The sequence below is a fragment of the Microcaecilia unicolor genome, chromosome 1, assembly GCF_901765095.1.
Source record: "Microcaecilia unicolor chromosome 1, aMicUni1.1, whole genome shotgun sequence".
NCBI lineage: Eukaryota > Metazoa > Chordata > Amphibia > Gymnophiona > Siphonopidae > Microcaecilia > Microcaecilia unicolor.
In genome coordinates this window covers 691,912,809-691,984,897 of record NC_044031.1, presented here as the reverse complement: position 1 = coordinate 691,984,897, position 72,089 = coordinate 691,912,809, and positions in this window count along the sequence as shown.

Below are 72,089 nucleotides of genomic sequence, written 5' to 3'. Positions count from 1 at the left end.
CCTTCCTATCTGCTGTAATCTCCAATTATACCCTGAACCTTGTCTATTCCATACTAATAGCTAGCATCTCACAATTTTAACCTTCTCCACCTTCGCCAAAATATTGAAATGGGACCAATGCCAGCTTCACCTACCTTCTTAAATTCCACTTGAGAGTCCCATGTATCCTCCACAGAAAAGCTAGAAAATAAAACTTTAAAATAATACCCATCCTGTCTTAGTCCTTGTCTCTAGTCCTATTAAATACAGCTTCAATTCACCCCCTCCCTGAATGGACCTCCCATTATAGCATACAAATGTAAATCCACATTTACGCACCTAATTTTAGCCGCGAGCACTTAGGCCGTCCCAAAGTGGTTGTGCCATAGGTGCGTAACTGCATGTATTTAATAATATGTATGCACAAGGTCTGGGCATGATCCTGACGTGCCCATGCCCAAATAACTGCTACTGGGTGCTAATTAGCATCAATTAAAACTACTTAGTGTCAATTATTGCTAGTTAACATCAATTATCATCACATTGTAGGGTCCTTTTACTAAGGTGCGCTGAAAAATGGCTTGTGGTAATGTAAGCGTGGGTTTTGGGCGCACCGATCCATTTTTCAGCGTGTCTGTAAAAAGGCCTTATTAAAATTTTTGCCAAAAATGAATGTGCGGCAAAATCAAAATTGCCGCGCGTCCATTTTGGGTCTGCGACCTTACCGCCAGCCATTGACCTAGCAATAAAATCTCACGCGGTAACCAGGCGGTACTGACCTACGTGCATCAAATGCCACTTGGTGCGTGTCCAATATGTGCATCCAAAAATAAAAATTATTTTTTTGCCGTGCTTATTGGACGCACGCCAAAAATGAAATTACCGCCGGGCAGTAACTCCATTTTGGCGCATGTTGGGCACACATAGGCGCTTACACGGCTCAGTAAAAGGGCCCCTATTGTATTAAGTTATGCACACAACTGACCTTATTCTATGATTTGCACACTCAACTTTGCATGTTGAGTATAAAGTTAGACACGCATGTTTATAGAATTTGGGGAAAAGTGTGTCAATGGAAAAAAAATTTATTTGAATTCCAGCTTTTCTGATTCTCAGCTCTGTCCTTTTAACCACTAGGCTGCAAATCCATTCAAAGTTTAATGTACTTACAACTGGGGCATTCGGCACTGCTCAATCGTCCCCTCTCCTTTGCCACCAAGAAGAAGAGACATGACCAGCCATTTCTTTGACAAGTTGGAATTTATTATGGCCGCAGCCAAGCACTTTACCTTACATCTCATAAATCACATTTACTTCTGTTTTACATTTCATAACTTTCTATAGCATCAGAACTCATAAGAAAACCCCTAGGTACACAGCTTGTCATTCGTTTCGTGTTTTATCACGCTGCCGGTTGTGCCGTCAAAGCACATCCCCCTGCTATACGGTCTGTTACTTATAGCACCTGCCGATTAGGGTGCCTCCAGTTTAAGGACGCACCCTGCATAATCTCTGGGCCTCCCGGCCATTTAAGCCAGGAGACAATATTATCAAGCTAAGTGAACTTCGACCTGGCCCCTTGACCTTGAACGTCAGCCAGTATTCCCCGCCCCCGAGGAACCATTCTGTGGTGACATGCTGTGTACCCCCCCCCCTGTAGTTTTACCTAATCCCTGTCCCTAACCGCCCAGCTGCGACAGTTGTGCCCTAACTCTGGGTGGGTGGGTCGGGTCAGCTCCTCTGGTTCGCTGCTGCCCGCCCGAAAGACCTTTTCTCACCTGCTGTCACTCTTTTATGCCTTCCTTCCCCCTTCCGCCCCCCTTTCTCTCCCCTGTTTTCTTTAACCCTTTCCTTCCCGCTGGCCTGCAGCCCAGTTGTGTGCGGCCTCCCTATTTGGTTTGGCCTTCACCTCAACTGGGGCATTCGGCACTACTCAACCGTCCCCTCTCCTTTGCCACCAAGAAGAAGAGACATGACCAGCCATTTCTTTGACAATTTGGAATTTATTATGGCCGCAGCCAAGCACTTTACCTTACATTCAAAGTTTAATGTACTTATTTTATGGGGTACAACTTATCACTGTATATAATTGTCTGTATTTTTATTTATTGGTGGGTTTTGCTTTGTATTTCTATTTGTAAACCACTTTAGTGCAAATATGGAGGAAGGCGGTAAAAAGTGCAACAGATTAAACAAAGAATGATTGTTCTGCAGATGATAGGATATATACTAAAATTACAAATCCCTGTAATCCTGTAGTTACCTGTGATAGGATCTTTCAGAGTGCATGTCTAGGTCCTGTTGTGTTATGGAACTCTGTTGGCTTGCCTTGTTCTCTAAACTTGATGGGTAAATCCCCCCTCCCCCCCACATTTTCTCTCCCTGTCTGGATAGTTAGACTGCATCACATCTCCTCTGTGAACTGAAACTGCCTATGCTGTATTCTGTTACTGTGACTCTATCAAGGTTTCACCAGTGTAAAAGTATAAACAGCATGTTGTTGAATTCCTCCCAGCTTCTCTCTTGCGTGGTTGAGAACAGACTCCCAGTTTGCAAGGCAAAAACTCTTGTCCAGCACCTCTGAACTGTAAGCTATTTTTCCTTCTTTAATTACTGCATTAAAGAAGATTTTGGTTCAAGAGTTCTAAATCTTCTCAAAGTGATGTTCTATACTCTGGTTTAAACTGAATGTCAAGCCTTGTATAGGAATACTTTGCAAGGAGAAAACAATAATCTTTGTTTAGGTCCAGGAAATTTTTTCTCCATTTCTTGTTGCATTTGAAGTTAATGACCTGTAAAAGTCCTCTCTCAAGATGCGGTAACACAAGTAGAAGTTTGGAAAAGGTCTTGGAGTGTGATGTTCTGTTTTAGGCTTATCCTAGAATGTGCATTCAAGGCTTTCCTTTGCCGTTGATTGTGTCCATGGTCCATTGTTCATTACTTTGGAACTCGAGACCCATTTGAAAACAAGACATGTCAGTTTTATTTTCTGTGCCACAACATGTATTTTTGATGTATATCTAAATCTAGACCTCTGTCTATAGCAGTAATTTTATAGGTAATTTGAGCATGAAGAATAGTATTTTGCATGTTCAACTAGGCAAGAAGAAAACTGCCCATAGGGATTATACATATATAAAAGATGGCATTCTACTTATTTTTTATGATATATGCATACAAGTCCTTAAAGGCAAAAAAAATGGTGATCAACATGTAAAAGTTACAGGTAAAGGGTAATGCACTTGATATACCACTTTTTTGTGATACAGCCACTGCGATTTACATATTCTATGCAACATATATTTTGCAAAATTGCATATGCATGGATTCTTACTGGCACATACATGTTCAAAGTTACTGCTGCCTCAGAGCAGGGGTAATGTGTGGGAGTTGTTGGGTATTCTATTTTACAAAGGGGCCCTTTTACTAAGCGGCGTAAACATCTACATGCGTCAAAGTTAAATTACTGCCTGGCTACCGTGTGGCTCTTGCGGTAATTTCATTTTTAGCATGCGCCCGATACGCGTAGCCGAAAAATAATTTTTATTTTCGGATGTTCGTATCATACGTGCGCCAAGTGGCACTTGACGCGTTGTAGGTCATTACTGCCTGGTTACCACGTGAGGCTTTACCGCTAGGTCAATGGCTGGCGGTAAGGTCTCAGACCCAAAATGGACGTGTGGCAATTTTTCATTTTGCCGCACATCCATTTTCAGCAAAAAGTTTTAAAAAAGGCATTTTATGCAGGTGCGCTGAAAAATATTCTTTGTGCACCCAAAACACGCGTCTACACTACCGCATGCCATTTTTCAGCGCACCTTAGTAAAAGGACCTCAAAGTTCTGTAGGCATACATATGTTGCATTTATTAAAATTTTCATGATTTTTCTCATCTCATACTTTGCCTTTTTTTCTAAACCTTACTACAAAAAGAAAATTATAAGTGCACATTGAAGAAACTATTTTCTATTTTCATCTACGCTGTCAGCAAAGAAACTAAATAAAATCTCATAAGGTGATACGGAAATGACTGAAATTCCTGATGTCTTATATGTAATCACTTTGCTATATGGAAAGGACACAGATCTCTTTAGTTATCCTGGCTTCTGCCTTTTTTTCTTTTTTGGCCATGGCTCCACAAAAAGATTCCATTATCAAAATAAACTCTCAAAGATTTGCAGATGTACCTCCAGCCAAAGCAGATTGTGTCTCTACACAAAAGTTGGCGTATACTGAGGAATAATGGAAAAATGCAAGCTCAAAGGAATCTGTCCTGTTATTTGAGAACTAAAACTTCAAAACCAGTTGAGAACATAATTTGGGCATGTAGAACCCAACATTCAGCCTGCCAACTCTCCATGGTCATACCCTCCCCCCCCCCCCCCCCCCCCCCCATTCCTATTCATACAGTTATCCTTTTTCCCTTTCATTCAATTTTAGAACATAAGAATAGCCTTCTGGGCAGACCGATGGTCCATCTAGCCAAGTATCCTGCTTCCAGTAGTGGCCAATACTGGTCACAAGTACCTGGCAGAATCCCAAACAGGAGCAACTATTCATTGAGTGAAAAAATATCTCCTCCTATTAATTTTAAAAGTATTACCATGTAACATCATTGAGTGTCCGCTAGGCTTGGTACTTTTACTTCTATTGCAATAGCTAACTTCTATATAAAAAGAGGGCCTAACATAATATGAACATTATTCAAACTCTTATATAGGAGCTAATTTACAAAAGTGAAATCCTTGTATTATTCCTTGTATTACGTGTTATTAGAGATCAGTCTTTGAACTATGTCATTTTTGAGCCTACCCATCTTTCTGCTTTTTTGGCCAATAAACTCCTCCCCTTGGAAGCTTCATCAACCTCATTTGGAAAAACTGGGAATGAGTAATTTACTTTATATATTACATTACAGTTAATGCTTATAGGCAGCACATACCTTACAGTAGTCCAAAGTGGCTTCCAGAAGAATAAGAGAGGAAAATAAGTACAATAAGTACATAAGTATTGCCATACTGGGAAAGACCAAAGGTCCATCAAGCCCAGCATTATGTTTCCAAGAGTGGCCAATCCAGGTCACAAATACTTGGCAAGATCCCAAAAAAGTACAAAACATTCTTTACTGCTTATCCCAGAAATAGTGGATTTTCCCCAAGTCCATTTAATAATGGCCTATGGACTTATTCTTTAGGAAGCCGTCCAAAACCTTTTTAAAACTCTGCTAAGCTAACAGCCTTTACCACATTCTCTGGCAATGAATTCCAGAGTTTAGTTACACATTGAGTGAAGAAACATTTTCTCTGATTTGTTTTAACTTTACTACATTGTAACTTCATCGCATGCCCCCTAGTCCTAGTATTTTTGGAAAGTGTAAACAGGTGCTTCACATCTACCCGTTCCACTCCACTCATTATTTTATAGACCTCTATCATATCTCCCCTCAGCCACCTTTCCTCCAAGCTGAAGAGCCCTAGCCACTTTAGCCTTTCCTCATAGGGAAGTCATCCCATCCCCTTTATCATTTTCGTCACCCTTCGCTGCACCTTTTCTAATTCCACTATATCTTTTTTGAGATATGGCGACCAGAATTGAACACAATATTCAAGGTGCGGTCGCACCATGATGCAGTACAAAGGCATTATAACATCCTCATTTTTGTTTTCCATTCCTTTCCTAATAATACCTAACATTCTATTTGCTTTCTTAGCCGCAGCAGCACACTGAGCAGAAGGTTTCAACGTATCATCAACGACAACACCTAGATCCCTTTCTTGGTCTGTGACCCCTAACGTGGAACCTTGCATGACATAGCTATAATTGGGTTCCTCTTTCCCACATACATCACTTTGCACTTGCTCACATTAAACATCATCTGCCATTTAGACGCCCAGTCTCTCAGTCTCGTAAGGTCCTCTTGTAATTTTTCACAATTCTCCCGTAATTTATCGACTTAACTTCTTTTGGTAATTACTTCCAGTGAAGATTCAATGAAGGATGTTAAGTTCATACCCTCTCCCATATGTGCTTGAGAAATTCCAGCATGATCTTTATTACTCTGAAAATATTGTACCTGCATTATGGGAGGTAATAAATCACTCAACATCCCCAAAACTTCAACTAGGTATTTTTTTTACCATCTCCACAGGTGTTATCCGTGGAGCCCTAGGAAAATTAGTAAATCGCAAATTAAGTCTCCTGAATTGGTTCTCTAAATATTCTAATTTTCGTAAGGTAAAATTTCTTTCTTTAATTGAGATTTGACTCAAATTTTCAAGTTTATGTAAATTTTCTCCAATTTGTTTTAGCTCAGAAATCTGTCGTGTATTTATTTGCTCCTGAAATAGCACTGCCTCCAATAAGACCTTAATCTCCACAGAATGCTGTGTAATCAAAGTTTGTAAAGAGGAATGCAAATTGAAAGTCAGGTCCCAGAATGACTCCATTTTCACTACTGCTGGTTTGTTCATTAACCCTGATGAACAAGCAAGAGTAGGGGTATTGAGGATCTGTTTCCAACCGAACAATATTTTTGAGGGAAATTTCAAAGTTTGTGAGCCTACTAGACCTTCCTCCACCATCTCAGGCTTGGGTGGACTCCCTCCCTGTAAATTCTGCTCCTCTTCTGGAAACTGAGTTACAGTCTCCGGATCCGTGCCTCCTCCTCCTGGCTGAGGGAGAGCTGCACACACGTACGACAGGATTCAAGGAGACCCCATCTACACTGTTGGCCAATTCAGATATATCAGCACCGGTAGTGGGGGAAGACTGTCTAGGTCCCGCCGTCACCCCATAGCGTTCCAGCGTCGCTTGCTGCGGAGGGTGAGTTCCAGTAGGGGTTGAGGGAACTTCCCTTACTTTAACTTTTCTTTCCCCATCATACAAGGGTTTCAGAGTCCTCCTAAGCAGTGAATTGGAGCGCTTCTGAGGGTGTCTGGTGCAGCAACTCACTATGACGCCATCTTGGATCTTGAAGGATTTTCTTTTAGCTCTAATAACTTCCTTCACCTCACTTTTTAACCATGCCGTCTGCCGTCTGGTCTTCTGTCCTCCTTTTTTAATACGCGGAATATATTTGGCCTGGGCTTCCAGGATGGTGTTTTTGAACAGCATCCACACCTGATGTAAATTTTTGACCCTCGCAGCCACTCCTCTAAGTTTTTTTTTTCACCGTTCTTCTCTTTTTATCATAGTCTCCTTTTTCAAAGTTAAACACTAACGTATTTGATTTCCTATGTATACTTACTTCAAAGCTAATATCAAATCCGATCATATTACGAACACTGTTATCAAATGGCTCCAGCACCATTACCTCCCGCACCAGATCATGCACTCCACTAATGACTAGGTCTAGAATTTTTCCTTCTCTTGTCGGCACTAGAAATGCTGGCTCCACCCATGACCAAATGGCTTGCATTTGGTTGTTTCTGAGATGAACTTCCTTGGTTTGGATTATCGCCGAAAATCAGAAACAACCAACTCTAGGGACGACCAAATCTAGGAATGACCAAATTTAAGGATTTGGACATCCTTGACGGTATTTTTGAAACGAAAGATGGATGTCCATCTTGTTTCGAAAATACGGGTTTTCCTGCCCCTAGATCGGGACGTTTTGCGAGGACGTCCATATGAAAACATGGACGTCCCTTTCGAAAATGCCCCTCCACATCTGTGAATACTTGCTTTGTAGTGAGTTTTTTCTTTTCTTTTTCACTTTTTCTGTACAGGTTCTTATTTGGTTAATATATGAAAATTTGCATAAATAAAAAAAAAATCCTCTTGTAACTGAACAACAAAATATGTGAAAGGCAATTCTGTAAATTTGTGCCTATGTGTAGGACCAAATACTTGCATATGTTACAGAATACTTGCACACACTTGGGTAAGAGGTATCACTAATTGACACTTATCCTGATATGTGTTAGCTGTGATTCTATAAAATATGCACAAATTCACTTCAGCTTATATGTGAGAGGGGCCATTCATATGGGCATAGCATGATAGACAATGGGCAGCTCTATTTGATGCCCACAGAACACTGTAAGCTATGTGTGAATATAGTATCACATAGATGCAAACACTCTATTAATATGGTATAAGTGATTGCAGCTATATGTTTGCACATACAAAGTGGTGCCTTATTCTCATATTCTATAACACCAATTACTTGCATAAGTACTGTTTGGTGCCATGATCTTTTGCACTGATTTCATGGCGCCCATTACTGAAGTGTCCCCTATATAATTAAATCATAAGATATAATCTTATTTTTTTTAAAAGGAGTCAGGAAGTGACTCTGGGCAAGTCATTATCCCCCCATTGTGCCAGGTACAAAATAAGTACCTGTATATAATATGCAAACTGCTTTGATTTTAACCACAGAAAGGTGGTGTATCAAGTCCCATCTTCCCATCTTCCTAAAATGGGTACTAACTCTCTCTTAGACAAACTTCTTACCTCCAAGTTACTATTCACAAATTCCAGATGGCCTGTCCTCCTATTTATACAGACTCAGGACAATCAATATGATCTCAGAATTTAATCATACTTTCCAAACTCGGAGAGAGAATGTGATAGCCCGGTACCTAAAAGATGCATCTTTATTTCACTGTGCTTTTCCAGTGGATATTATAATCTGGTCTCTCTCCAAATACGTTTTCTTCTCCTTGATCCTTTAGAACCTATTACAGGTTTTTTTTATTTGTTTATTGGGATTTACTAACTGCCTTTATGAAGAGATTCACCCAGTGCGGTGTACAGCAGATCCAATTTAACATAAAACTTACTATTTTGTTAACAGCATAACAATAGTAAAATAACCAAGAATAAACATAACTACAATAAATGAGGTAAACTCAAAAACAGTAAATTGAAACCTAATAATAGAACTACCGTGAAACAGTATTAAAAATATACACATTTAACAGCACTTGAATTCAAATACCAGAGATATAATACAATGGTAGCATAATACTAATGATACACCTCATAAGCATACATTAGAACATTGAAATAACATATAGATGCTAAAGATTTTCTACAATACGATTTACCATATAGCTGAGGGACCAAAAGCAGATGTATGATGGGAACAAGATGCATGATAAGAATCAGTTAGGATAATTTGATAGCTAAAATCAAGGCAAGTTCCTTGTATAGTTAATCAAGAGATAAGGAACTGATCTAAACTACAGTGTGTGCAGCAAACCAGTCCAGAATGATTGTATAGTCAGTCACCCTATGTATTAAAGGCTTAGATGAAGAGCCAGGCTTTCACCTGCTTCCTGAAGCAGAGGTTATTTCAAGTTATACGTAGCCCCTACAGAAGCAAATTCCAGAGCATAGGGGCTACTCCTAAGAAGGCTCGCTTGTGGGTATCACATCGTACAATTTCTTTTGATAAGGGTACATTTAGTAATGATCCTTGAGAGGACCTTAGAGGTCTTAAATGTGTGTAAAGGGCACATGCCGATCCATTTTTCAGCACACCTGTAAAAAATGCCTTTTTTAAATTTTTGCCCAAAAATGGACGTGCGGCAAAATGAAAATTGCCGCGTGTCCATTTTGGGTCTGAGACCTTACCGCCAGCCATTGACCTAGCGGTAAAGACTCAAGCAGTAATGACCTATGTGTGCCAAATGCCACTTGCGTGATGAAAAATATTTTTCGGACACGCACATTGGACGTGTGCCAGAAATGAAATTACTGCAAGAGCCACATGGCAGTTGGGCGGTAACTCCATTTTGGAACACGTTGTGCGCGCATAGACACGCGGCTTAGTAAAAGGGCCTCTTATTCTTTAAGTACTCTGGCTCATTTTTTCTGAGGACCTTCAACATAGAGTTTTATTTTATTTTAAACACTTATATTATACTCAATTACAGAAGATCTAGGCACATTACAACTGTCACATAAATTTCTAGTTTATTGAGAGCTTATACCCTGTCCATAAAAAAAAAAATGTCTGAATGGCTTACAATGTAAAGGGGAAGAAAGGCAAAGGGGCAGATAGAGACAACAACAGGGCAAAGGGACAGGGGAAGAAATACAATATGAATAGGAAAGCAGAGACGACAACACAGGAGGGAGGGGGCATCGTATCTTCCAGAGCAGCATCGCTGCACGGGAGCATGAAGGGGGGTTAATTAAAGGCATTTACAAACAGGAAAGTCTTCAAATCAGCCTTAAATGATTGCAGGGAGCTTGAAAGTCGTAAGCTGTTTGGTAGCTTGTTCCAAAGATCGAGAGCTTGTACTGAGAATATGGTGCAACATGTGGCAACATGCCTAATTTCACGAACCTAAGTGTATGTGAGGGGTAGTAAGGAACAAGGAGGTGAGACAAATAAACCGGTTCACTGGCCTGGCGGATCTTATATACAAGTAACAGTAGCATGTAGGTTATACGAGAAGAGATTGGGAGCCAATATGTGGCTTGAAGAAGAGGGGTAACATGATCAAATTTACGGTGGTCAGTGATTAATCTGATGGCCATGTTTTGCACTATGTGCAGGCGGTGCAATCAAATATACACCATACATCACATGCGTAAATTAAAAACTATACAATAAAATATTTCCTCTTAATGTGAATAAATGTTTTCTTTACAAAACCAATTGTATCTGTATTCTGGAATAGCGTATGCTATGATGGAAAATTGTAAGCCACATTGAGCCTGCAAATAGGTGGGAAAATGTGGGATACAAATGCAACAAATAAATAATAAATAAATAAATATACTGCCTTTTCATAAACATATCAGACTCCTTCGTATGCCTGTTGAAATAAAACTGTTTTAAGCACCTTTTTAAACAGACTTATGCTCTCCAATTCCTTTATTCTCAATGGCAGAGCATTCCAGAGTTGAGGGTCCACAATATAAAATATCGATGCTCGATATTCCTCTAATCTAAGTGAGTGATACGATGGAACTTCCAAAAGCATTTAATTGGCAGATCTTAAATCTTGAGATGGTCGATAAATATTCAACATTGTACCGATAAACCTGTGATGTATGCCCCAAAACCTAATGTGGAGGTACTAAGGACTTTTACTTAGGGATTGTGCTTTTGGTTACAGGCAAACAGAAAATTGTAATGAAGTTTGTCATTTCATTTCACTTATTAAAATTAGTCCTTGCCCCGGTCAAGAAAGAGCTCTGTACGCCCTTTCCCCAGCCCCTGGTTGATTCTCCTCATCTCCACAGTTTTACCACATTCATTTTATCTTCAAAAAGCAAGAGCAATTGCCAGTTTCTCCTGATCTGCACAGGCACTTACTGACCCAAGAATGGCACCATTTTACAATTCTGCCATACACTAAGTAGTCCAGAACTATAATACTTTATTCACATGAAAACCAAAAAAACATTCAAAAAAAAACAATGATGACAACACTTTATAAAACATCCAAATTTATAACTGTTAGTCTGCCGTGTTTTGGGCTTTTTTGTCTGTATCAGGGTTATTGAATAATTGAATATAAATTGTGTTATGCCACCTAAACAGGGAAATGGGACTAAGACACCAAGAAAATATAATACTTTTAGTTTTGCTTTTCCCCAAATATTTTTTCATGTATTACTGTTCATACTTTTATTGTGCCAAGTATCCCCTGTTTTACATTTTTGATTTGTGCTAAATGTTCCACTGTTTAAAAAAATCCCTTTTTTAATTATACAGGGCTTTTTGTTTGGTTTTAATTTTTTTTTTTTTTTAGGTTTCACTTTGTTCAACACTGATTGGGAGTCTGGTATCAAAGCCCAGGTGTGAAAATTCAGCATTCTTAATGGTGTGAATCATGCTTTATTTATTTATTTATTTATAACATTTGTATCCCGCATTTTCCCACATATTAGCAGGCTCAATGTGGCTTACAAAATACCGTAATGGTGAACGCCAAGTACAGTGGGTATTAAACAAATACAATTAGAAAAAGGGTCAGGTAAGGTAGTGGTAAATGGGTACAATAAGGGACAAGGAAATAAGAAATAAAATGTCCATTGCAGTGTATGTATGTATAGATGCATTGTAGGGTTGAGGCATTTAAGTAGAATCAATAGGGTAGGCCTTGCAAAACAGATAGGTCTTTAAAGTTCGCTTGAAGTTTTGATGGTCGCGCATCGTTTTCACACTCTTGGGTAATGCATTCCACATTTGTGTACTTAAGTAAGAAAAATTGGATGCATAGGTTGATTTGTGTCTGAGTCCAATGCAGCTCGGATAGTGAAGGTTCAGATAAGTACGTGATGAACTGATTCTGTTTCTTGCTGGAAGATCTATTAAATCAATCATATATCCTGGGGCATCACCGTAGATTATCTTGTGGACCAGAGAGTAAATTTTGAAAGTAATGCGGTCCTTGATAGGGAGCCAGTGTCGTTTCAATCAAAGAGGTTTGCCGACTCCCACACCATGCAGCAAGGAAGCCACCGCTACGGGAGGAAAGAGGGGGCTCTTTCTTTCCTGGGCCGACGGAACAGGTACCGGAAGGGGAGGGGAAGGGAGTCCCATGCCCGCTAGCGCCCGTTTCATCGGCGCCAGAAACGGGCCATTTTTACTAGTATACAATAAAGTAAAAACCAAAGCTTAAGCCTAAAAATAATATTAAATATCACATTTCCTTAATGTTTATTTATTGTCTGCATCCCCGTTCCTCATATGCTCAGCTGACCCCACACTACCACCCCTTTTTACACAGTCATCCTCTCTTTTTTTATCTCTCCAACAGCACTAGCCCTCAGTCAATTTTCTACTTGCAGCCACTTTACTACCAATATTTTATGTTTCATTTCCAAGGACAACCCTTTCCTTTATTCACTTGATGCCTGTGTTGGTATCTCTGCCACAAGCTGCACATTCCTCACGCAAAGCAGCTTTCTAGCTTCTTACTCATTCATGCATTATGAATACAAGTACAGTCCTGGTACTAATAAAGGGCAATTTTCAAAAGAATTTAGCTGAACAACTCGATTACCCTTAGTCAAAAAATGTCCCCTTCAGTTTTGCGAAGTATGAATGGATTTCACAATGCATATGCTTATAGCCAAATTCAAAAATGGAAAACCATCTGTCTGGACAGACTTTATAATTCCTTCTATTCATTTCCTGTAACTTTAAATATGAGATATTGCCCGTCTGAATTCTGGTTGTTTTTCTTTTTACCTTAGGGTAGTGGTTTACTTGGATTTAGATCTCTCACAGAGGGACCCTTTTACTAAAGGGTTGGCCAATTCGGAACTACCACAGGAGCCTGGCGGTAGTTCCCACCCCCAGCGTACACCATTTCCCGTGCTACAAAAATATTTTCAATTTTGTAGCGCTGGTGCTTACCCAGAGGTCATCAGGCAGCACTGAGCTACCCAATTACTGTAAAAGTCTGGTTGAAATGAGCAATTTTTTTTTTTAATCTGAGCGTACCTCTGAGCTGGTGCTGTAATTATATGTGTAGCTTGAAGCCACACCCCTGTTCCACCCTGAAATGCTCATGACTCTCCCATATCCACGCCCCCTTTTTTTTGATCACACATACATTTTAGGGGCGGAGAGAGGGCTAACTTGTGGATAGCACATGCCCAATTGGCACTACTGCTGGGGTAGCGCATATGCCTGGTGGTAATTTGGCATGCACCAAATCCCATGGTAAAAAATAATTTTCTATTTTCTACCATGGGGGAGTTCCTGGCGGTAACCGACAGCACGCCCACATTGGCGCATACTGCATGGTTACCCATGGGTAGCACACAAACCTTTACTGCTAGGTCAATGGTTGGGTGTAAGGGCTCAGGCCATAAATAGGCGCATGCTAGGTTTAATATTATTGCAGGCTTATTTCCCAGCCCATTAAAAAATAGCCTTTTCCCCAGCCACATTAAAAATTGGCCCAGTGTGTGCCTAAAAGACGTATCCACACTACCACAGGCCACTTTTTACTGCGGCTTTGTAAAAGGACCCCTTTATGCATGTTGGTCCCAATTAAATCTAATTAGTGCCAATAATTGCTTGTTAAAAAGCCATTTATTTACACTAATTGGCTTGTTATTCAATTAAATTACACATGCAAATCGAAAACATGTCTAAATTTGCGCATGTGATTTTTGGTGAGCTTTTCAGAATCAGGGGGTTAATGCTGTAGATTCTGATCTAATTAAATCCATTTGGGGGAGTGTGTGGTTCAACTGAACTTCAATTCATTGACATCATTAGCAAAGATCTTAAAAATGGTCCAGTGGTCTTCACTAATTTTTAAGTTGGGGCCACTTTGAATCCACATGAGCTGAAGGAGAGCCGTCAAATATCTTACCACGTGAGACTGCAACACTGCTTACCAGCATGTGCCAATGACATCTACCCCACCAGCCCACCTTCAAACTTTTTATTGAGGTTATTCTCAAGGAGTTGGGCATTTCCAAATGCATTCTCTGAGGAACACTGCTCTAGTCCAATCTAGCCTGTAAACACTTTGAACACTTAAGAAATATTTAATGCATTTTCAGGGGGTGAAACTCAACATTCCTGAGGTGATAGGTTTGACTAAACTGTCACTTTCTGAAAAGACAAAGGAGGACAAAAAAGGACAGCTGGATTTCTCTCCCTGAGGCCCTCATGATCAAAAGTCAACGCGAGCGCGCAAGCCCATTATCGCCGTTTTTGCGCACGCTTTTAACAATGCGGGATGATCAACGTGGTTACCGCCGTAAACTGCAAGCGCGCCAGGCACTAGCGCACAGGACATTAAAATGTAATCAATCTCATGTAAATGAGCTCCTTTTCTATTCCTCCCGGATGATCAAAAACTAGCGCCTCATGAACAGAGTTGTCGAACGGCGCTATGCTGCAAAACAGCATTGCAGAATAACGCCAGGTCCTAGCTGGCGTTCTTGTGAGGCAGGTCCCATCAGAACCCCCCCCCCCCCCCCCCCTGAAAAAGGTCATTTCCTCTTCCTTCCTCCACGTGGGCCAGAAGTGCAAGGTGGAAACATCAGAGCACGCATTGTTCCGAGTTGGGGATATTTTTGCCTGTATTAAGTTCTGATCATGCCATAACGCTACACCGTGCTACTACGGCGTTGGAACAGTGCTATTTCTAGAGCGCTATCTAAAATAGCGCCGGGGTTTGATCATGATGGCCTGAAAGCATTCTTTCAGAACTGTTTCCTGCACTTCTAATCGGAATCCGTCAGAAGTATGATTTCAGCAGCACGTACACACTCAAGTTACTATTTAAGATTACTCCGACCATTATTTTAGAAACATATCCATTTGAAAAAATCAGCATTTATATGTGCATGTCCTCTTCCAGTTGTATCCCTTGAGGAATTTAAAATACTGTGCCGTTCTTTTAAGATATTGTATGGTATTTGCCTCGTTCATTTACCATCTGCTAACAGTGTATGGAAAAGGGCAACCAGCAAGCAATTGTTTTCTGAAGGTGCCCCTCATTCGAGACATTATTTACCTATTAATTTAAGGACAGAATATGACTTGATGCAATTTAGAAAACTTCTCAAAACCTTTTTTATTTCAGAAATAAGTCGAATATTTATTGGCTTTTTTGATGCTCTGTATTCTTTTTCTTTGTAATTCTTCTAACTTTTTGCAACCCATACAGATCTCCTGGGTTGGATGGTATATAAATAAGCTGTTGTTATTATTATTATTATTAGGTGCATGCCAATACTACGCTAAAAAATGTAAAATACTTTTTAGTGTGGGAAACATGTTAGGGGGCAGAGAGTAGGCATGCTTTGTGCTAACTGACAAATCACCGCGCACTGTCGATTAGCGCAGGTTTAGTGCGGGAGCCCTTACTGTCTAGTAAATAGGTGGCAAAATAGGCTCCCATGCTAATGGCAATGTGCTAATTGAGAAATTAGTGCTGACTATTAATGGAAAAAAAACAAAATTGCAGCCATTTTACAGCCACACTAAAAGTGGTCTCAGTGTGCGGGAAATCCACATGCTAAAAATAACTCAGGCCACTTTTTAGTGTGGCTTAGTAAAAGGGTCCCATAGACAGATAAGATAGAGTAATATGCATTTGTCATTTTCATGAACCAATCACTGTTCAAAAACTGAGGAGCCCTTTTACGAAGCAGCCCTACCGGCGGGCTCACTAAAGAGCCCAGTGGTAATTCCTGCTTCACATCCCAGCGATTATGGTACTAAAAAATACTTTTGCCTGGTGGTAATCGGGCAGCACTGTGCACTGCCTGGTTACTGCCAGAGCCCCTACCACCTCCTAAATAGGAGGTGGTTAGGGCTCCCCCCCAGGAAATGTTCGGGCACCAATGCCTGACCTGAACACACAAACATTTCCTTCCAGAAAAAAAATACCTTTTATCAACAGCGGTAAAAAGAGGCCTCAGCACGCAGGAAACTTGTGCTCTGATGCCTCCACAGGGCACCTTTTACCGCTGTTTGATAAAAGGACCCCTGAGGCAGGTAAAACGTAGAGTGGTGGCACCTTTTTTGTTTTATCATTACTATTTTAAAGAATAGTGAGAGAAAAAAGACTCAGGGGGGAATTTATCAAGTGGCATTAGGGCCTTAAGTTGCATTATTTGGCCCTTAACATTACTTAAATGGCCCTAATACAGCTTGGCAAAAAATACCATGGTGATATTTAAGTGTCCGTGGGTTAGGCAGTAATGAAAGGCACCTTGATGAAGCGTCTTATTTCCAGCATTAACCTGCTGAGCTAAGCCAAGGATCCCAGCTGCACAAAATCTAATTGATTAAAATGTATCTCAAGTTTTAGGAATATATTCATCTAAATATTTAGCTGTTTGGTTCAGTTGAATATTCATATGAATATAACTAATTAAAATTAGAGAATACCGTATTTCTCTATGAGAAAAGTCTAATCAATCAGGCCCAGTGTGAGTTTCTTAGCAAACTTCGATTGAGGAGGACTGATCACTAATTTATTTAGTAATACTGTGCTTTCTGTAAATTGACATCAACTTCCTGGATATTTTAGGCCTTAACAATTGTAAAGGTCTCAAAAGAAGTTGGAACTGCTATATTAAAACAAGCTGTCAAACAAATATTAATGCTTCACCAATAGATGGTGTAGTCAGCAATTTTTCTCTCCAATAAAAACACCACTGGAAATCAATCAACCTTTCCAGTTCTGGCACTGCTAAATGTGTACTCTGTAAATAAACTATTGGTTCATATACAGTAAGAGCTGGCAGACTTAGGAATTGATCAGGTGAGATATATCAAAGACTAAAGATAATCAGGAGACACTCATATTTGCCAACAGAGAAGGGAAGGGAAGAAATCAAGAATTAACCTCAACAATGAGAAAGAGCACTCTGGGCCTGACTCACTCTAGCTTGTGGCTTTGAAAGATTTCTCTTAGTTGCCAGAAAAGCAAAGACACTTATCTGTAGCAGGTATTCTCCGAGGACAGCAGGCTGATTATTCTCACATGTGGGTCGACGTCCGCGTTGGCCCAGGAATCGGCATTTTGCCATAGCAAAAATAAAAATTTTTTGCTAGAGTCTAATGGTGCGCGTGCAGCGTGCACCACGCATGCGCAGACTGACTTTCTGCCTGCCACGTGAGCACATACCTCAGTTAAATCAAAAAGCATAACGAGTAAAAAATAACAACTCCAAAGGGGAGGTGGGAGGGATTGTGAGAATAATCAGCCTGCTGTCCTCGGAGAATACCTGCTACAGGTAATTATCTTCGCTTTCTCCGAGGACAAGCAGGCTGCTTATTCTCACACGTGGGGTATCCCAAGCATCCAGCAATGGCGTAGCCAGTATGGGGCCACGGGGGCCGTGCCCCCGTAGATTTGCTCCTGGACCCCCCTGCCGACAACCCTCCTGACCCCCCTCCCGCTGCCAATCCGTGCGGGACGTTAGATTAGAACGAAGCCTTGCGCGGAATTGGGAAGAAGAGGACCTCAGCTCGGCTGGCGGGGGTTGGGGTCCCCCGCCAGCAAAGGTAGGCGACGGCGGGTTGGCGGCGGGAGGGGGGTCGAGAGGGTCGTCGGCGGGGGGGGGTCAAAGCTGGTGGCAGGGGGGTTCGGCAATGGCAGGGGGGTCAAAGTTGGTGGCGGGGGGGTTCAGCAATGGCGGGGGGGGGGGGGGCGATGGCGCCGGGGGGGGGGGGCTAAAATGTGCCCCCTCACTTCGGGGTCTGGACCCCCCTCCCGCCAAAGTCTGGCTACGCCCCTGGCATCCAGGCTCACTCAAAACAATGAACATTGGTCAATTGGGCCTCACAACAGCGAGGATATAACATAGGCAACCTGAAACTATATACAACTAGCTGAGAGTGTAGCCTGGAACAGAATAAAACGGGCCTAGGGGGGTGGAGTTGGATTCTAAACCCCAAACAGATTCTGCAGCACTGACTGCCCAAACCAACTGTCATGTCAGGTATCCTGCTGAAGGCAGTAGTGTGATGTGAATGTGTGGACTGATGACCAAGTTGCAGCCTTGCAAATCTCTTCAATGGAGGTTGACTTTAAGTGAGCCACCGACGCAGCCATGGATCTAACATTATGAGCTGTGACATGGCCCTCCAGAGTCAGCCCAGCTTGGGCATAAGTGAAGGAAATGCAATCTGCTAGTCAATTGGAGATTGTATGTTTTCCGATGGTGACTCCCCTCCTGTTGGGATTGAAAAAAACAAACAACTGGGCAGACTGTCTGAAGGGCTTCGTCCACTCCACGAAAAAAGGCCAATGTTCTCTTGCAGTCCAAGGTGTGCAAACTGCTTTCACCAGGGTGATCATGAGGATGGGGAAAAAATGTTGGCAAGACAATTGACTGGTTCAGATGGAACTCCAACACCACCTTCTGTCAGGTTTTCAAGGCAGAAACTAGGTTCGTGAGCCCTTGGGCCACTGCAGATGAGCAGCAGTGGCAGGCAAAACCACCCCACACCAGAGACAAGGCAGAACTCTGACAGAAACAGCTAGCCTTCACACGCACTTGACCGCCTTTCCCCAGGAGTTGAGCCCCTGGGTGCAGGCGGCCAGCAGGACTTACTAGACTGGGCAGGAACTGGATACCAACAGGAAACACACAACAGAGTCAGGACTACAAGCTGCCAGTCAGCCACTAAGACAGAAACACAGACAGGAGAGAGTCAGGACTAAAAGCTGCCAAGCAGCCATTAAAAAGGAACACAGATACAAGACAAGGAAATGCAGACCAGAAACAAAACAAGGAATTAAACAATAAAACCAAAGCTAACTACACACAAACAAACTAGAACCAGGCAAGAACTCAGACTAAAACTGGACTAGGCAGAAGTGCACAGAGCACACCCACATACCAGGGACCTTAGACAATGCAAAGGCCAACACAGAAGTTTCCAGGTGATTAATAAAGCCCATCAGCTGCTGAAGCTCAGCTGCAGGACTCACAAGGCAGCTACAGGTGCTGTTCAGGCACAAACAAGAAAAGCAAGTCTGGCAGCCCGGAAGATCCGGACCAGAGTGGGCTGAAATCTGGAACACGAGACAGTCCATAGCAGCCACCGGTTCAGGCCACCAGAGGGCGAGGTGAACACAGACAAGGAAATGGTCACCACCGTGACACCTTCGGCAGGAACTTAGGGTGCGTGCGGAGGACTACTCTGTTGTGATGAAACTTAGTATAAGGTGCCCACTACTAAGACCTGAAGCTCACTGACTCTACGAGCTGAAGTAACAGCCATCAAGAAAATGACCTTCCAGGTCAAGTACTTCAGATGGCAGGAATTCAGTGGCTCAAAAGTAGCTTTCATCAGCTGTATGAAAATGATGTTGAGATCCCATGACACTGCCAGAGGTTTGACAGGGGGCTTAGACAAAAGCAAACCTCTCATGAAGCGAACAACTAAAGGCTGTCCAGAGATAGGCTTACCCTCTACACGCTGACAATAAGCACTAATTGCACTAAGGTGAACCCTTACTGAGATACACTGAAGCCAAAGGGCCGTACATGTTACTGAAAGTGCTGCATTCCCAGCCGAAATCAAAGATACTTCCTGTGAGCTGGGAGTATCGAGATGTGTGTGAAAGCATCCTTCAAGTCCAGAGAGCATAGCCAATCACTTTTCTGAATCATGGGAAGAAGGGTGCCCAGGGAAACCATCCTGAACTTTTCTCAGACTAGGAATTTGTTCAGGGCCCTTAGGTCAAGGATGGGATGCATCTCCCCTGTTTTCTTTTGCATAAGGAAGTACCTGGAATAGAATCCCAGCCCTTCTTCCCCTGGTGGAACGGGTTCTACCGCATGGGCCTTTAGAAGGGCGGAAAGGTCCTCTGCAACTAAATGCTTATGCTGGGAGCTGTAAGAATGAGCTCCCGGTGGGCAATTTGGAGGTTTGGATTCCAGACTGAGGGTGTATCCTAACCGGACTATTTGAAGAACCCACTGGTCGTAGGTTATGAGAGGCCAGCTTTGGTGAAAAAACATTAACCTCCCCCCAACCGGCAAGTTGCCCGGTACGGACACTTTTACAGTGGCTATGCTTAACTGGAGCCAGTCAGAAGCGTGTCCCTTGCTTTTGCTGCGGAGCAGCAGGGGCCTTATGCGCATGCTGTTGACGAGAATGAGCGTGCTGGGGCTGAGCCTGACTAGGCTGTCGAGAAGCTGGAGCATACCTACGCCTAGCATAGGAATAGGGAGCACTCCGCTTCCCCCCAAAAACCTCCTAGTTGAGGAGTTTGTAGCAGAAGGCGCCCAGCAGGAGAGAGAATCCATAGCATCATTATGCTTCTTGATCTGGTCAACAAGATCCTCAACTTTTTCATCAAAACGTTTGTCCCCCCAGCAAGGTACATTCGCTGTCTGCTGCTGGACCGAATGATTCAGGTCAGAGACATGCAGCCATGAGAGACTGTGCATCACTATACCTTGAGCAGCAATTCTGTATGCCACATCAAAAGAGTCGTAAGCGCCCCTGGCCAGGAATTTACGACATGCCTTCTGCTGCCTGACCACCTGGCGAAAAGGCTTGGCCTGCTCCGGAGGGAGGGCACCGACCAAGCTAGGCAGCTGCCTCACAGAGTTCCGCAAGTGTACGCTCATGAAGAGCTGGCAGGACTGGATACGGGCAGCGAGCATAGCGACCTGGTATGTCTTCCTCCCAAAAGAATCCAAGGTCTTAGCTTCTCTGCCTGGGGGCGCCGAGGCATAGTCTCTAGTACTCTTGGCTCTCTTGAGGGTGGAGTCCACCACCATGGAATTGTGGGGTAAATGAGACCTCATCAACCCAGGTTCACCGTGGATCTGATATTGGGAATCAGCTTTCTTCGGGATCACAGGACCAGACAGAGGGAACGACCAGTTCCGCATAAGGACTCCTTCAGTACCTTATGCAGAGGAGCCATCACAGCCTCCTTAGGTGGAGAAGGATAGTCCAGGACCTCAAGCATCTCAGCCCTGGGCTCATCCTCTACCGCCAAAGGGAATGGAATAGCCATAGCCATTTCCCGGAGAAAAGATGTAAAGGAAAGATTTTCAGGAGGAGACAGTCTTCTTTCAGGTGGAGGGGAAGGTTAAGAGGGAATCCCATACGACTCATCAGAAGAAACATATCTGGGATCTCCTTCTGACTCCCACGAACGCTCCTCTTCAGTATCGAATAGTACCTCTCTTAGGGAACTCCGAGACTGAGCCTGCCTCAATGCCGAGGATCGTCGTTCTCAATGGCGATGTCGAGAAGCCGACACCCACATGGACTGCGGCGAAGCTTCCTCTGCTGACGTCAAAGGGGAGTCGACCTGGGTGCCAGCTGACACCAGGACCTCACCACAGGTGAAGGGCCAGACGCCACTGAAGCAGACGACATGGAAGGCGCAAGCACCCCCGACACCGAAGCAGATTGGCGCAGCAGTCCTTCCAGAAGCTCTGGAAGCAGGGCCCAGATGCACTCATCGAGGGTCGCCATCGGAGAAGGCTGCGGGGCCAGTGGATCAGTCGGTAGAAGAATCTGCTGAGCATATATGTGTCTGGCCCGACAGATTATAAAAAATGTATAAAACTTATTACACCCCCCCCCCCCCCCACACACACACACACACACCAACCCCCCCTGGCAATATGGAGAATCTGAGATGGTGCAATAGATTCTAGACAAATCTCCTCAGCTCCTAGTTAGGAGTTTTTTCATTACTTTAAAATAATGAGTGGAGTTGATCGGGTAGATGTGAAGCATCTGTTCACGCTTTCCAAAAATACTAGGACTAGAGGGCATGCGATGAAGCTACAATGTAGTAAATTTAAAACGAATCAGAGAAAAGTTTTCTTCACTCAACGTGTAATTGAACTCTGGAATTCGTTGCCAGAGAATGTGGTAAAGACGGTTAGCTCAGCGGAGTTTAAAAAAGGTTTGGACGGCTTCCTAAAGGAAAAGTCCATAGACCGTTATTAAATGGACTTGGGGAAAATCCACTGTTTCTGGGATAAGCAGTATAAAATGTTTTGTACTTTGTTGGGATCTTGCCAGGTATTTGTGATCTGGATTGGCCACTGTTGGAAACAGGATGCTGAGCTTGATGGACCTTTGGTCTTTCCCAGTATGGCAATACTTATGCACTTATGTCAAAAGGAAAAGGAAAGTGAGTCAGTTTATGGGGGCTGTGAAAAAGTGCCAAAACTCAGGGAACTCACTTCAGGTTTTAGCAGTAGGCTTCTCTTAGTCCTGAGATCTGTGAGCCCTAGCAGATTTGTGATTCCAGTGAAGAGTCAATTGCTGTGAGAGCCTTTGGAATGATTGATGCACCAGCCAGAGGTTCCATGTCAGAGATGGAGAATAAACCCAGAGTGGCAGATGCATGTGTGGGTCATAGTATCCTAGAAAGAGACTCAGGGGAGGCCATAAGTTTGGCAATTTTAGTGCCTGCAGGTGGAAGTAAACATGGTTTAGGAAATGGAGGATGCGTTGCCAAATCAAGTGGTGCACCAGGGCACCCTGTGAAGGAGTGATCATCTGCCTAAGTGAAGCTTTGGATTCTAAATGGCAGGTGTGACACTTTAGATAACTAACAAGGGCAGGATTCATATTTACACATGTAACTTACAGAATACCTTCAGCTCTATGTAGTGTTACTACATGCTGATAATACGGTGGCACTTAACGTGTCCTCTGGTTTTTGTTAAATTTTGTTTTTTTTGGGGGGGGGAGGGGGCAATGTTGTTCGCACAAAGGCATTAACCCCCAGATCCTATATAGAATGACTTACGTTGTGTGCACAAATTCAGTAGTATTCTGGATTTGCACAAGCAACTTAATTCATTAAACCAATAACTTAAGCAATTATTTTTTGTTACATTTGTACCCCGCGCTTTTCCACTCATGGCAGGCTCAATGCGGCGGGCAATGGAGGGTTAAGTGACTTGCCCAGAGTCACAAGGAGCTGCCTGTGCCGGGAATCAAACTCAGTTCCTCAGTTCCCCAGGACCAAAGTCCACCACCCTAACCACTAGGCCACTCCTCCACTATTATTGACACTAATTGGCATTAATTAGATTTTACACGCAGAACTGTCTAAGCGTATTTTGCAACATGATGCGCATAAATTCTAAGACCCATAGTTGAAAAGCGGGTGTGGCCATGGGTTTGGAATGGATGGGTCATGGGCGTTTCTCAAATCTATGCGCGTTGCTAAAGAATATACCTGGTCCGCGCCTAATTTAGGCGTCAGGATTTACACCAAGTTCTACTTGGCATAACTGCTCACGACTAAATTTAAGTTATGTTTTAAAAGTTATTTGGATTCATTAACCGCCTTTATGAAGAGATTCACCCAAAGCGGTGTACAGTAGATACAGTTTAACATCAAATTTACAATTTTAACAGCATAAAATAGTAACATGTACAAGTATAAACAAATACAATACATACAGCAAATTGAAACCTAATAGGACTACCATGAAAATAGGATAAAAAAAATATACACATTTAATAGAACTGAAATTCAAATATGAGGTATAATATAACATAAGCATAATACTAATGAAATATCTAATAATCACACAATAATTGCTAGCATCCTGTTTGCTTTTTTTGGCCGCTGCCACACACTGGGCAGAAGGTTTCAGTGTATTGTCTACAATGAAACCTAGACCTTTTTCTTGGGTGCTGACTCCTAAGGTGGACCCTAGCATCAGGTATTTAGTGGAGCATCTGATCTGGTGCAGGAGGTAATGGTGCTGGGGACACTTGATAATAGTAATCATAACATGATCAGATTGATATAATCTCTGGAGTAAGTACACACAGGAAATGCAATACATTAGCATTTAACTTTCAAAAAAGGAGACTACAATAAAATGAGAATGTTCACACCCAAAAAAAATTTAGTCGCATAGATGGGTGCTTGACGTATTCTATAGGCCGTGCAGAAATTTAGGCCTATTCTATAAAGTATGCCTAAATTTAGACATACTTTAGAGAATATGCCTAGGTGTGCTTTTTTTCTGCACAGATTTTTCAAGTGCTGTATATAGAATCTAGGTACATATTGTGCAGGAATAACAGAAGTATTTTTTGGTGTCAAGACAAACACCTCACCCTGACAGATAAAAAGGCTCTTTATACTTTGTAACATTTGGAAGGCTAAAACGTGTGTGCAGGCACACTCACACTCTTTCTGTGAATCACATATGTGCCCCCATTCTCTCTCTCTCTCTCTCTCTTTCTCTCAAATGTGCTCCCTTCCTTTACCCATTCTATCTCTTTCTCTCTCTCTCACATGCTGTCAACCATTCTCTCTCTCTCTCTCTCTCATATGTCTGCTTCCTTCACCCATTCACTCTCATGTGCCACCCCTGCCGTCATCCATTCTCGCTCTCATATGCCCCCTGCCTTCACCTATTTTCTCTTTTTAAAATGCAACTCCCCCTTCCCTGCCTTCATACACCTTTGGTTCATTTTTATATCAGTTAAGCATAAAAGAACAGAAGAAGAAAAAGCTGAGAAAAAAAATGAAGAATCTTCTTTTGTTTTAGTTGGACTCACCATGCCTCACCTCGCTTCAGCTGCAAAGTCCTCCTGTGAGCTCCCTGTTTCCCTGCTGCAATACTTCTAACAGCAAGTTTGAGTCGCTCAGCGCTGGATGTTTGGGTTGCTCTCACGATATCAAGTCTCACAAGACTTGAAACCACTGGACCAACTTGAACATCTACACTTGTCTTTAGATTGTACACCTGTCTTTTTAGATTGTAAGCTCCTTGAGCAGGGACTGTCCTTCCATGTTAAATTGTACAGCGCTGCGTAACCCTAGTAGCGCTTTAGAAATGTTAAGTAGTAACATCCTGTGCAGCACAGCTCAAGCTTGCAGTTAGAGGAATTGTGGCAGGGAAACAGGGATCTCGTTTAGAGGTATCTGTATTTCTAATGAAGTTCTGCAGGCCAGAAAAATTAAGTTGGCGGGTAGGGTTTTGGCCCGCAGGCTGTGGGTTGGACAAGTCTGATATAGAAAGATTCCTCTGAAATGAACAACCTGACAGTGCAGGACGTAGATGACAGAACACTGAAATCTTAAGAAAGCTAAACTCATTGTGGTATTTTGTTTGAATTTTCCTAAAGAGAAAGGAAGGAAATCTCACCCGCCAACACCTTTCTGCCTCAGGGAGAGCACCACACAGTTTAGGGAACAACAGAGCCTGCCCAAGGGAAGTCCTGCCAGATCGGACTCCACATCCAGGGACAGTTCACAAGGAGGTGTTACATATATTCCAGAGAAACAGGTTCAAAATATAAAATCACTCTATTTTGTTAGTCATAGATTTATAATGGTTACTCCAACCACTTGGGGTCCTGTTTTACTAACGTGCTACAAAGATATGGGGCAATTGCTGGGCCAGAATGTGCACCTGGAAGATTAACGGCGCCAGAAATTGGAGCTGCAACGGGAAGCGCTCCAGGCCCAACGGGAAGCGCTCTAGGTGCAACGGGAAGCGGTACAGGCCCAATGTGATGTGATACAGCAGCTCCAAAGGCTGGAGCACAGCATCGAGAAAATGAATTGGAATTAGTAAAAATCAACCACACTTGAGGGCCCATTTACAAAGGTGCGGGAGGGCCTACGCGGATACAGCACATGCCAAATCAGCACTACCGCTCAGCTAGCACGTTAGCTGGGCGGTAATTCCGAATTTGGTACATGCTGAATCCCGCAGTAGAAAATAATTTTCTATTTTCTACAGCGGGCCGCTTACCCGGCAGTCAACAGCAGTCGGTGCGAACTTAGTAAAAGGACCCCTTGATGTTAGGAAGATGAACATCTAATATACACTGTACAGCTTTGTGGAAATTTGTATGAAAATCTCAAATGTTTATATAATTTTATTTCTCCAGAGAAATTATAGAGAGAATACAGTGAAATTACAGGGCAAAGGCATCTAGTTGAGATATTTGCTGCTTTCTTTTGTGATTGTTCATTATGACACTGCACTTTAAAAAAATCTGTGAAAGGTATATTAAACTCTGTAAAGTAAAGGATGTCACATGAAACCTGCAGAGAAAATATTAATTAGACTGGATGCCAGTCAGGGGCATTTTAGAAAGAAAAGGGCATTCAAAAAGCGACATAAAAGGCACATGGGCGTCCCTGTGAAAGAAGGTCGCCCAAATCCAATAATCAAAACTAAGGGCGTCCTCAGCACAAGGACGCCCATCTATGGTCGTCCCCACAGGGGGCATGTTATGGGCAGTGTTACGAGATGGGCGCCCCCAGCGTATAACGGCTTGCAAAATGGTTTTGCATGGGTCGGAACATGGGCGTCCTTAGTTAGACCTAAAATAAAAGCGACCAGAGTAAGGGGAAAGTCGTCTTTAGACCCATTAGCGATTTTGTGCAGTTTGAGAGTGGCGAGAGCGTTGCTGGGAGAGAAAGCTGAGAGTTTGTTCAGTACCTTTTACCTTTGTCTGTGTGCCGTAGTTGGAATGTTTTCCCCCTCACCTGCCTCATTTGTGTTTTACCTTTTCAGCTTTCCCTACCCCTTCCAGCCCCCAAACCCAGACACCACTACTCCTTCCTCTATCTCCCCCATCCCCTCTCCCTATCCCTCTCCATTCACTGTCCCCAAGTTCATAATTCATTCCCTTACCTGTTTGTAGTCTCTGTCTTTGTCCTGTGTACCGCTGCAGCCTGTTTGTTAAGACTGTCCTTTGCTGCTTGGAGAGTGAGTGGCTAGAAGGTGTGGCAGGAGAGTTTGTACTGGGTCAGAGAGTGCTTACAGTGTGTGACCGCATTGTTTGTTTGTCGGTGGTGGGAGAGTGAGTGTCAGCTTCTGTTTGTTGCTGCTGCTGTCACTGCATTGCACCTGTAGTGTGGGGAAATGGAGGCACTAAATGCACAGGTGGCTTACATGTTGGAGGAAGGGGGGAGGCACCGATGGAGGTACTCATGCCCCAGAGTTTTCAGGCCCCGTAGCAGTTTCCTAGACCTCACTGACCTGAAGTCTCACTAGGTACCGCTTTGATAGGGCTGCCATTCAGCACTTTTGTGACCAGCTTAAACTCCTCCTGCAGCATAGGACCCGTAGGAACAACCCCATCCCTGTGCACCTAAAGATCACTGCTTCTCTATCTTTTCTGGCCACTGGGAGTTTCCAGTCTGTCCTATCTGTGAACACGGGTCTCACCCAGGCTTCCATTTCTAACTGCCTTACCCAGTTCCTTGATGCCTTCCTTACCTACACCTCTGAGTACATCACCTTCCCCACCACCCCCAGGCCCTGCAGAACAATATGGCTGACTTCTACACCATAGCTCACTTCCCCTTGGTCATAGGCATCATTGACTGCACACATGTAGCACTCAGACCCCCATGGGCACGAGAGGCCACTTATCGGAATAGGAAAGCATTCCACTCACTCAATATGCAAGCTGTGTGTTACGCCCAGGGGGATATTCTAGACGTGTGTGCCCGATACTCAGGTTCCACCCATGATGCCTATATATTGCAGCACTCAGGAATCTTCCGCAGGTTTGAGTGAGGGGAGATCACCGGCGGATGGCTCCTAGGTATACAATCCCCCCCCCCCCCCCCACATCCAGAAGGTACCCGCTCCAAACAATACACACTCATCTTTCTCATCCTGCTTCTCCCCAAACGTGACAGAGGCTACCCACAGCGAGTTGGCTCATGACCCCCATAGTGCACCCACAAACAGGGTCAGAGGAGAACTACAACAGTACATATCAGACCACCCGTGGCAAAATCAACAATGATGCCGAGATCCCTTTCTTGGTCGGTGACTCCTAGCGTGGAACCTTGCATTACGTAGTTATAGTTCGGGTTCCTCTTTCCCATATGTATCACTTTGCACTTGCTCACATTAAATGTCATCTGCCATTAAGACGCTCAGTCTCCCAGTCTCGTAAGGTCCTCTTGTAAATTTTCACAATCCTCTCACGATTTAACAACTTTGAATATCTCTGTGTCATCAGCAAATTTAATTACCTCACTAGCTACTCCCATCTCTAGGTCATTTTTAAATGTTAAAAAGCAACGGTCCCAGCACAGACCCCTGGAGAACTCCACTATCAACCTTCCTCCATTGAGAATACTGACCATTTAACCCTCCTCTCTGTTTTCTATCCTGTAACCAGTTTTTAATCCAGAATAGGACACTATCTCCAATCCCATGACTCTCCATTTTCTTCTGGAGTCTTTCATGAGGTACTTTGTCAAACGCCTTTTGAAAATTCAGATACACAATATCAACCGGCTCACCTTTATCCACATGTTTGTTCACCCTTTCAAAGAAATGTAGTAGATTGGTGAGGCAAGATTTCCCTTCACAAAATCTATGTTGGCTTTGTCTCATTTATCCATGCTTTTGAATATGCTCTGTAATTTTGTTCTTTATAATAGTCGCTACCATTTTGCTCGGCACGACTCTGGAACCTTTTTTAAATATCGGCGTTACATTGGCCACCCTCTAATCTTCCGGTACCATGCTTGATTTTAAAGATAAATTACATATTACTAACAATAGTTCAGCCAGTTCATTTTTCAATTTTATCAGTACTCTGGGATAAACATCATCCGGACCAGGAGATTTGCTACTCTTCAATTTGTCAAATTGCCCTATTACATCCTCTATATTTATAGAGATATTATTCAGTTTCTCTGACTCATCAGCTTTGAATACCATTTCTGGCACTGGTATCTCTCTCTCAAATCTTCCTCGGTAAAGACCGAAGCAAAGAATTCATTTAACCTCTCCGCTATGGCTTTATCTTGCCGGATTGTCCCTTTTACCCCTCAGTCATCTAGCGATCCAACCGATTCCTTTGCCGGTTTCTTGCTTTAAATATACCTAAAAAAAAATTTTACTATATGTTTTGCCTCCAGCGCAATCTTTTTTTCACAGTCCCTTTTTGCCTTCCTTATCAGCGCTTTGCATTTGACTTGACATTCCTTAAGCTGTTTCTTATTATTTTCAGTTGGTTTCTTCCATTTTCTGAAGGATTTTCTTTTAGCTCTAATAGCTTCCTTCACCTCACTTTTTAACCATGCCGGCTGTCATTTGGTCTTCTTCCCTCCTTTTTTAATACATGAAATATATTTGGCCTGAGCTTCCAGGCTGGTATTTTTGAACTGCATCCATGCCTGATGTAAAATTTTGACCCTCGTAGCTGCTCCTCAAGTTTCTTTTTCATCATTCTTCTCATTTTATCATAGTCTCCTTTTTGAAAGTTAATCACTAACGTATTGGATTTCCTGTTTATACTTACTCCAAAGCTAATATTAAATCTGATCATATTATGATCACTGTTATCAAGCAGCCCCATCACCATTACCTCCCACAACCTCCACTAAGGACTAGTTCTAGAATTTTTCCTTCTCTTGTCGGCTCCTGTACCAGATGCTCCTTAAAGCAGTCCTTGATTTCGTCAAGGAATTTTACCTCCCTAGCATACCCTGATGTTACATTTACCCAGTCAGTATCGGGGTAATTGAAATCACCCATTATTATTATGTTGTCCAGTTTGTTAGCCTCCCTAATCTCTGACAACATTTCTACATCTGTTCGCCACCTTCATACTAGGTAGGCAAGTGACCAGGCGATCCTCATGTCCACCAGCTACCTGGCTATCTACATGCCTAATAATCGAATCACCAACTACAACAGCCATCCTAATCCTTCCCTCCTGGGCAGTAGCTCCTGGAGTCACATCCTTGGTATGAGAGGATATTGCATCCCCTAGTGTGCTGGTCCTGGTTACAAGATTACTTCCAGCTGCACCAGAGTGATGCTCTCATTTTAAAAGACCTCCCTCCTTCAAGGCAGCACAGGGGCTGCCAAGCTGGAGGAGGGACTTCTCTAAAATGTCACTGTAGGCATCCTTTATGTACCTCTCTGCAGGGCCGTGCCTAGGGTCTCTGGCGCCCCCTGCAGACTATCAGTTGGGCCCCCCCTGCAGACTATCAGTTGGTGGTGGCGGCGCCACCCGCCCCGTGAAAATGATCGCTCACCACTTGCCACACTGACAGGAATTGTCAGCAATATTCTTAGAAACAAACTGCTATACATTGCAAAATAAGATAGCAGATGTAAATTCTCAAAGTGGACATATTCCAAACACTAAAATGAAAATAAAATGATTTTTTTTCTACCTTTGTTGTCTGGTGACTTTCTTTTTCTGATCATGCTGGCCCAGTATCTGATTCTGCTGCTATCTGTCCTCTTAACTCCATTTCCAGGGCTTCCTTTCCATTTATTTCTTTCCTTTCCTCCTTTCTTCTTCATTTCTGGTCCTCAGCTTCTGCCTATTTTCTTCATCCATGTGCAGTTTTTCTCCTCTCTTCCTTTTCCCTCATTTCATCTCCTTCATCTCTCTCTTCCCTCCCCTCTATGTCCAGCAATTTCTCCTCTCTCCCTGAGCCCTGCCCTCCCAATCCATGCCCATCCATGCTCCTCTGTCCCCTGCCCCCTCCATTCATCCCTATCCAGCAATTCCCCTCTCTCCCTGAGCCCTGCCCGGCAATCCATATCCATCCATGCTCCTCTGTCACCTGCCCCCTCCATTCATCCCTATCCAGCAATTCCCCTCTCTCCCTGAGCCCTGCCCTGCAATCCATATCCATCCATGCCCATCTGTCCCCTCCATTCATCCCTATCCAGCAATTCTCCTCTCTCCCTGAGCCCTGCCCTCCCAATCCATGCCCATCCATGCTCCTCTGTCCCCTGCCCCCTCCATTCATCTATTTCCAGCAATTCCCCTCTCTCCCTGAGCCCTGCCCTCCCATCCATGCTCATCTGTGCCCTCCATTCATCCCTAATTCCCTATCCAGCAATTCCCCTCTCTCCCTGAGCCCTGCCCCTCCCATCCATGCTCCTCTGTCACCCTCCATTATTCCTTATACAGCAATTCCCCTCTCTCCCTTCCATGACCCCCCACCTCGCATCCATGCTCCTCTCTCCTCTGTCCTCCTGCTCCCATCATGTCCCAGTTGGCCTGGCCTGCCCTCTTCCCCCTTCCCCTTCACATCCATGCTCATCTCTTCCCTGCCCTCCCGCTCCCATTGTTCAACTACTGCCCGCCCTCTTCTCTCCCACCAACATCCCTTTTCTTGGAGAAGAGACGGCTGAGGGGAGACATAATAGAGGTATATAAAATAATGAGTGGAGTGGAACAGCTGGATGTGAAGCATCTGTTCACGCTTTCCAAAAATACTAGGACTAGGGGGCATGCGATTAAACTACAGTGCAGTAAATTTAAAACAAATCGGAGAAAATTTTTCTTCACCCAACGTGTAATTAAACTCTGGAATTCATTGCCGGAAAATGTGGTGAAGGCGGTTAGCTTAGCAGAGTTTAAAAAGGGGTTGGACGGTTTCCTAAAGGACAAGTCCATAAACCGCTACTAAATGGACTTGGAAAAATCCAAAATCCCAGGAATAACATGTATAGAATGTTTGTACGTTTGGGAAGCTTGCCAGGTGCCCTTGGCCTGGATTGGCCGCTGTCGTGGACAAGATGCTGGGCTCGATGGACCCTTGGTCTTTTCCCAGTATGGCATTACTTATATACTTATGTACTTATGTACCTCCGTGGCGGTCCAGCAGCGCAGCGTCAGTGAAGGAGGCGGCGCTCGCCTCCGGACGTCTCTAGCCTTCCCTTCGCTGTGTTCCGCCTTCTTCTGACGTCATTTCCTTTCTTCTTTATTGCTCCTATGTTGTGGAGTTCCCTCCCTCCATACATTCGCGTAGACCTTCGTTTTTCTTTGGCTCTTAAGACATACCTGTTTACTTTAGCTTTCCCAGTTTAGGGGGAGGGGGGGATGAGTACTTTATGCTTGTATTTATGTTTATTAAAAGATTGATGTACTGCGTTTCAGAACTAGTAGCAAAGCGTTTTGCAATCAATAAAATATCGAAAACAGGAAAAAAAAGAACTACAACTTTACAAAGGTGTGCTGAAAAATGGCTTGCGGTAGTGTAGGCGTGGATTTTTGGGAGCGCCAATCCATTTTTTAACGCACCTGTAAAAAAGGCCTTTTTAAAATTTTTGCTGAAAATTGCCGCACGTCCATTTTGTGTCTGATACCATACCACCAGCAATTGACTAGTGGTAAAGACTCACGTGATAACCAGGCAGTAATGACCTACATGCGCCAAATGCCACTTGGCGTGCGTCCGTTACGTGCGCCCGAAAATAAAATGTGAGTATCAGACATGCCAAAAATGAAATTACCACAAGAGTCACATGGTAGTTGGGCAGTAACTCCATTTTGGTGTGCATTGGGCATGCGCAGACGCTTTCGTGGCTTAGTAAAAAGGCCCCAAAGTGCACTGAGGCATGGACGCAAGGCATGCCCGAGATACTGGGAGAACAACAAGCCTGGAATCGTGTACAAGATGAAGAGCTCAAGCAGATATTTGGAGGGTGATCTGCAATTCCAAATACTAGCATTTAATTTAGCTTGCAAAAACGTTTTTATATATTTTGTAATTTTAATAAAAAGCTACTTAGCTTTATCAGAATATTATTATATCACTGAAGGACCCAGTGATATATTAATCATCTGATGAAGCTAAATAGCTTTATTAAAATTAAAAAAAAGATATTTAAGACCAATGACGATATCAGTAAATCACGGAGCTGTGTCTCGGTGTGAAAAGAGTCATTGTTGAGGTCGCTATGAGATATGCCTACTTTATCATTTATGGAAGGAGTGCTGGGTTTTTGTTAAACTGATATTTTGGATACTCCCTCCATGAAATTTGTAGACTGTATAAAGCTGATTCCAAATACAAGGGCATTCCATTATTAAGTACCCTGTAGGCCAACACCAACACCTTACAATAGATACGATATTGAACTGAGAGCCAATGGTGGTCACAAAGCAGAAGCCTAATATGATTAAATTTCCTTGTATTGCATAGTAGGCATATGGCCAAATTCTGAATCAGTTGTAGGCGCTTATGTTCATAGTATTCTGGTCATTTATGCACATTCCTGTTGCCTAAATGTTCGCACTCTATAGAATTACTTCCTCCCTTGAGCAAAGGCATTTCTAGGGACAGAGATGGGGAGGGTTTTCAAAAGACTGTGCGTAAATTTTCTTGAAAATGTTGTGCTTACTAAATAGCAGGTATAACTGCGTGAGTGTGAAACATTCAGTGAAATCCTATGTTTGGAATCGTGCTTTCTTATTGCTTTTCTAGGGACTGAGTGGAGGAGTAGCCTAGTGGTTAGTGCAGTGGACTTTGATCCTGGGGAACTGAGTTCGATTCCCACTGCAGCTCCTTGTGACTCTGGGCAAATCACTTAACCCTCCATTGCCCCTAGTACAAAATAAGTACCTGAATATATGTAAACCACTTTGAATGTAGTTGCAAATTACCACAGAAAGGCAATATATCAAGCCCCATTTCCCTTTCCCTATTTCAGATTCTACACAGAATGATGCTACTATTGGAGATTCTGTTGCTACTATTTGAGATTCTACATGGAATGTTAATGTTGCTATTCCACTAGCAACATTCCATGTAAAAGCCTGCCCTTGCAGATCAGCAACGCAGCCGCGCAGGCTTCTGTTTCTGTGAGTCTGACGTCCTGCACCTACGTGCAGGATGTCAGCCTCACAGAAACAGAAGCCTGCGCGGCCGCATTGCTGATCTACAAGGGCAGGCTTCTACATGGAATGTTGCTAGTGGAGGAGTAGCCTAGTGGTTAGTGCAGTGGACCTTAATTCTGGGGAACTGAGTTTGATTCCCACTGCAGCTCCTTGTGACTCTGGGCAAATCACTTAACCCTCCATTGCCCCTAGTACAAAATAAGTACCTGAATATATGTAAACCGCTTTGAATGCAGTTGCAAAAACCTCAGAAAGGCGGTATATCAAGTCCCATTTCCCTTTCCCAAGTCACGGAGCAGTACACCTTTACAACAAAAGTCAGGTTATACTAAAGGCTCTATAATAAAGCTGAGGCATTTGCAAACAGAAATGATAAAACCTTCCGACAAAGAAGATTGCTAAAAGAGGAGAGAAAATATAAATGATGTTTTAAGAAACCCTTTCCTGGCTTCATGTCCCGCTCCATGCGGATGCACAGCTGGACGGATGCAGCTGGCTTCCTGACAAATGTGAAAGAATAAGCCAATTTGAACAAGTTGTTAGCAGTCGGAGCACAGTGTCTCAGATAAATGAGTGTCTGCCTCAGGTATGGCAGCAGATCTTCCTGAACCATTCCTGAGAGATTCGGCAACGGTACAGCAGCCCTCAGTCATCAAAAGCTGTAAGAGAGCGTTCTTCGATCTACGGTAGCATCCCCTACTTCAGTAAAAGGTCACCTTGCAGTCGGAGTTTTAACTTTGTTCCTTTCTCTTTTCCAGTGCCACAGTTTTTCTGCCTTAAAGCAATATCCACATAATTTTGTCATTGTTTCTGAAGTAACTTGTTTCTTTGGTTGTGTAACACCAAACAAAATGTTAATAAATATGGAATATGTTTTAAAACTGTTTATTATGTTCAGTTGTTATTGTAAAAAAAAAAAAAGACCTTTATAAAGTCTCACCTTTATCCATCATGCTTTTTCTTTGGCTCTCTTAGTATTTTCTTTCAATGTCCTCCTTTGCCTCATGAGCATTCTCAAAAATGTTTTGCTAAAATAGTAAAAAGTTGGCATATCTTTTCATCCATGCCCCTAGCATGAAGAACTTCACACACGAAGCAAAAAGCTATATTCACTCAAAGAAACTCATAACTGGCACTACCAGGTTTAGCTGATTTGCACTACCCATTGGGGATCATTTAATAACAGGGTGCTTATGTGACATGTCCAAAAAAAGCACCTGTTGTATAAATAAACAAACAAACATATACACTTTGTCCGTTTTCAATGTATATTCATACATTTACATTTACATAAGGCACTTATAGCCCACAAGATCCCAAAAGGAGCGCTTTGCGGTTTACAAACAAGATCAAAAACGGCATTTCCCACGAGCTACATACAGTGGGGGAAATAAGTATTTGATCCCTTGCTGATTTTGTAAGTTTGCCCACTGACAAAGACATGAGCAGCCCATAATTGAAGGGTAGGTTATTGGTAACAGTGAGAGATAGCACATCACAAATTAAATCCGGAAAATCACATTGTGGAAAGTATATGAATTTATTTGCATTCTGCAGAGGGAAATAAGTATTTGATCCCTCTGGCAAACAAGACCTAATACTTGGTGGCAAAACCCTTGTTGGCAAGCACAGCGGTCAGACGTCTTCTGTAGTTGATGATGAGGTTTGCACACATGTCAGGAGGAATTTTGGTCCACTCCTCTTTGCAGATCATCTCTAAATCATTAAGAGTTCTGGGCTGTCGCTTGGCAACTCGCAGCTTCAGCTCCCTCCATAAGTTTTCAATGGGATTAAGGTCTGGTGACTGGCTAGGCCACTCCATGACCCTAATGTGCTTCTTCCTGAGCCTCTCCTTTGTTGCCTTGGCTGTATGTTTTGGGTCATTGTCGTGCTGGAAGACCCAGCCACGACCCATTTTTAAGGCCCTGGCGGAGGGAAGGAGGTTGTCACTCAGAATTGTACGGTACATGGCCCCATCCATTCTCCCATTGATGCGGTGAAGTAGTCCTGTGCCCTTAGCAGAGAAACACCCCCAAAACATAACATTTCCACCTCCATGCTTGACAGTGGGGACGGTGTTCTTTGGGTCATAGGCAGCATTTCTCTTCCTCCAAACACGGCGAGTTGAGTTCATGCCAAAGAGCTCAATTTTTGTCTCATCTGACCACAGCACCTTCTCCCAATCACTCTCGGCATCATCCAGGTGTTCACTGGCAAACTTCAGACGGGCCGTCACATGTGCCTTCCGGAGCAGGGGGACCTTGCGGGCACTGCAGGATTGCAATCCGTTATGTCGTAATGTGTTACCAATGGTTTTCGTGGTGACAGTGGTCCCAGCTGCCTTGAGATCATTGACAAGTTCCCCCCTTGTAGTTGTAGGCTGATTTCTAACCTTCCTCATGATCAAGGATACCCCACGAGGTGAGATTTTGCGTGGAGCCCCAGATCTTTGTCGATTGACAGTCATTTTGTACTTCTTCCATTTTCTTACTATGGCACCAACAGTTGTCTCCTTCTCGCCCAGCGTCTTACTGATGGTTTTGTAGCCCATTCCAGCCTTGTGCAGGTGTATGATCTTGTCCCTGACATCCTTAGACAGCTCCTTGCTCTTGGCCATTTTGTAGAGGTTAGAGTCTGACTGATTCACTGAGTCTGTGGACAGGTGTCTTTCATACAGGTGACCATTGCCGACAGCTGTCTGTCATGCAGGTAACGAGTTGATTTGGAGCATCTACCTGGTCTGTAGGGGCCAGATCTCTTACTGGTTGGTGGGGGATCAAATACTTATTTCCCTCTGCAGAATGCAAATAAATTCATATACTTTCCACAATGTGATTTTCCGGATTTAATTTGTGATGTGCTATCTCTCACTGTTACCAATAACCTACCCTTCAATTATGGGCTGCTCATGTCTTTGTCAGTGGGCAAACTTACAAAATCAGCAAGGGATCAAATACTTATTTCCCCCACTGTATAAATTTCATTACTTATTAAATATTTGATAAAGATATGTTTTCAGAGCCTTCTTAAATCATTTTGACTGGTCTACTGACCTAATATTCAAAGGTAAAGAATTCAATCACTTTACAGACTGGAAGGAAAAAAGCCCATCAAAGGCAGATCTATATGTAACACTTTTAGGGTTAGGATATTGCAATAAAAGAGCTATTCTGTCTGATACAATAACCCAAATAGTGCACAAATTCATTCCTTCTGAAATACTTGCATACACTCAACATCAGTATTCGAATTCCCCTTCCCTCTGTCCTTTCCCAAATCAATCACAAATCAGAGATGATGAAAAACCAAGAGCACAACAGTTATGCTAACTACATAGGGGAGGGGAAATGTTGGGGTGGGGGTGGGGAATGCATCACTGTGGCACTTCTACTAACAGTGGATGTGCTACCCTGTGGAAGCATTTTTTTTTAAAGAAAAAGGAAAAAAAGAGGAATGTTACATTGACAAATGAATAACGAATTGTTCTATTGCTTACTCATCATTGCCCTTCATAATTTCCTCAATTTCTGTATATATCTCCAATAATACCCAAAGGTGACAACTAAAACGATCGGTTAAATATAATTCAGCTTTCAAAAAGACGAAAGCCTTTAGAAAATTCAAACTGCTTTGAGTATTATCAAACAACTGAAGAACGTCACAGCTATCCAATCTTCACTGCTTAACAAATATTGTTAGAACTGTTGCATGTTGAAAAATACAGCTCCAACCTTGCCGGTGATTTCACCTTTCTAGGCTTCATCAGGGAGCAAAGCACAGATCAAACTAAAATTAAAAAATAATGAAAGTAAAAAGTAAACTTCAAGGGTAATTATGAGGCCCTTTTATTAAGGCATGCTGAAAAATGGCCTGCGGTAATGTAGATGCGTGTTTCATCGCACCTATAAAAAATACCTTTTTTAAATTTTTGCCAAAAACAGACGTGCGACAAAATGAAAAATTGCCATGTGTCCATTTTGGGTCTAAGACCTTACCACCAGCCATTGACCTAGCGGTAAGGTCTCACATGGTAACCGGGCGGTAATGGTCTACATACGTAAAATGCCGATTACCACCCGTGCACTAGAAAATAAAAATATTTTTCGGTGCACATAGCAGACACGCGTCAAAAATGAAAATACCACGAGGGCCACAGGATAGACGGGTGGTAACTGAAAATTAATGTGCATTGGGTGGACGTAGGCGCCCACGCGGCTTAGTAAAAGGGCCCCTTAATTTTCCAAATTTTCAGACAGATTTGTCAAAACCCTCAAAAATCTACCAAAAATATGAAATCCACTAACCTCTGAAGATGGTCTATGATCATCAATGAAAGACAGAACTTTTCTAAGGAACGTTAATGCATGCACAACTCTTTCAACTCATCCAGCCTTACATATCCCGCCTTGTGATCTGTCTGCCATTCAAAACCCCATCTTCAGCTCTTTCTTCATCCCCACTATGCCCTCTGCTGCCATGTTGTCGAGCATTTTCACTAATCTGCCTCACTGCTCTGTTGGTATGTCTGTATGGCCAGTCTGCTAAGAATGATGGCACCCCCCACACATCGAATGGATTGTTTTTCTGCATTTTTCCCTTAGCTGTTTTTTTTTTCCGACAATATCCTAAATGATAGAAGCACTGAGTACAAAACCATCTAGCAAATGGCTATTTTCGAAACAAATAGACATTTTTCTGGTTTGAAAATGGCCATGTTTGCTACTGGATTTTTGAACATTGTTCTTAAAAAGGCCAAAATTGAATTTAGACATCATATTGAAAATGCCCCTCCACATGTCACAATGGATAATCCTGCCTGCCAATGTTATGAAAAACAAATACAATTCTGTTCATTTCTTTTGTTTAAACAAAAGTACATCCCTTACAATCACAGAAATGAGGATCTATCCATGACAAGTCTGCTGGAACTATACCTTAAGGCATCATAACTTACTCTGATCTCATTTAGGAGTCTTTTTCTAAGCTGTGGAAAGCACTAATGTGTGCTTAACACAGGTTAACATGCCTTACCGCGCTCAGACATGCTGCGATAATTTTGGCAGCATTAGGCACTACCCCTGACCTAAAAAACAAATTTTATTTTTTAGCACTGGGGCAGATCTGGGGGGGGGGGGGGGGAGAGAGCGGGCGTGTTCTGCACTAATCAGTGCAACTGCATTGCCGTGCACTAATTAGTTTGCATTACCCAGTAGGGGCTCACGTGCAAATAGGAAAATTTGCACATGGCCATTAATAGAAAAAAGTGGAAATTCAGCTACCTTTACTGCAGTTTGGTAAAAGGACCAATAAAATTGCAACTTATACTTAATGCACTAAGGAGCCTTTTTACTAAGGCTTGGTAGGCCTAACGCGTGCCTACTGTGCACTAAAAGGACAATACCGCAGGATGCGCTAAGGTGTCCCGTGATAGTTTTCTGCTCAGCGCACTTATCCCATGCAGGAAAATATTTTTTATTTTCCAGTGCGGGAGGTGTGCCCATGGGTGGAGAGTAGGCATGCTTGCACTAATCAGGTAGTGCAGGCACACTATTGCGTGCTACCCAATTAGCTCAGGAGTAGCATGGGAGCACTTACTGCCTCCTAAATAGGTGGTGGCAGGGGCGTAGCCAGAGTTCGGTGGGTCCAGAGCCCGAGGTGAGGGGGCACATTTTAGCCCCTCCCCCCCGGTGCCACCAACACCCACCCTCTCGACCCGCCACCAACCCACCGTCGCCTACCTTTGCTGGCGGGGGACCCCAACCCCCGCCAGCCGAGGTCCTCTTCTTCCCGCAAAAGGCTTCCTTCTGTTTCTGACATCCTGCACGTTGTACGTGCAAGACGTCAGAAACAGAAGGAAGCCTTTTGCGGGAAGAAGAGGACCTCGATTGACAAGGGTTGGGGTCCCCCACCAGCAAAGGCAGGCGACGGCGGGAGGGGGGCCGAGAGGGTCGTCGGCAAGGGGAGTCCAGGGCCAAATCTATGAGGGCCCAGGCCCCCCTGGCCCCACGTAGCTACGCCACTGGGTGGCGGTAAAGACTCCCATGGTAATGACCATGCACTAATGGGGAAATTAATGTATGGCCATTACAAAATACATATGGCAAGGCACCTGTTTTTATGCCACACCAAAAGTGGCCGCAGCGGGTGGAAAACCCATGCACTGACACCAGCGCTAGCAACTGTTTAGCATGACTTGGTAAAAGGACCCCAACAGAGGATAAAATTAGATTTTTAAAAAATGTAAGCAAAATACATATGATATTCAGAAGGGCATAATCGAACGCGAACACCCATCTCCATGGGCGTCTATCTCCAAGGACGGGTACGTGAAGGGGCGGGACAAACCGTATTTTTGAAAAAAATGGGCATCCAAATTTTTTCCGATAATATGGTTTGTGCCCGGCAAATGCATCGGATTTGTGCGGATTTGAGCTGGGCAGTTTCGTTTTTCAGCGATAATGGAAACCGAAGGTGCCCAGCTCAAAAATGACCAAATCCAAGGCATTGGTTTGTGGGAGGGGCCAGGATTCGTAGTGCACTGGTCCCCCTCACATGCCAGGACACCAACCAGGCACCCTAGGGAGCACTTGTAACAATTTAAAATAAACAGTTAACTGCCTCTGAAGTCCATAGCTCCCTTCCTTTGGGTGCTGAGCCCCCCAAATCCCCCCCCCCAAAACCCACTGCCCACAACTCTACACATGATAACCAAACTTATGGAAGGCGCAGTGACAAAACAGCTCACTAACTACCTAAACGAACACTCAGTTCTCCATGAATCTCAATCAGGATTTCGGCCGAACCACAGCACTGAACCAGTACTAGTGGCGAAATCTGCGGGGGCCCAGGCCCCTGTGGCCCCATGCAGATATGCCCCTGGTGGAAACTGAAGAGAGTAAAACCTTTTTCTTCCCAAGATCCATTTTTCACAACCTGGTACAGTCAATGGTACTAATGTCACCTAGACTATTGCAACACACTCTATGTCGACTGCAAAAAACAGACTATCAAGAAACTGCAAAAAGCTCAGAATACAGCAGCCAGACTCATATTTGGAAAAACAAAATATGAAAGTGCAAAACCCCTAAGAAAAAAATTACACTGGCTCCCACTTAAAGAACGTACCACATTCAAGATTTGCACAATTGTACATAAAATTATCTACGGAAATGCCCCATCTTACATGCTAGACCTTGTAGATCTCCAACCCAGAAATGCCAAAAAAACTGCCCGCACATTTCTGAATCTTCACTTCCCCATATGCAAAGGAGTAAAATACAAACTATCACATGCATTCAGCTTTTCCTACACGAGCCCGCAACTGTGGAATGCACTACCAAACAACCTGAAAACAATTAACAAAATAACTAACTTTCGCAAATCTCTGAAGACCTACCTCTTCAACAAAGCCTACCCCGAGAACCAATAGCTTGATTATAACACTCCTTCACTCAAACCTTCCCTGAAAGTCTTTTTTTCTATAATTGTAGGATTAGATCCCTTTGTTATCCTTGATCTTTTGTAACACCAATTGCTTCTTTGTCATCCTTTATCTTTTGTAACACCAACAGTGTTTCTATTACCCTGGAATGGTCTAACAGGCTTGTGTAAGCCACGTTGAGCCTGCAAATAGGCAGGAAAATGTGGGATACAAGTGCAATAAATAAATAAATTACCATAGCCCATAGGGGCACCTAGATGTGGGTACAGTGGGTTTTGGGGGCGGTTTGGAGTGCTCCCATTTACCACCACAAGTGTGACAGGTGGGGGGGGGGGGATGGGCCTGGGTCCACCTGGCTGACATCCACTGCATCCACTAACAACTGCTCCAGGGACCTGCATACTGCTGTCATGGAGCTAGACATTTGAGGCTGGCATACAGGCTGGAAAAAAAAGTTGTTAAAGTTTTTTTTTTGGGTGGGAGGGGGTTAGTGACCACTGGGGGAGTCAGGGGTGGTCATCCCCGATTCCCTCCGGTGGTCATCTGGTCATTTAGGGCACTTTTTTGGGACTTGCTCGTGAAAAAAAGGGTCCAAAAAAAGTGACCCAAATTCGCGCTAAAAATGCCTTTCTTTTTTCGATTATCGGTCGAGGACGCCCATCTCTCCTTAGCCGATAAACACGCCCCAGTCCCGCCGTCACCACGCCTCCGACATGGCTCCGTCAACTTTGGCCGTTTCCACGACAGATTGCAGTTGAAGACGCCCAAAATCGGCTTTCGATTATACCGATTTGGGCACCCACGGGAGAAAAACACCCATCTCCCGATTTGGGTCGAAATATGGGCATCTTTCTCTTTCGAAAATAAGCTGGTCAGTCAACCCAGGTGAATAATTTAAAAAACCTATCATCTCTATGTGTAGTTAGTTTTGGACAGGAGGAATCGTTTTCTACTGCTTGTTGGTTTGTGTATGTTTCAGTATATTTAAAGTCAGATTTTAGAAAGAGAATACAAATTGGAATTGAAACATCCAGGTCAGGATGCGTCAAATTGCAGTAATACTCTAAGAAAAGATCTGCTGACCTGGAGCCTTTTAAAATGTATTTATTTTAAAAATGTCTATTCTGCACAATCCAAATAAACAAACAAGACTAACAGCGTACAATTTCATCATCAGAATATTAAAACAAATCTGATACAAAGAGAGGGGCATAATCGAACGGGGCTAAAAACGCTAGCACACCTTAAGCAAACAGGGCCCCAAATGTCTGTCGTACACCAGCTTGGGTGGATCTCTTCATAAGGGTGGCCTATAAATCCTAACAAATAAGAAAAAACAAATAGATACATTTCTAGAAAAGGTTGAAAAATTAGTAATCACAAATGGCACCTCTAATTCAGGTGTCTGCCATCAGCTGACTGGTTAACAGAAGAAGAAAATGTAAGTAAATGTTCCCTCAGCCAACCCAAGCATCTTTTCTGCAGCATATGTAAAAGTACTGTGGCTGAATATCTCCAGATATTTTATTTATTTGTTGCATTTGTATCCCACATTTTCCCACATATTTGCAGGCTCAATGTGGCTTGCATTGTTCCGTAATGGCGATCGCCAGTTCCGGATTGAGAAATACAGAGTGAAATTGCAGTAAAGATCGTACATGGCTATATAAGTTAAGCAATCAAATGTGAAGTTTTTTTTCCGAGATAAGTGATTAATTGGAATTGCGTTGAAGTTCGGTAATTGACAGAGTAGGCGAAGTAGTCAAGTATTGAAAGTTCATTATTGTCTATTTCTAGTATCGGTTTCGATATTGAATATTGATTGCACAACACTGTAAACTGAGGCCACACTTAAAAGCACAGAAATTGTGTCTTGCCAGGACTCGCTGCTGCTGATGCACCACTTTTTTATTTGTAAATAAGTTGCCAGTTGAGAACTGAGAACTCGATAACTTGAACCTTTTTTATTTGTAAACTCTAATAACCCTTTTTATAGGGAAAAACCATATGATGAAAGAATCCTCTTACAATGACCAGGAGACACTCGATGAAATTACATGGAAATACTTTAAAATCAAATAGAAGGAAATATTTTTTCACTCAAACAATAGTTAAGCTCAAGAACTTGTTGCCGGAAGATGTGGTAACAGCAGTTAGCATATCTGGGTTTAAAAAAAGGTTTGGACAAGTTCCTGGAAGAAAAGTCCATAGTCTGTTGTTGAGATGGACCTGGGGAAGTCACTGCTTGCCCTGGGATTGGTAGCATGGAATATTGCTACTAATTGGGTTTCTGCCAGGTACTTGTGACCTGGATTGGCCACTGTTGGAAGCAGGATACTGGGCTAGATGGACCATTGGTCTGGCCTAATATGGCTATTCTTATGTTCTTATCTACCTTTTACATATGTTGAAACACCCCTGATAACTAAACAACAAATAGGCAAGGGGAGGGGAGGGCGGTGGGGGTAACCTGCATGGAGTACCAGTAACAGCTCTAACCATTTTACAGGACAGGCTGGATGAACCATTTTAGTCCTGATCTGTTCTTATTTACTATCCCCCCCCCCCTTTACAAAGCCATGCTAGCAGCTGCCGCTGCGGTAATTCAAAGAATGGGCTGTGTCGGCATTGCTGCACGGCAGCCGCTAGCACAGCTTTGTAAACAGGGGGGTATGTTAGAATGTAAAAATATTCTATTTATTTAAAATTCTTACATAGCACCTATATGTTCTATGATAGTTACTTGAAATAGGTAATCGAAATAAAATTTTAAAAATACTATCAATAAAAACTTCTTTAAATGGATTCAAGATGGCGCCCTGAAGGAGGACATGTTCACAAGGGCTCCATACCTCTCACTAAATGCCTACAAAATGGAAGGGGAGATTAGGTACTCCCTCTCTAGTGTCCCTAGTCACCTCATCTCATTTCTAGCCAATTATGGAGTCCTTCATGATGAGAGGACCAGCTGTTGGAGATGGTTCACTTGGAATACCTGGGGGAGAATTGGAGCATTGCCTATATACCAACTTCTTCCCTCTCCTCCCTCACTACCCAGAGGATCTCAGTTTTTTGAACATCCAAAGCTAGCTGGCTCTCAACCAGCCACTGAAAAATGATTTCAAGGCCTCGTTCTACACCCAATCTTTCCCAAATGGATAAATCAGCTATACATCATCTACATCTAAAAAAATCTTTAAAACCTAATTTCCCTATCAGCTCCCCTAAAAGTTATAAAACTATTAACAAGCATGGGGAGGGGGGTGTCATCATGGAAAAAGCATTGAAACATCTGCTCAGTGTGTGACAGTGACAAACAAGTAAATCGAATATTACGAATTATTAGAAAAGGAATGGAGAATAAAAAGGGGTATTATAATGTCTCTGTATCTCTCTATGTTATGTTGTGACTGCACCTTGAATATTGTGTGCAATTCTGTATCTCAAAAGATATAGCAGAATTGGAAAAGGTACATAGAAAGGTCATCAAAATGATAAAGATGATAGAACAATTCTGTAGGGAAATTATTGAGCTAATCATTTTAGCTTATACTAAACAAGTGTAGATTATAAGAAAAGAAACAGCTTCTGACCTTGTGTGCTACAAGAAGAACTGAATGTCCTTAGATATGCTTTTTGGCTAGCTTGTAAAAACCTCCTAATGGTCTAAAACATGTTCATCCAAGCTTAAAAGATATGCTTCATGTACAGCTGCACGTAGATGAGAGTCTAAAAAGGTATATAAGAAACGGGAAGGTATGGGGAGGGCAGACAACTTCATGAGTGTATGCTGGATTTGTCTCCTTGCAAGAAATAAAACTGCTTTAAGCCTGACTTGGTCTCGTGGTGTTCGTGAGTATCATTGGTAAAATTCTTTTAACAGATTCCCCTTTGAGACAAACTAAATAGATTATGACTTTTTAGTTTGGAGAAGAGAAAGCTGAGAGGTGATATGATAGAGGTCTATGAAATCCTGAGTGGGTGGAACAGGTAAACACAAATCAACTGTTTACTCTTTCAAAAAATATAAAGACAAAAGGAAATACCATGAACTTAATAAGGTACTCATTCTCAAAGCACAGACTTACAAAGTTACATGGAGGGGCATTTTCGATATGACGTCTAGGTCCGACTTTGGACGTTTTGCAAAAAATGTCCAAAACCTGAATAGGAAAGAAGGTCATTTTCAAAAAAGAAAAATGTCTATCTTTTTTTTTTTTTAAATACTGTTTTGAACAAGGTTTTGTGATTTGGACGTTTTGTTTTTTTGGTCCAAAACACACATCCACACTACCGCAGGCCATTTTTCAGCATGCCTTTGTAAAAGGGCCCCTTAGCAAGGTACAATTCCTTAACTACTATGTTATAGTCAATCAGTGTATGTATACAGCAGCTGTTGGAATTGCTTCTCCCATAGAAATGCACTGGGGCATTTTTTTGTAGGGGAGTTCATTTATTCCCCCACCACACCTAACCACCACCACCAATACCACATGAATAAACTTCAGTGAAATTCCACTAGATCATCTCCCTCCCTCCCTCCCTCCCTCCCTCCCAATAACTAGAACAGCCTTCCAGTCCTCTGCCTCCAAATCCTCCAATTGGTTGGATCCTACCTATAGTCTCTGTTGCTTGTTACAAGCTGCAGGCAGGTCAGGATCACTCACATGGGGGGGGGGGGGGGGAGAGGTCCCACATTAATATCCTGGAGGAGCCCCCAGATGTAGTAACACAAGGGAATGGTGTAAGTACCCTAAGAAGCAATTAGTATACAAGGAATGTCTAGGGTTATGCTACTAAAAATAAAAGTTCCCTGCAGGTTTGGATAAATAACTGAACTGATGCAAGGTCTGGCCAGATTTAAAAAAATCTGTTTTATTGTAGATAAATATGATCTGCACATTATAAAGCTAGTGTACAAAAATATCTTTCTTTTTGACAACAAATAACTCACAACATATAAATCTGATTTGTTACGGTGCACTAATAATTCCTGAATGTTATAACAACTGGGTAATTCCTATAAATAAATTATTAACAAAATACCAGCAACTAGCCAGCATATCCTTTGCCTGTCAAAGAAAGATCTCTAGCTATCCCAACACCTTGTGGGTTACTCAGTACAAAGACTGTTCACGTCTCTAGGTCACATGAGATCAATCCTCTGTGGCTCTATCTGGTATTAGACAGCAAACCGAGTCTGTTTTAAACTCAGAAAAATGTCCAGACATATTACCTACCATTCTGTCTTCTGGACATTATTGTAAAATTCTGCTGACTTCTGAAAAAGCCATACAGTTGGCATTCCTAATCTTCAGAGTCCTGAGCACAGGATCCCTAAACATGTGAACACAAAGTATGTGCAAAGTTTACCAATGGCTTATATATGGCTGTACCCACAGCAATAGAGGTTACTCGGCAAAACATAAGAAAACTGTCTGATTCTTGAACTAGTTTTCACAGTAGAATTAACAACAAAGAAAATAAAATAAAGGGATAGGGAATTATTTACATTCCCTGTGTGTATCTATGGGGGTCTACCATAGGCGCTCCGTATAAGAGGCTTGGGGAGGCTAAGCCTCCCCAGCCCAACTGTGACCTTTCCGTCACCGATGCAGCTGCCCCCCGCCGCAAGCGCAGCGCTGGCAGCTCTCAGATGGTGCTGGTCCCTCCCTCCTTCCTTCCCGTCGGCAGTCCTCCTCCTCTCCGTCCGTGGCCCCCCCCCCCCACACGCGCACACACCCACCCTTTTACTTTTCGTGGCAGTGACGTCGTCAGTCAAGAAGAGGCACTGCGGGCTCACCTATTGCTTCTCTCTTCCCTCTTCACACAGTGTCCCGCCTTCTTCGATGACGCATTTCCTGTGTCTGGGAGGGTGGGACACTGTGTGAAGAGGGAAGAGAGAAGCAGGAGGCGAGCATGCAGTGCCTTTTCAGACAGAGAGATACAGGGGGAAGATGCTGAATGTAATGGGAGGACAGAGACACTAAGAGGGCAGATGGAACATAGGGACAGGGACACACAGAATGGAGATGCTGGATGGGACCAGTAGGGACTCAGATGGAAGATCAATGGTGGACAAGACAGAAGAAATGTCAAATGGACAGGGGATACTGCAAAAACAGAAAATAGACACTGGACCAGCGTGACTACAAAAATAAAATGTGCAGACAAGGTAGAAAGAATTTTATTCTGAATTTATTAATTGAAATATCAGCTTTTGGAAATGTGCATCTGTGATATTTTGCGTGTATGTTTCAATTTTTCTAGTATTGCTGCATGCCGAGTCTGACTTCTTGAGGTAACTTTCCAGTTTTGCCTTCATATCTGTTGTGTCATGTGTTTTTCATGCGTGATCAAGATGCAGTATTCTGCTAGCGTGTAGTATTTGCCGGCATTTTGTTTTGTTTTTTTGTTTCACTAGGTTGTGTACTGGTGTTTTAGATCCTGGTGTAATTATAGCGCTGCCTTTCCACGCATAAGGTTGTAGCTCATCCTGTCCTTGGAATTAGTGCTGTTATGGTTTGGCAAGGTTATGAGTGTGTTTTTGCACAAGTTTGTGTAAAGTGTTTTGAAGTGAGAGATTGTGTGTTGGCAAAAAGGGTGTAGAGCCTAAATCATGACACTAATCTCTTGAAGGATCTACATATGGTTGTTAATAAAAGGAGCTCATTGTGAACACTATCCACCCTAAAAGGGTGTTTTGTGGCTCTACATGAGAATTGTGATATTATGATCCCTTGATTCATATTGTTGACGGTCTGCATTTTCCCTATGGGTGGTATATTGGTGTATTAGGTTCTGCCAAGTGTAATATTTATGGTTCAGTAAGGTTCTGAGTGTGTTTTTGCACAAAGTTGTGCATAGTGTTTTGCAGTTGAGCGATTGTGCTTAGAATATGCTTTGAGTAACCACTTTATTCTTTGACATATGATACATATCTAATATCTAAATTTAATAAAAGGTATTGTGACTTTTTTTACTTATTTTTTTCTGTGTGTTGTCAATTGTGGATATAAGCTCCACCCCTGGCCCCACCCCTAACCCCGCCCCCTTTAGCCTCCCCAAACAGTTGGGCCACCGACCGCCTATGGGGTCTACAAATGTGTGTGCGTGTGTGTCTGTGTTGTATGTATGGTGGCATGTGTTATGTCTGTGGGGGAGGTAGTAGGGGGTAGGGGCATGTGTGGGTATTTGTGGGGCACTAGTTTTGGGGTGGGGCAATTTGTGGAGTGGTGGGGCAGTTGCAGAGGTTACTATTCATAGTTGAGGCAGTTCATGAGGTATTGTGTCGGTTGAAGATAGGATAGTTTTGAGGGGTGGGTAATACCAAAACTTTAAAATGACATCTGACCTGCACTCAGGGTTGGCTAAACCATTAGGCTGACTAGGCAGTTACTTAGGATGGCAGTTTCTAGGGGGAGGCAAAGAGCAGTAACAATTTAAAAAATACACAATACACCAACTCAAAGTACCATCAGTGTGTAATTTTACTTCCAAGGATGGTTGAGTCATTTTCAAATTGTCTATCTAATTGGAGTAAATGACTTGTGGAAACTGCTCTCATTGTATAAAACTGGGGTAACATGGTTCCTGAGTTTCAACCCCCTCCCCCTGAGTAATCTTCCTGCTGTGGCAGGCCCAAATAAACCACATTACAGTAATCCAATCTTAACAAAACCAAGGCCTGAACGATTATGTGCAATTTCTCCATTGATAAACAGTGTTGTAACTGGTGAATCATGCACAGAACCAAAACACGTGTGCAGAACAGCTGACAACTGATTCCTAAAAATGGTTGGAAATCCAGGTAAATTCCAAGATTCTGAATGACATTGCTGTTCGACTGACCTGATTAACTAATTTCAGGGCTGTGTGATGCTGCATGGAAGATCCGGGTTTGATTTCAAGACCTTGCTCCCAATCCTTGGTCTGGCTGTAACCACTGTGAATATTTAGATCAGTGGGATACAAGAGATTTAAATACATTTAATAAATTAAAGTGTTCACCTCTCCCAGAAGGGAATTTCAGCCATTGCACATGAGTATCATCCTCTGGTTCACCCCAAAGAATACTTGTACCAAGTTCCAAGAGGAAACTCACTACCTGACTCTTCACCGGAGGACATAACCCTGTAAAGGTTGGGCTGGATAGGAAGGAGCCCAGGGAATAGAAATAAAGGAAAATCCTGGAGGGCTACAATGAAGGTTCATGGCTTGGTAGCCTCAAGTGAAACAAATTCCAAATGAGCTTGAAACCCAAACAGGATGAAGATGTTGGATAACGTGCAACTTTTGATGTAGTTGGATGCTATATTTTATTTTTTTATAAAAATCTCCTCCCCAGAAGTAATGCTTTACTTGTTATGCTGCATTTATTCTTTGAATGAATATTTGTATCATTATGATGCCAGCAAATACAGGTTTAGCAAGTCCTAAAAGCAAAAAAATGAAGACTTTTCCATCACAAACCAAAAGGAATTTAGAACCTTTATGACATACATTGGGGTGGTCTGTATGGACCATTTGATATAAATGAATCTGGGTATATTCTTAAAAATTGTTTTAGATATATAATTTTCTCCCACGTATTTCTGTTTGGAATACATTAGGGTGCACACAGGGAAAGGGAAGAATTTAACCCCTATACTACATAAGTAGCAATTTACCCAGATCTGTGAACAAAAGTTTATGATACAAAACACAGACGCACTCAAAGCTCCTAAAGTGGCAATTTGTTTTGCATTGAAAATAAAATAGAATTCAAGAGAAAGAAAATGGTACCCCGTTTTGCTGATTGATTTCTGTGTTTCAAAAAAAAAAAGTCTAGTGCTCTTCAATTCAAAACCTCCACCTACCTAAAGCAGACAGTTTTCATCTTAATAATAACTCCTCACAGATCTATAGAACCAGATGTAAAATTCTATTGAGCCAGAGAATGCAGTTAAATACAAACTACAACCCTACATAAATAAAATAAGGGCTAAAAGAACAGAATAATATAACTTTCAGCTGCTACTTTGACGCAAGTGTTAGAACAATGTCATGTAGGAAGGCTCACAAGGTAATGAATCAAATGTGGCAGCTGCTTCTGTTCTCTCAAGAGACACATCAGCAGAAGATTCTAATTGAAAGTATACCTATAACATTTTTGCTTCTTCTTAAGAAAAATCAGACTTGGCAGACAAAAGAGAAGAGAAGAATCAGTCACTTGACATGTGTAACATTCTAAATCATCCTATTACTACTGTACAGTTAGCATTCACTGAAGTCTCATCAATGCCTCGGGTTTATGATGACTTCAACAAGAAATTTGGAAGCCTGGCATAATTTAGTAGCAAACTTTGGCTGTTTGAGGGTTTAGCAGGCTGTACAATTTGATATCCCAGGCTGTCCTCCCATTTAATACACAAAGTCGCCCCCTCTTTTTTTTTATATCTCAGATCACTTCCATTGTCATAGAGCGAACTTGTTCTAGCTTACTCATGAACAAGACATAAGTTAATAAGTACATAAGTATTGCCACACTGGGACAGACCAAAGGTCCATCAAGCCCAGCATCTTGTTTTCAACAGCGGACAATCCAGGTCACAAATACCTGGCAAGATCCCCAAAAAGTTCAATACATTTTATGCTGCTTATCTCAGAAATAAGCAGTAGATTTTCCCTAAGTCAGTTTAATAATGGTCTATGGACATTTCCTTTAGGAAGTCGTCCAGACCTTTTTTAAACCCTGCTAAGCTAACTGCCTTTACCACATTATCTGGCATCAAATTCCAGAGTTTAATTACACATTGAGTGAAGAAACATTTTCTCCAATTCGTATTAAATTTACTACTTTGTAGCTTCATCACATGCCCTAGTCCTAGTATTTTTGGAAAGAGTTAACAAACGATTCACGTCCACCCGTTCCACTCCACTCAGTATTTTATAGACCTCTTTCATATCTCCCCTCAGCCGACTTTTCTCCAAGCTGAAAAGCCCTAGACACTTCAGCCTTTCCTCATAGGGAAGTCATCCCATCCCCTTTATCATTTTTGTTGCCCTTCTCTGCACCTTTTCTAATTCCACTATATCTTTTTTGAGATGTGGTGACCAGAACTGAACACAATATTCGAGGTGTGGTTGCACCATGGACCGATACAAAGGCATTATAACATCATCACTTTTGTTTTCCATTCCTTTCCTGATAATACCTAACATTCTATTTGCTTTCTTAGCTGCCGCAGCACACTGAGCAAAGGGTTTCAACGTATCATCAACAACGACGCCGAGATCCCTTTCTTGGTCGGTGACTCCTAATGTGGAATCTTGCATTACGTAGCTATAGTTCGGGTTCCTCTTTCCCACATGCATCACTTTGCACTTGCAGGAATTTAAAACTGGACTATAATATATAGGGGGTTTCATCTTATTACAGCTTGAGCTGTATCTCCTCCAAGAAAGTAAGAACAGGAAGTGAACAGAAAGCAACATACGATATATGAACTCCTCAAACAGAAGTGTCATGTAAGAGGAAAGTTGTCGTTGTGAGCTACTGTTCAGACAGGTTACTTTACCACTAATTTATGCTATTTTAGCACAGGTGTTATTTTATGCAATAAGACCTAGTTACTAATAACCCAGGTTAACAGAAAAATAACCCTTCTTAATGGTAGTCCACATTGATAACTTCTCCCCATAAGTGGCCTTACAATAGATTGCAATTTACAATATAGTATGCTTCAACTTCTGTTTTTTTGCACATCTCAACAATGGCCTCACCCCATCTCAGATCTGAGAAAGAGGAAACAATGATTACATTATTCTAAAAATCTTCAAAATTAGAAAGAAGATTGCTTGAGAAAGGGTGTGGCTTCTATCCTTAAAAAGTTTTATTATGCTTTTAAAGGGATCATCTCTAATCTATAATTTTGTTGGATTTTTGTTTACCCAATTTCACTGCTGCACAGACTGAATCTACCTGTGATGATTTGTCTCTGATCATTTACAAAAGTGGGTATTTTTGAAAAAAAAAATGTCCAAGTAAAAAACGCACAAAATCAAGCCATTGGGTTGTAGGAGGAGCCAGGATTCTTAGTAGACTGGCCACACAGACATCCCAGGAGAGCAATGGTGCACCCTAGAGAGCACTGCAGTGAACTTCAAATAAATGCTCCCAGGTACACATCTCACCGTTGCTCCCTTATCTTGTTTGCTGAGCCCCCCCCTCCCCAAACCCCACTCCCCCCAACTGTGCATCACTACAATAGCCCTTGTGGGTGAAGGGAGCACCTATATATGGGCACAGTGGGTTTCTTGTGAATTTTGGAGGGCTCACAGTTTCCACCACAAGTGTAACAGATAGGGAGAGGTATTGGTCTGGGCCTACCTGTCTGCAGTGCACTGCACTGCCCCGCCCACTAGACTACTCCAGGGACCTGCATGCCGCTCTAATGGATCTGAGTATAACATCTGAGGCTGGCATAGAGGCAATAATGTTTTTAATCACATTTTTGGGGGTGACCACTGGGGGAGTAAGGGGAGGTCATTCCTAATTCCCTCCAGTGGTCATTTTGAGCACCTTTTTGTGGCTTATTTGTTAATAAAACAGGTCTAGACCAAAACATTCAACTTATAGCCCTGGATGTTTTTGTTTTGTTCCATTATGGCAGAAAATTTCCAAGTGTTGGAAATAAGTGTTAGGAACGCCCTGATTCTGCCCTTAACACTCTCCTGACACACCCCCTTGTGATTTGAATGTACTTCTGATTGACTTCATAGAAAAACATCTAAAAATTTGTTTCAAAAATACCAATTTGGATGTTTCTGTGAAAAAAACGTCCAAATGCAGATTTATGCCTCTTTTTGGATGTTTTTTCTGTTGAAAATGAGCTCCAAAGCCAACATGGATTTAATGAAGGGAAATCTTGCCTCACCAATCTGCTACATTTCTTTGAAGGGGTGAACAAACATGAATAAAGATGATGTGATTGATATTGCATATCTGGATTTTTTAAAGGCATTTGATAAAGTACCTCGTGAAAGAAATGGGATAGGAAGTAATGTCCTATTGTGGATTAAAACTGGTTAAAAGATAGAAAACAGAGAGTAGGTTAAATGGTCAGTATTCTCAATGAAGAAGGGTAGATAGTGGGGTTCCGCAAGGGTCTGTGCTGGGACTGCTGCTTTTTAACATATCTATAAATGATCTAGAGATGGGAATATCTAGTGAGGTAATTAAATTTGTTGATGACACAAAGTTATTCAAAGTTGTTACACCGAAAGAGGATTGTGAAAAACTGCAAGAGGACCTTACAAGACTGGTGTCATCGTTGATCATACATTGAAACCCTCTGCTCAATGTGCAGCGGTGGCTAAGAAAACAAATAGAATGTTAGGAATTATTAGGAAAAGAATGAAAAAGAAAACTGAGAATGTTATAATGCCTTTCTATAGCTCCATGTTGTGACCGCACCTCAAATACTGTGTGTAGTTCTGGTCACCGCATCTCAAAAAAGAAATAGTAGAATTAGAAAAGGTACAGAGAAGGGCGATGAAAATGATAAAGGGGATGGGACGACTTCCCTATGAGGAAAGGCTAAAGTGGCTAGGGCTTTTCAGCTTGGAGAAGAGACGGCTGAGCGGAGCTAAAACACTGAGTGGAATGAAAAAGGTAGATGTAAATCACCTGTTTACTCTTTCCAAAAATACTAGGTCTAGGGGGTAAGCAATGAAGCTATTGAGTAGTAAATTTAAAAAAAATTGGAGAAAATATTTCTTCACTCAACATGTAATTAAACTCTGGGATTTGTTGCCAGAGAATGTGGGTACAGCAGTTAGCTTAGCCGGGTTTAAAAATGGTTTGGACAACTTACTAAAAGAAAAGTCCATAAACCATTATTAAGATGAACTTGGGGAAAATCCACTGCTTATTTCTAGGATAAGCAGCATAAAATCTATTTTATTGTTTTGGGATCTTGCCAGGTACTTGTAACCTGGATTGGCCACAGGATTGGAAACAGGATACTGAGCTTGATGGACCTTCGGTTGGTTCCAGTATGGCAACATTTAGTTTTTATGTTCTTATGACCTTGTTTATGTATCATTCTAGATTCTGATTTTGACTCTATATTAAGCTATTTCAATAAAAATGTATCACCTGCAGCTTGTTTGCTGACCCTTCTTTTGAATCCAGCAACCACAATACTTGGCTTCTAAATTCTGATTAAAATCCTTCACAAAAGGCCTCGCTTTCTTAGTTTGTCTCAGTTTCATGAAGTCATGGGGAAAACTTCTATAGCTTTGCAACAAACAGACTCTGCATAACTTGTGGTCAGAGGTAAGCTTTACTCTCTTCTAAGCTTTGCCAGATGCTATGTTTGCTAACCTTTGCAGTAGCGATATGCTTTTGTTAAAAATGCATTAGGGAATTTTCCTGAAAATTGCAAATGTCACCAGCAGACCAAGTCTAATGCAACTGTTAATCTCAGACAAACAACAAAATGGTGCCAATCTGGTCTGGTCCTGGCATGCACCATTTTCTACGGCAGAAGTTAACAATGACACCAATGTTGCATTGGCATGGGAGTGGAGGAGGAGCCTAATGGCTAGTACAGCAGCCTGAGAACTGAGTCCAATTCTCACTGCAGCTCCCTGTAACTCTGGGCAAGTCACTTAACTCTCAGGGGCCCTTTTACAAAGGAGCACTGAAAAATGGCCTGCGGTACTGTAGATGCGTGTTTTGGGCGCCCGCAGAATCATTTTTCAACGCACCTGTAAAAAAGGCCTTTTTAAAAATTTTGCTGAACATGGACGTGCAGCAAAATGAAAATTGCCATGCGTCCATTTTGGGTCTGAGACCTTACCGCCAGCCATTGACCTAGCGTAAAGTCTCACACTGTAAATGTCTATGTACGCCAAATGCCACTTGGCGTGTGTCCGATACGTGCAGCAGAAAATAAAAAATATTTTTCAGATGTGCGTATTGGTACCTGTGTGATAACTCCATTTTGGTGCGCATTGGGCATACGTAGACATTTATGCGGCTTAGTAAAAGGGCCCCTTTGATTGTAACCACAGAAAGACAGCATAACAAATCCCATTCCCTTTTAGACTAAGTCCAAAACTGCACAGATTTCAAACTAAGGGGTCTATTTATGAAGCTGCAGTAAGAACTAACTCGTGCTTACTGCAGCTAAAAAGACCATACCCTGGGGCGTACTCAGGCATCCCGCAGTAAGTTTGTGATTGGCTCATGCTTCCCACATGCTAAAAAATAGATTTTATTTTTTAGCAGTGGGAGTGGGTCAGAGGCGGATAGTAGGTGTGTTCTACGCTAATCGGTTAGAACAGCTACATTGATGCACACTAACTGATTAGCACATCATTAGCACATGAGCCTTTACCACAGTGGCCTAGCTACGTGGGGCCACGGGGGCCTGGGCCCCAGTAGATTTGGCCCTGGACCCCCCATGTTGACAACCCTCTCGACCCCCCCTCCCGCCGCCAACCCGCCGTCGCCTACCTTTGCTGGTGGGGTACCCCAACCCCCGCCAGCCGATTCTTCCTTCGTTCTGTTTCTAAGTCTGACGTCCTGCATGTTGTACGTGCAGGACGTCAGACTCAGAAACAGAACGAAGGAAGAAGAGGACCTCGGCTGGCGGGGGTTGGGGTCCCCCACCAGCAAAGGTAGGCGATAGTGGCGGGGGAGGGTTGGCTGCGGGAGGGGGAATCGAGAGGGTCGTCGGCGGGGGGGGGGTCAACGTTGGTGGTGGCGGTGGTGGCGGTGGCGGCGGGGTCGGCGGTGCTGGGGGGGCTAAAATGTGCCCCCTCACCTCGGGCTCTGGACCCCCCTCCCGCCGAAGTCTGGCTACACCCCTGCTTTACCACCTACAAAATAGGTGGCAGTAGGAGCTCACACGCTAATAGCCACACACTATTAGGAAATTTAGGCCGTGGCCTTTAAATCAAAGAATTGAAAAAGCAGCCATTTTACCCATGTGGGAAAAATGGCCTTAACACACGGGAATGACCTGTGTAAAGATGTGTTAAGACCAATTTAAACTGCAGTTTGGTAAAAGGGCCCTTAAATCCCAAATTGTAAATTTTATAGTAAAAGCTTAAACGTAGATTTTGACCAAAACTACTGTAGCAAAAATAGTGTAGTATGATGGATATACTAATATAGAAACATGACATATAATGGTAGGTCATTAACAAATCCATTTTATCTCCAATTTTCCCAATCTACTGCAACATGCACATTTTAGAAAGAAAGTGACAGTATAGTTATTTTTCAAGCTTTTAGATAGAGTGGTAGATATTGTAGTTGGCTAGGGTAGTTGCTGTGATTTTAATATGAGTAAGGAAGAGATATGGGGGATGCTGAAGGTTTTATAAGGGGGGAGGGTTGAGAATGGAGCATTGGATTATGTATGATTATATGTGCGGTAGAGTATATAAGAGTGTATATTGTGTTGAAAATATTAAAATTGTTACATTGTGTTATACCATATCTTGCCTTGTGTCATGCAAAAGCTGGGGAAGAAGAAAACGAAATCATGTGTTTTCCATGTTGTTTTATTTGTCTGCTATTTTTAAAAATATATTGTGGCACCCTCCTTCCAAGCTGCATCTGAAATTCCTGATTTGAATTAACAAATCTCTCTGGACTCTCTTGGGCGCCCCTTCAACCTACTATCAGATTCCTATCTTAGGGCCCTGTTTACTAAGCCGCGTTGTAGGTGCGTTAACTGTCTACGCGCCTACAATATCCCTATAGGAGCCTACACAGTTAGCGCTTGTGTTATTTGTAGGTGCGTTAAAAACACTAACGCACCTTAGTAAACAGAGCCCTTAGTTTGTCTAAGGTCTTCTTAGGACTTGCGCAATACCCAGTCCCCACTGCTACTCAGATGTTGCCAGCTATATAGCACTAAATGAAGAGGTAGATATAATAGGCATTTCAGAGACTGGTGGAAGGAGGACAATCAATGGGACTCTGTATTATCAGGGTACAAATTATATTGCAATGGTAGAGTGGATCAAATTGGAGGGGGGATTGCGCTATATGTTAAAGAGGAAATTGAGTCAAATAAAATAAACATTCTACATGAAACAGCAGCATGATATCTTTATGGATAGAAATTCCAGGTATGAAGGGAAGGAATATACTGGCAGGGCTGTACTACCGTACACCAGGACAGAACAAACAGACAGATGAAAATATATTTACAGAAATTAGGAGAGTTGGCAAATTGGGCGACATTATAATAATGAGTGATTTCAATTATCCTAATATTGACTGGATAAAGGTTACATCAGGGAGTGCTAGGGAGGTAAAGTTTCTATATGTAATAAATTACTGCTTCTTGAGCAACTGGTCCGAGAACCAATGAGAGGGGGAGCTAGTTTGGATCTAATCCTTAGTGGAATGTGGGGCATAGTACGAGAGGTAACGGTGTTGGATCTGCTGGGAAACAGTGATCATAACATGATTAAATTTGAGTTGATATCTGGAATGAAGTCACTAGTGAAATCTACTGTAGTAGTTTTTAATTAACGAAAGAGCAACTATGACAAAATGAAGAAAATGGTTAAAAAGAAACTGAAAGGATCAGCCATAAAGGTTAGGACTTTAAATCAGGCATGGACATTGTTTAAAAATACAATCATGGAAGCCCAGACTAGATGTATTCCACATACTAACCAAGGTAGAAAAAAGAACAAACGGCAGCCAGCATGGTTAAAAGGTGAGGTAAAAGAGGTTATTGGAACCAAAAGAACATCCTTCAAAAAATGGAAAAAAGGATCCGAAAGAAGAAAATAAGCAACATAAGCACTGTCAAGCCGGGGGAAGCCTGTCAGTCAGTCGGAGAGAGTGACTGTGGAGAGTGGAATGAGAAGCGAGAATGTAATGTGCACATTGAAAAAAAGTTCAGAGATAAGTTCACATTTTTTTATTTATTATTATGTTATGTTGTAGCACTACTTAGATAGGCAATAGCACATACACAAATTAAAAAGAGAGGCTGGATGAAAGAAGTGCTATGCCACTTGGCAAAGAAATGTACTTGCCTAAAATAAGTGGTTTTTGCTGAGGGCACTCTTTAATAAAAAAGAAGAAAAAAGAAAACAGTAAAAACAGAGAAAATGTTTTTGTCAGTATTGCTGTTAGCCAGTTTATGTGTAGCAGTAATTAGTCTTGGTTCTAGTTCAATATATTTCTATCAAGTTACCAAGGACTGTGGGATTTGATTTTGTGTATAAGCCAGATGCAAAGCATTGATAAAGAAGGCTAAAAGAGAATATGAAGAAAAACTTGCAGCAGAGACCAAAACTCATAGTAACACTTTTATCAGGTATATCAGAAGCAGGAAGCCTGCGAGGGAATCTATGGGACCTTTAGATTAGGAAGCAGCAAAAGGAACACTAAGGCAGAACAAGGCCATAGTGGAAAGATTGAATGAATTCTTTGCTTCAGTCTTTACAGAAGAAGATGCAAGATATCTACCTATATCGAAAATGGTTTTCAGGGGTGATGATACAGAGGAACTGAAAGAAATCTCGGTAAACTTGGGAGATGTACTGAGCCAAATTGATAAGTTAAAGAGTGATAAATCACCTGGATCGGATGGTGTACACCCCTGGGTATTTTTCAGACCTGTGAGTTCTTGTACCAAGCAGAGCGCTGCCAAGCCCAGTACTCGGACCAGGTTCTGCTTGGCAGCCGGACAACCCCAGGTTTCACCTGCGCTGACCGCCGTTCCCCAGAGGTTGAGCCCCTAGGTGCAGGCAGCCTGCAGGGCTTACAAGATGGAGCAGGAGGCGGGGTAATGAACGTGACGGCCAGACAGGCAGCAGGCAAGAAAGTGATCCAGGTACAGGCAGAATCAGTAGGCAGGCAGCAGGTCAAGAGAGTAATCCAGGTTAGGAGCCAACTTTTCAAAATTATTGGGGGTGCTAAACCCAGTGGAAATAATCCTTCCTTGAATACATACAAGGAATATTCTCAATATTGGGGGTGCTCAAGCAACCACAGCACCCACAGAGTCGGCTCCTATGATTAAGGTCAGGAGGCAGGCAGCAGACACAAGAGTAATCCAGGTACAGGCAAGGTCAGGAGGCAGGCAGCAGACATGAGAGTAATCCAGGTACAGGCAAGGTCAGTAGGCAGGCAGCAGACACAAGAGTAATCCAGGTACAGGCAGAGTCAATAGGCAGGCAGCAGACATGAGAGTAATCCAGGTACAGGCAGTCAGTAAGCAGGCAGCAGACATGAGAGTAATCCAGGTACAGGCTAAGTCAGCAACGAAGAACAAAGTAGAGGAGAAGCACACTACTGAGCAAGTAACACCTACCAAAGTAGAAGCTGAAGCAAGGAGTCTAGGGAAAGCTCAGATGATTAAGTGCTGCCGTCTGACATCAGCAGGGAGAAGGGGCACAGCCATAGAACAAGAGCAGGGGAAGGAGGAACCGGAAGACCAATAGGAGAGAAGCAAGGGAAGCCAGGCAGAGGAAGAGCAGACCCAGGTGGGTGGAAGCAAAGCAATCAAGGAGCCTGGAAGCCAGGCAGAGAGAGAGCAGAGCCAGGTGCATGGAAGCAAAGCAATCAAGGAGCCTACAGCCAGAGAAGAACTACACACACACATGGCTCAGGGCTGTGCCAGTCAAGTGTGCGTGTCAACGGGACCCTGTGCAGCCCGAGGACACCACTTGCGTTGAAGTAGGGGACATGACAGTATTGAAAGAAATTGAAGACTGGAGGGAGGCCAATGTGACACCAATTTTTTAAAAAGGGTTCTAGGGGTGATTTGGGAAATTACAGAGTGGTAAGCCTGACTTCAGTGCCAGGCAAAATAGTGGAAATTATTATAAAGAATAAAATTACAGAACATGTAGACAAACATGGTTTAATGGGGCCAAGGGAGGTCTTGCTTCACCACCTTGCTTCATTTCTTTAAAGGTGTGAATAAACATTTGGATAAATGTGAGCCAGTTGATGTAGTGTATCTAGATTTTCAGAAAGCTTTGACAAAGTACCTCATGAGAGACTCCTCAGAAAATTAAGGAGTCATGGGATAGGAGGCAATCTCCTTCTGTGAATCAGGAATTGGTTATTGGACAGAAAACAGAATAGGGTTAAATGGCCATTTTTCTCAATGGAGGAAAGTAAATAGTGGAGTGCCACATGTATCTGTACTGGGACCAGTGCTTTTAAACATACTTATAAATGATTTGTAAATCAGAACAATGAGTGAGGCGATTAAATTTGCAGATGACATGAAACTATTCAAAGTTGTCAAAACGCATGCAGATTGTGAAAAATTACAGGAAAACCTTGGAAAACTGGAAGACTCGGCATCCAAACAGGAGATGAAATTTAATGTAGACAAATGCAAAGTAATGCACACTGGAAAGAATAAACTGATTCATAGTTATCTGATGCTAGGGTTCACTTTAGGAGTCAGCACTTGAAAAGACCTAGGTGTCATTGTAGACAATACGCTGAAATCGTCTGCCTAGTGTGCGACAGCAGCCAGAAAAGCAAATAGGATGCTAGGAATTATTAGGAGAGAGATGCAAAATAAGACCAAAAATATTACAATGCCTCTGTAATGCTCCATGGTGCAACCTCACCTTGAGTAGTGTATTAAATTCTGGTTGACGTATCTTAAAAATGATATAATGGAATTAGAAAAGGTTCAAAGAAAAGTGGCTAAAATGATAGAAGGGATGCAACTGCTCCCGTATGAGGAAAGGCAAAAGAGGTTAGGGCTCTTCAGTTTGGAAAAGAGAAGGCTGAAGGGAGATATGATAGAGATCTACAAAATCCTGAGTGGTGTAGAGCGGGTGGAAGTGTATTGATTTTTCACTTATTCAAAAAGTACAAAGACCAGGAGCCGCTCAATGAAATTGTATGGAAATATTTTTAAAACAAATTGGAGGAAATATTTTTTCACTCAAAAAATAGTCCATAGTCAATTATTGAGATGGACATGGGGGAAGCCACTGCTTGCCCTGGGATTGGTAGCATGGAATGGTGCTACTAATTGGGTTTCTGCCAGGTACTTGTGACCTGGATTGACCACTGGAGTTAGATAGACCATTGGTCTGACCCAATATGGCTATTCTTATGTTCTTAATCTGAGGCCAGTATCACCTTCAGCAGCAAGAATGACAGTTGGACAGGAACATCAGGGAATCACTACTCCCTAGTAAGACCATGCACAAGGAAGACTGGAGATTCTGGATAGGTGAGGGGACCAAGGGAGATGTGTGTGTGTGTATGTGGAGGGGAGGGGCAGTTAAATAAACTAAGTGGAGGCAAGACCAGCTTGGGAGAGAGAGAGAGAGAAACATTTTTTAAAATTTTGTTTTATTTTCTGTTTCTTTTTGTTTCTTTTTTAAAGACATGAAACCACAAAAAGAAATACAAAATCAGAGGTGAAAAACAAAATGAAACAACATTCACACCCCTTGCAAAATGTGAGTTACAAAATTAAGCTCAAAGTAAAGCAAGAAGTACCACAGACGCTACTTGCGCTCTCATTTTTCCATCATTTCTCCTGTACTACGACTCCATAATGCTCTCCAGTGCCGTAGCGAGGGCGGCTGACACCCGGGGTGGGTCGCCGCTGCGCACCCCCCCTCCGTGTGCAGCATGGCACCCCCCTCCTCGGCACGCCCCCACCCTCTGGAGCGCACCCTCCCCCTGGAGCGCATTCTTAATCGAAGCAGCGAAGCAGCGAGGGGCGGGACGATCTGCCCCCGAGTCCACGTCGCTGGGAGCTGCGTCGGCTCCTTTGGTTCCTTGCTCTCTCTGCCCCGGAACAGGAAGTAACCTGTTCCGGGGCAGAGGGAGCAAGGAACCAACGGAGCCGACACCCCCCCAGCGGCGTGCACCCTGGGCGGACCGCCCCACCGCCCCCCTTCCTACGCCACTGATGCTCTCCCCAGTGTTGTCTCATTAGAACCTACACTCTGGGTTGTCAGCTCCATCTCCATCACAAACTCAGCTGAAATGATACCTGAGGTAGTGACAACATCCCCACCAACCCCCACATATAACGTTTTGCGAAATTACGTATAGAATAAGACTTCCAGCTGGATCCAGATTCACAGGACAGGGTTGATCAAGCACTGGGTATACCTCATTGCATGCAGGGACTTGTAGTTCTGATTTCCCCATTGCATTGCCTAAGAAAAGCAAGACTACAAGTCCCAGCACGCACTGAAGTAAACCCAGAACTGGATCAACCCTGTCCTGTGAAATCTGGATCCAGTTGGCAGCCTTAGTACAGAAGATATTGTAAGCTTGATTTGGAGCTATTTCTGAGTGATCTGAGCTGTAAATATTTTCAGTTTGTGTGCTGATTTTCTAGATACTCTGTCTCTGTTCAAATTGTTTTTTTTAGCATGCATCTGTGCATAGCCTGTAGCTTCTTTTATCACATCAAATCAGATACAGTAAGAGTACAACATTAATTATCATCAAATAAGTTGGGATATTGAATTGTAAATAAAAGTGGAGATATTTGTGAATGAGGCAATTAACAGCTCAGGGTTCTTGAGTTTCAAAGCAAGTTTTTAAACTAACATCGCTCCACACTTCCAGAGAAGGCAGGAAGTGGCATGCACGTTAGTGTACTCCATATCACCTCATGATGTAAATGCTTATATAACAGTTTTACTAGGTTAACCTGAAAAACTATATTTTAACCAGCTGCAATGCAGCAGACACAAATGAAATTGGTTTTCCTCTTTTCTAGAAATCCAGCTTTCTCCCTCTTCCTGTGGATTCTGGATCAATGAGAACCAAGGCTGGGATCCTACAACATAACCCTCCATTTGGATTTTTCTTCTTCTTTCTTATCTCTTCCCAGTGTATCTTCTAGTCATTTCTTAGCCATTGTTTTTGGCACACACTGCACACGTATAGAGCCTACCACGCCTTTGTAAAAAGGCCCCTTAATGTGGCTCCACTTAATACTTCCTCAATAGGAAGCTTAATGCAACTAGGTTCTATGCACACTAATGCATATGTCCACGCATTAATTCAAGAGGACATGCTGAGCACACCCTCAATAATTAGTGTGCAGCTTTTGCATCTAACCTGTCCTGGTTTCTGGGGCACACTAAGTACAAAAATACACTCCTTCCCTAAAACTCCATTCACTGGGCAAATCTTTCCTAATTGCACCCTTCTCCTCCATCGCTAACTCCAGACTCCGCTCCTTCTATCTCGCCGCACCTTATGCCTGGAATAGGCTTCCTGAGCCATTACGTCTAGCTCCATCCCTCGCAGCCTACCTGTTTGATGCTGCTTTCGACTCCTGACTTGTAACTTTTATCTTATCCTTATGTGTCCTTCTGTCTGTCCTTCCCTTATCCTTTTTGGTCCTGTCTGTTTGTCCTGATTTAGATTGTAAGCTCTTTTGAGCAGGGACTGTCTTTCTTCTTCATGTTCAATTGTAAAGCGCTGCGTACGACTGGTAGCGCTATAAAAGTGATTTACAGTAGTAGTAGTAGTAGTTTCTCCCAGTGATTTCTGTAGAGCTGGGAGGAAAAACTGTTTTAGCGCATATGCAGATGAAGCGATATGCACAGTGAAGTATGGACAGGCATTTGTATCTTCTTACTCTTAGATCAGGCAGATATTACAAACATGCTCCTTTTACTATTGGAGAATGAAATCAGCTGAATATAAGTATTAAAAAAACATAAGGAAAAACTAAGGCATTCTGTGGCTCAGAACAGGGAAGCCACTGTAACCTCTAAGCTGAGCCCGAGCCCTCTATTTACAGTCCTGCAGGGGGGGGGGGCACTGTTTCACTATCACATTTTTAATAGTGTGGGACAGGCAAGCTCTGCAGGACTCCAGGGAACCTGCCTGTCCCTAGTGATTGGAAACACCAATCCATACTGGCAGCAATGCAGTGAAGGGCTCCCAGTTAGCTTAGAAGGAATAGTGCAGGGAAGGCCTAATTGCCTCTAGAAATACTGCTTTTCACTTCCTTTTTAGTATCTGCACTAGATTGGAATAGCAAAAATTTATATTCTTCATTAAGCCTGAAAAACTAGCTGCCTCTAGCTGTTTTTTGGTAGAAAACTGGATGAATTGCTCAGATAGATTTTAGAGGCTTATTCATAATACCAGCCGTCAGTGACACTAAGCAAAATGATTTCTGCATGCAGGATGGCTAAGATTTCCATGTAAATTGTATGCAAATATATGCAATGCTATCATTAATGCAGATGTAGCAGAAAGTCTTAAAATTGTGCAGGACTTAATTAGGTCCTACTTCAAAAAGTATATGTGTAACTTGCCTCCAAACTGTCAGCGAAGGAAATTCAAAAATTCCATTGCACATCTTTAAACAAATTGTATTTTTTTTTCTGACTGTTGCCAAGCTAACCAGTAAATAACAATGAAAAAAACAATTCCGTTTAAATGTGGGTCTCAGAAAAGTAGATGCTTTCTAATAAACCCAACAGGCTCAAAATAAAATCATGCCTCACTTTTAGTAAATGTGAGTTTTATACAAATTTGTTTCTATGTCCTACTGTTCTCAACTTTTTGGAAGGTTACAAAAATGATTGCTGAATTTTTACCGTCTGCACATACCATTCTGTATTTATGCACAGCTGGTACTGCAATCTTATTTCAACAGCCCAAATTCAATAGGTGAGGCAACACCTCAATCACTGTAGGCATATGTCTACAGTGATTGAGGTATCGGCTAGAACTGCAAGGCGTGTCATTTGCAAAAAGAAAACAACAAAACAAAATTCCTCACATATGCATGTATTATATATTTTTAAGGTATATGATGCATTTACTACTGCATGAGGGCACATATCTCTGCAAGAATATAAGAAGCCACTAGTAAAAACAAAACAGAAAAGTAACAGAATATCTTACAGTGTTACACAAAGATGCCAAGTTACCTAGTTCCAGGTTGGAGATTTTGGGACAGTCCTGGATTTTGGACCACCCCATCCTGGTGCATTATGAGATTTATAGCACTGATGTCAATGGGCGGGATCAGGCACTACAAATCCCACACTGCTTTGGGATGTACATTCAAAACCAGAACTGGCCAAAAAGTCTCTAGCCTGGAACTGGGAAACTTGGCATCTCTGATTACATTATGACAACTGTGAAAACAAATGCCACATAGACCATCTGACAAAAACAGGACTGATATTCATTGAGGTAGGGACCACATAAAAATGAGACAATTTATCCACATTATCTTTTTGTCAGACATTCAGCAAGATATGGATATATCTGGACCAACTGAATATCACAGATTTATTTTATTTTAGACCTGCGATAACTTCAGCTGAGATATCTGCATACAGTTATGTAGATAGTGGATAAATATGCTGTCCATATAACTTTTTGGCATGCCCCTAGATTGCCTTTAGATGTCCTTATACAGACACTGTCTTGCTGGACAGTGAGATGTTGAGCAAAAAGTTATCCTTTTAACCTGCAGAACATTTTCAGAAAACGACTTATGTGGTTAACACCTGATGTTACCACACAAAAATATCTTTCTAATTATGAATTACAAAGTACTTTAACCAAAACTATAATCCTGTGAGGTGCAACTGAAACTTTAATGAGAAAAAGGAAAAAGCCTCTGAACCCAACCTCCACCTCATATAATTATTTTCAAAGATAAAGGTGAAGGAAATCACATGGGTTACCTATCTTCATCGGCATAAAAAGCCCTTGACTCTTTTATTCAAAGTTGCTAAAACTTCACAGGAAGGCAGTTAATGGATCCAAAAGAAGAAGTGAAAAATTAATGAGCAGTTCAGCAAACTGAAGAGTAGCAAATCTCCTGGACTGGATGGTATTCATCCTAGAGTACTGATAGAACTGAAAAATGAGCTTGCGGAGCTACTGCTAGTGATATGCAATTTATCCTTAAAATTGAGTGTGGTACCAGAAGATTGGAGGGTGGCCAATGTAATGCCCATTTTTAAAAAAGGTTCCAGGGGAGATCCAGGAAAGTATAGACCGGTGAGTCTGACGTCGGTGCCGGGGAAAATGGTAGAGGCTATTATTAAAACAAAATTACAGAGCACATCCAAGGACATGGATTACTGAGACCGAGTCAGCACGGCTTTTGTGTGGGGAAATCTTGCCTGACCAATTTACTTCAATTCTTTGAAGGAGTAAACAAACATGTGGAGAAAGGGGAGCCGGTTGATATTGTGTATCTGGATTGGAGGGTGGCCAATGTAATGCCCATTTTTAAAAAAGGTTCCAGGGGAGATCCAGGAAAGTATAGACCGGTGAGTCTGACGTCGGTGCCGGGGAAAATGGTAGAGGCTATTATTAAAACAAAATTACAGAGCACATCCAAGGACATGGATTACTGAGACCGAGTCAGCACGGCTTTTGTGTGGGGAAATCTTGCCTGACCAATTTACTTCAATTCTTTGAAGGAGTAAACAAACATGTGGAGAAAGGGGAGCCGGTTGATATTGTGTATCTGGATTTTCAAAAGGCGTTTGACAAGGTACCTCATGAAAGGCTACAGAGGGAATTGGAGGGTCATGGGATAGGAGGAAAAGTCCTATTGTGGATTAAAAACTGGTTGAAGGATAGGAAACAGAGAGTGGGGTTAAATGGGCAGTATTCACAATGGAGAAGGGTAGTTAGTGGGGTTCCTCAGGGGTCTGTGTTAGGACCGCTGCTTTTTAATATATTTATAAATGATTTAGAGATAGGAGTAACTAGCAAGGTAATTAAATTTGCTGATGACACAAAGTTATTCAAAGTCGTTAACTCGCGACAGGATTGTGAAAAATTACAGAAGGACCTTACGAGACTGGGAGACTGGGCGGCTAAATGGCAGATGACGTTTAATTTGAGCAAGTGCAAGGTGATGCATGTGGGAAAAAAGAACCCGAATTACAGCTACGTCATGCAAGGATCCACGTTAGGAGTTAAGGACCAAGAAAGGGATCTCGGTATCATTGTCGATAATACACTGAAACCTTCTGCTCAGTGTGCTGCTGCGGCTCGGAAAGTGAATAGAATGTTGGGTATTATTAAGAAAGGTATGGATAAAAACAGGTGTGAGGATGTTATAATGCCATTATATCGCTCCATGGTGCGACTGCACCTTGAGTATTTTGTTCAATTCTGGTCGCCGCATCTCAAGAAAGATATAACGGAATTGGAAAAGGTGCAGCGAAGGATGACTAAAATGATAGTGGGGTGGGACGACTTCCCTATGAAGAAAGACTAAGGAGGCTAGGGCTTTTCAGCTTGGAGAAGAGACGGCTGAGGGGAGACATGATAGAGCTATATAAAATAATGAGTGGAGTGGAACAGGTGGATGTGAAGCGTCTGTTCACGCTTTCCAAAAATACTAGGACTAGGGGGCATGTGATGAAACTACAGTGTAGTAAATTTAAAACAAATTGGAGAAAATGTTTCTTCATCCAACACGTAATTAAACTCTGGAATTCGTTGCCGGAGAACGTTGTGAAGGCGGTTAGCTTGGCAGAGTTTAAAAGGGGGTTAGACGGCTTCCTAAAGGACAAGTCCATAAACCGCTACTAAATGGACTTAGGAAAAATCCACAATTCCGGGAATAACGTATAGAATGTTTGTACGTTTGGGAAGCTTGCCAGGTGCCCTTGGCCTGGATTGGCCGCTGTCGTGGACAGGATGCTGGGCTTGATGGACCCTTGGTCTTTTCCCAGTATGGCATTACTTATGTACTTAACTTAGACTTCTGAGTGCAGGTAGACAAAAACGTGTATAGTGAGTCAATCACACCGACTAGTCAGTCAGTCACTGCTAAAGGCTGTCTCAAGGCGTGTATGACCAATAACTTCAGACACATCAGGTCTTACCGCTATGGGATCCTGCATAAATTATGCTCATAAATTAGGAGCATACATTTTTAGGAGCATATAGGAGCAATATATGGGCCAACTCCAGTAAGTTGTCAGTGTGCAAAAAGACTTTTAATTGGAAAGAAAACTAGAAGAAAATACTTTTGCACCCAGGGGCTCTTTTACTAACAGGTTGGTGCACAGCGATGGGCTTGCTGTGTGCCATTGACGATGCTTCAAAACTATTTCCTATTTTTGTAATGCCAGTGCTTACCTGGCGGTAATCGGGCAGCGGTTAGTGCAGGGTTAGCACGAAAGCCCTTACCACCACCTCAATGGGTGGCGGTAAGTGCTCTCCCCAAAATGGTTCACTTACCACACAACTATTTCTTGCTGAGAAAAAAAGACAGCCTTTTACCTACTGTGATAACACGCGCTGATGCTACCACAGGCCCCCTTTTACCGTAAAAATGATCAATTTATTTCAAAGGATCCAATGGGGAATATTTTAGGGAGCTCACCAAAACTCTCAGCTATGGGAAAAGCATATCCATTAAAGTAAATACAAAAAAAACCTAAAACCTCTGCACCCTTAGATAACAAATATCCCAGGACCATTAGTTTATTATTGAATATATACATACATTGTAACATAGTAGGTGACGGCAGAAAAAGAATATGGACAGATATTTTGCCATCTTTACAGTCTAGATATTTTGCCATCTTTACAGTCTAGATATTTTGCCATCTTTACATTCTAAGGCTCTACAGCAATGTTCTAGCCTTCTGTTTGCATTAATCAGACCCAGAGGACACAACTTTCAAATTAAATAGAGCTCTGAAGGATTTTTGGACTCATTTTGCGTGCACTAAGGAAACATAACTTCCTAAAAATAATACAGACATTCAGAAAGAGGCACATTATCCATGCACATTAAAACAGAATATGAATTATGGCCCTGTTCATAGGATTATACATTAGATTATATGCAAAATGGGCTTTCATAAAATGCATCACTTATTGTGAGCTATCACAATTAACCATTTCATTTTACTCCCTTAAAACAGATTCCTTCCTTGCAAAAAATATAGGGGAATGTTTCCTAATCTGTGCTAACGATTACCACGAGCTAAAGCTAATCATAGAGGTAAAAATCCCTCACTAGCTGCTTAGCACGAGGAGGAGCAGGATCCAGGTAGATCATGGGCAGAAATGGGGTGTAGCTGGCACTGGTGGCTAGTGCATAGGATGTTTCTACATGCTAGTTGTTCCAGCTTTCGATAGGACAGTTGCATTTAATGCCACTTCAAGATGTGGTGTAAGGAGTACTTTTACAAAGCTGTGGTATTTACTAACGCAAGCTTACTGTAGGAAAAAATTGGCTTACTGCCGGGGTGTGATGAGGTGTCCTGTGGCAATTTTTGGATGTCCATGCGCTACCCACGCGCTAAAAAATAACATTTATTTTTTAGTGTTGGGGCGGATCAGGGGGCACGTGGAGGGGCATTATCGAAAGGGACGCCCAAGTTTTGTTGCGGACGTCCTCAGGATGGAGGGGCAGGGAAACCTGTATTATCGAAACAAGATGGACATCCATCTTTTGTTTCAATAATACAGTTGAGGACGCTCAAATCTTGAAATTTTGGTTGTCCTTAGAGATGGTCGTCCCTAGACTTGGTCGTTTCTGATTTTCGGCGATAATGCAAACCAAGGACACCCATCTCAGAAACGACCAAATGCAAGTCCTTTGGTCATGGGAGGAGCCAGCACTTGTAGTGCACTGGTCCCCCTCACATGCCAGGACACCAACCGGGCACCCTAGGGGGCACTGCAGTGGACTTCATAAATTGCTCCCAGGAACATAGCTCCCTTACCTTGTCTGCTGAGCCCTCCAAACCCCCACTAAAACCCACTACCCACAACTGTACACCACTGCCATAGCCCTTACGGGTGAAGGGGGCACCTGGATGTGGGTACAGTGGGTTTCTGGTGGGTTTTGGAGGGCTCGCTGTTTCCTCCACAAACGTAACAGGTAGGGGGGGGATGGGCCTGGGTTTGTCTGCTTGAAGTGCACTGCACCCACTAAAATTGCTCCAGGTACCTGCATACTGCTGTCATGGACCTGAGTATGACATCTGAGGCTGGCACAGAGGCTGGAAAAAATATTTTGAAAGATGTTTTTTGAGGGTGGGAGGGGGGTTAGTGACCACTGGGGGAGTAAGAGGAGGCCATCCACGATTCTCTTCGGTGGTCATCTGGAGGGGCATAATCGAACGAAAACGTCTATCTCCATGGGCGTTTATCTCCGAGAACGTGAAGGGGCAGACCGAACCGTATTTTGGAAAAAAATAGATGTCCATGTTTTATTCGACAATTTGTGAGCCTGGCGTTTTTGTTTTTCAGCGATAATGGAAAATGAAAGCGCCCAGCTCAAAAACGAATAAATCCAAGGCATTTGTTCGTGGGAGGGGCCAGGAGTCGTAGTGCACTGGTCCCCCTCACATGCCAGGACACCAACCGGGCACCCTAGGGGGCACTTTTACAAAAAAAAAAAAGGTAAAAGAGCTCCCAGGTGCATAGCACCCTTCCCTTGGGTGTTGAGCCCCCCAAATCCCCCTCAAAACCCACCGCCCACAAGTCTACACCATTACTATAGCCCTAAGGGGTGAAGGGGGGCACCTACATGTGGGTACAGTGGGTTTGGGGGGCGGTGTGGAGGGCTCCCATTTACCAGCACAAGTGTAACAGGTGGGGGGGGGATGGGCCTGGGTCTACCTGCCTGACGTCCACTGCACCCCCTAATAACTGCTCCAGTGAGCTGCATACTGCTGCCAGGGAGGTGGGTATGACATTTGAGAGTGAACATAAAAAGTTGTGAAACAGCATATTTTTGTGGTGGGAGGGGGTTTGTGACCACTGGGGGAGTCAGGGGAGGTCATCCCCGACTCCCTCCAGTGGTCATCTGGTCATTTAGGGCACTTTTTGGGGCCCTATTCGTGGAAAAACAGGGTCCAGGAAAAGTGCACTAAATTCTCACTAAAAACGCATATTTTTTTTCCATTATCGGCGAAAGGCGCCTATCTCTGATCGGCCGATAACCACACCCCAGTTCCGCCTTCACCACGCCTTTGACACGCCCCCATCAACTTTGTCTGCATCCGCGACGGAGTGCAGTTGAAAACGTCCAAATTCGGCTTTCGATTATACCGCTTTATTCGTTTTTGTGAGATAAACGTCTATCTCCCGATTTGGGTCACAATATAGGCGTTTTTCTTTTTCAATTATAAGCTGGCTGGTCATTTCGGCCACCTTTTTGTGCCTTGGTCGTAAGAAAAACACGACAATGTAAAGTCATCCAAGTGCTCGTCAGGGACGCCCTTTTTTTTCCATTATGGGTCGACGACATCCATGTGTTAGGCATGCCCAAGTCCCGCCTTCGCTACGCCTCCAATACGCCCCCTTGAACTTTGGCCGTCCCTGCGATGGAAAGCAGTTGCAGACATCCAAAATCAGCTTTCGATTATACCTATTTGGACGACCCTGGGAGAAGGACATCCATCTTCTGATTTGTGTCGAAAGATGGGCATCTTTCTCTTTCAAAAATGAGCCTGAAAGTGGGCATGTTCTGTGCTAATTGATTACCACATGGGCATTGCCATGTGCTAACCAATTAGCACAAGTTTAGTGCGTGAGTCCTTATCGCCTACAAAATATGTGGAAGTAGGGGCTTACGTGCTAATAGCCGTGCTCTAGTGACAAAAT